At 42.4% G+C, this 72,089-nt stretch overlaps 2 protein-coding genes and 3 long non-coding RNA genes across 5 annotated transcripts; 1 reads left to right on the forward strand and 4 right to left on the reverse strand.

Moving 5' to 3' along the window:
- On the forward strand, positions 9,709–11,073 carry LOC110431725. Its single transcript, XM_021451167.1, has one exon. It carries the CDS (start codon positions 9,709–9,711, stop codon positions 11,071–11,073), a length of 1,365 nt encoding a protein of 454 aa, XP_021306842.1.
- Positions 28,421–29,934, reverse strand: LOC110434791. The gene is made up of 3 exons (XR_002452382.1): positions 29,848–29,934; positions 29,368–29,730; positions 28,421–28,500 (listed from the first exon to the last, which is right to left on the reverse strand). It is a non-coding gene; the product is annotated as an uncharacterized LOC110434791 (long non-coding RNA).
- On the reverse strand, positions 32,196–34,263 carry LOC110436028. Its single transcript, XR_002453725.1, has 2 exons — positions 33,861–34,263; positions 32,196–32,862 (listed from the first exon to the last, which is right to left on the reverse strand). It is a non-coding gene; the product is annotated as an uncharacterized LOC110436028 (long non-coding RNA).
- Positions 52,476–54,769, reverse strand: LOC110431798. Its single transcript, XR_002449265.1, has 2 exons — positions 54,602–54,769; positions 52,476–52,869 (listed from the first exon to the last, which is right to left on the reverse strand). It is a non-coding gene; the product is annotated as an uncharacterized LOC110431798 (long non-coding RNA).
- LOC110431726 (translation initiation factor IF-2-like) lies at positions 61,675–62,262 on the reverse strand. The gene has a single exon (XM_021451172.1). It carries the CDS (start codon positions 62,260–62,262, stop codon positions 61,675–61,677), a length of 588 nt encoding a protein of 195 aa, XP_021306847.1.

Below are 72,089 nucleotides of genomic sequence, written 5' to 3' on the forward strand. Positions count from 1 at the left end.
TTTCCGTTAAGAACATGTTCCCCGATTGCATAATGAAGAGGCCAATCGGTTAGCTCAGCATGCCTCAGGATATCAGCCTATAATTAATACAGTATCGGCAATCAATGTCGATGATTGGACGAAAGAAATTATTGATTATTTGAAAGATCCATCTAAGAAAGTTGAAAGACGAGTTAGATTTCAAGCAACCAAGTATGTGCTCCTTGACAATGAATTATACTATCGAACTATTGATGGAATTCTTCTCCGATGCTTAGGAGATGATGAAGCTAGGAGTTTGGTGGGAGAAATTCATGAAGGGGTGTGTGGAGCGCATCAGTCAGCTTTTAAGATGAAGTGGATGATTAGGAGGAATGGATATTATTGGCCGACTATACTTGAGGATTGCTTTAAGTATTTCAAAGGGTGTCAAGGGTGTCAGAAGTTTGGTAACATTCAAAGGGCACCTGCATCGGCTATGAATCCTATCATAAAGCCTTGGCCGTTCCGAGGATGGGCTATTGATCTGATCGGCCAGATTTATCCACCATCTAGCAAAGGGCATAAGTTTATTCTAGTTGCCACCGATTATTTCACTAAGTGGGTTGAGGCTATTCCTTTAAAGAAAGTCACATCGGCCAATATGATTGATTTTGTGAAGGAGCATATCATTTACCGATTTGGAATTCCTCAAACAATTACTACCGATCAGGGCACTATGTTTACATCAGGGGAGTTTGATGAATTTGCAATCGGTATGGGGATCAAAGTGTTGAATTCTTCTCCTTATTATGCTCAAGCCAATGGGCAGGCCGAAGCGTCTAACAAAGGAATTATCAAACTTATCAAACGAAAGATTGAAGAAAATCCTAGGCGGTGGCATACATTATTGAATGAAGCATTGTGGTCCTATCGGATGGCTTGTCATGGATCAACCAAGGTGTCGCCCTATCAATTGGTATATGGACATGATGCAGTGTTACCTTGGGAAATTAAGGCTAGATCTAGGCGATTATCTTTTCAAGATCAATTAGCTACCGATGATTATGCCACTTTGATGACCGATGAGTTAGATGATCTAGCGGGACATCAGTTAAAGGCCTTAATGAGTATAGAAGAAAATAAGAAGAGAGTTGCTAGATGGTATGACAAGAAAGTAAAGGCTAAGGAGTTTGCCGATGGGGACTTGGTATGGAAATTAATTTTACCAATCGGGACTAAAAGTTCGAAGTTTGGAAAGTGGTCTCCTAATTGGGAAGGTCCTTATCGGATAAGTCGATCGGCTCCTGGAAATGCCTATATTCTAGAAACTCTCGAAGGAGTTGAATTTCCCAGAGCATTAAATGGCAAATATTTAAAGAAGTACTACCCCAGCATATGGGTCGATGCATAAAAGTTTAAGTGCCGATAACACTCCTATCGGCTAGATTTAAATGTTTGGGGGCAGGACTTAATGTTTCAAAAGATGCCGATAACAGTCCTATCGGCTAGACTAAAAGCTAAAAAAGCAGGAAAACACAGATGTGTTGCCGATGAAAGCTTCATGTGTTCAGCAGCGCCTGGATCGCCGATACGGCGCGTAGCCAGATTTGGTTGGCTGCTTCTATCTCCTTGATATCATCATCGGCAGAACCTTCTATCGGCTTCAACTTCTTCTTCAACTGCCGCGCCTTGCGACCGTGGACGTTCCGCTCATGCTCAAGGAGCTTGATGGTCTCTGGCAGTTGACTCTCTTCCTGTTGGGCTTGGGACAAGGCGTCCTCCACTTGTTTGAGTTCTGCCAACAGGGATTCCCTTTTTGCCGATAAGTCAGATATCTTCTGCTTCAGCGTGTTTCCTGAAGATCTCAAGATGCCGATGTTCTTATGCTTCTCATCGGTCAGGAGTTTCTCTTTCCTCATCTCTTCAGAGAGTTGAGTCTGAGCAGCTCTATCGGCAAGACGCCGAGAAGCCCTCTGGTACTGCAGCTGACGACTCTCCAAATGTGCGGCTTGGAAGAGGATTTCTTCAACATCGGTTGGGATCTGGCCTCTGAGAGTCCTGAACAGAACCTTGGCTGGGTTTGAGTCATCAACCAGTTGTGCCGTGTCCTGATGAAGGAGGGCCGACAGTTCTTCCAGCTTGGCCCTGATCTCTGCCAATGTGATGCCAGATGTCGATGGCGAAGGAGAAAAGGCTATCGGGAGAATCTTGTTCCTGGGAAAGGAAAACAGAGTAAGTTAGTTCATGCTCGGAGAATCGGCAAATAATACTGATGAAGTCTGAGCGACTTACTTGCTTCAAGGCTATTTCTTGCCGTTGACTCGAAGATGCCGGTGGGGCCACAGGTTGATCGGCCAGGGTTACCGATGGGACAACATCGACTGAGAGGAAAACAGAAAGAGTTATGAGGCTAAATGAGAATAAGTTCATCGGTGGCAATATAATAAAATATGTTACACTGAGGAAGAACAATGCTTGTCTGAATTGGGGGAACTGCCGATGATGCAATTGGACCTGCCGGGCCAGTTGTTTGTCCACCCACGTCAGCTAATGTACCTTCTACTTGGGGTTCTTCCTGCTGGGGTTTGTCTGCTTCTAGTGCTTCCTGCGGATGAGGGGGAGATGGTGCTTGCTGGATCTCCACGTCTGGAGGGGAGGGAGAAGATTCCACCGGAATAGGAGACACCGGGGGAGGAGGAGGAGGAGGAGTAGCCACTTTCTGGCGCTTTGTTCCAGCCCTGGTACTCTTGGCGCCCTTCCTCTTTGACTGGCTGGACTGGGGGGCATCGGCACCTTGACGTTTGGCTTTTGCCGATGCACCGGTTTGCTGCAGCAATAAAAAGGAGTTTATAAATACAAATATAGCCGATGTAAAGGTAATCGGTATAAATGAAAAAGGTTGGCAAATTGCCTTGAAAGCTTGTGCCAAAGTGGAAGCAGCTACTGATGGTGGTGTCTGAGTTCTCTTGGTGGTGACTTTCTTAAGACGCACACCTCGATGCACAATGGTAGCCAGAGTGGGAGCATTGTGGCCGATTGAAGAAATTGGGCCTGGTGGAAACAGGTCGATCGGCTTACCACTTCTGCTAACCGATGGAGGGATGTTGTCAACCTGCAAAAGGGATACAAAGGTGAGTTACCGATGAAAATAAGATTGAAAAATCGGGACACCAGTTTGAAATACTTACAGCATCATCGGGTACTTTGTACTCGGGGTCGATCATACCGCGATATGAAAGGGCTGACTTGCAGAATAGATGCTCTTTCCATTCTGCCCACCATAGCTTGTATGCCTGAGTAATGAAAGCGGCTGGAACCCACTCTGACAAATCTGCATCTGTATCGGCATTTGGTGGTAGTTGGGCTACTCGAATCCACTCAAGAAAGTTGCTGATGGGCTCTCTGGGTTTTATCACGTCGGCATAACAGAGCGCAATCGGCAACTGGCCGAAAGCTAATTGACGAGCTAATGCCGATGGGTTGTAAAATTCATAAGTCTGGGGAGAGGTTTTTGTGCTACCAAAGAAATTCACTGGTATGGCTCTAGGAGTCACAATTGCCATCATCACCTCATTATCCCTGTCAAGAGCGTCATCAAATGGATTGAAGACCAGGGGCAGCATACTGTCTGGGTCGTCATAGGCCAACCACGGTCGTTCATCTCTGGCCAAGCCCTCATACAGAGTCTGGAAGAATCGGCCGATCTGATCTGGATTACCCCCTGAACCAGGTAGAACTATGACAGCTTCGCCAAAGTTCAAGGGAGCGCGTGTTGCCGATTCCTCTTCACCCAGCACATGATTTTCAGTTATATCTCTTGGAAAACGCTGCGTGAACAGGTTGAAGTTGAGGCGCTTGTGCAGATGCAGATTAAGCCACATGTTAATGAACCACCAAGGGCCACCTAAGTTGTCGGTAGACTGGCCGAGCAGGAGTTTCTTGGCCACCTGATGGAGAAGATGGTAAATGGCGCCAAGCAAGTATCGGCCGAGAGGGAATCGGCCACCGTTAGCCAGTCTCTCTGCTGCCGATAGATAGACGGAAGTCGGTCCTGCCGATCGACCACAGAACACAAACTTGTCTAGCCACATGTTCAGAAAGGTGGTTTGTTCTTTTATGCTGACAGGTCCCTTCCCATGATAGTTCTGAATGTATCCTGACCAGCCGCCGATAGCGCGAGTCTCTACTTTGGCACTAGGAGCTGTGTCAAAAAAGTGGGTGCTATCGGCAGAAGATATATCTAGACCGGTGAGCATGGCTACATCGGCAAGAGTAGGAGAAGCAGGGCCATGGCCAAAGACAAAAGCATTGAGGGTGTCTGACCAAAAGTAAGATGCAGCTATCAACAGTGACTCATTCCTGTGCATATCGGCAATGGACAGCTTAATGCATTGATCTAGTTTTCTCTCACCCCATTGGACTTCATTGGAGTTGCTGACTCTCAAGAACCAGTCTTTCCACCCTACGGTAGGGCTGGGCCAAGAGCGGAAGGTGTCTTTCCACAGATCTAAAGAAAAATTTTCGGCTCTGAAAGGGATCCTATTGGTTTCTGCGTTAATGAGATCGGTTGGATCTGGATCCCCTAGAGGGCCGAGGCATTGGAGGTGTGGTTGATCGGTGGGAATGACGATTTTGTTAGACAATTCCTGGTGGTTTTGGAATAAAGAAAAAGAACACAAAGAAAAGAAAAGAAAATGTTCAGTAAAATGGATTGCGGATGAACAGGGATGCGAAGAAAAGAACAGGGGATGGAATGAAGGACTGACCTCAGGGACGATGAAGCTAATAGCCATCTTGCGACGAGGAGGATGCCTGGGGCTTCGGGTTGGCGAGGAGGAGTTTTTGCCGGAGGTCTTGGAGACGTTGAATGGCGCCGCCGCTAGGAAAGTAAAGTTGGGATGATGGAATGATGTGATGGAGAAGGAGTACCCGAGAAGGAACTATTTATAAGACAAAATGGGCAAGGGCAAATCTGACTTATCTCCTTGCCGCATCCGAGAAATCCGAGGGTGTTCACGTAGATATGGTAACTGTTCGCACGATAATCGAGGGATTGTGCAGGTGATTTGACGGGAAGCGGTCATTATCTGGAGATATTTTACTGTGCGGGATCTCCTGGTCGGTCCATCGGCAGCGTCCTGTAACGGTCATATTGTCGATGGGCAAGTGAGGTGAAGATAGCCGTTTGTACGAACGTCCTGATCAGTTCATCGGCAGATCTTTGTAACGGTAATATTGCCGATGTACGGTTGAGAAGGAAATGCCCGTTTAGGAAATTGAGGATTTCGAGGAATATGCGGAAGAATAGGATCAGAGTTGTTCAGATTGAGGTTGTCGGTTACCAGATTAGGAGCATTAATTACGGGAAAAGGCATCATTACTGCAGAGAATTTCGGAGCATTGATGATTTCATACTCCGAAATTGGGGGGCATGTGTTGACACCGTTTTTGGGCACGTGTCCAGGTTGGCAGGATAACACGGCAGTGTTTGTTTACAGGATGAGTTGCCGATGAGGGTGGTTGCCGATGAAGGAGAAGTTGAACGTGACTAAGTCTACAGGCGGTGATGTGTCTGTGCCGATTGCTATGATGAGAAAGTCTGCCGATGACTATGGCAAGGGAGTCTGCCGATGATACGAACGAGGAGTTCGGCAGCCGCCGATGGTTTGTGACAGAGTTTCAGTTTGTCACGAGGGATAGTTTTGTTATTTCCTTAATTATTTGAATCGTTTTGTATGTGGATTCCGTGTAATTTAGAATTCGAATTCTAATCGTGTCTGGCTGTAGCTCTTTGAGCAGGGTATAAATATAGACTCTAGGACCTTGTAATGAGACATCTATCAATCAATCAAACACACGTTTTTTTACTCATATTCCAGCATCTACTTTTTCGACGACTTCGTCATACTTTTTCCCTTTTTATTACGAGTTCTTAGGAATTTGTCGACTTAAGCTCGGCGTGTTCTCGAGTTCCGCGTGAGTATCTCTTAGCCGTGACATCCGGGTGCACCACTGTTGTCAGGACTAAAGTATTCGAGTTATCACCTTTGCCGATAGTAAGGTTAAATCGGCTGGCACACCTTAACGTTTGAATCGGGTATTAGCCCTTTGTGTTTGCAGATCAGTTTTGCACCAACAGCGGCAGAGATGGCTGTCGGAGGGGAACCCGCAGTCAAAGAGCATGGGGTGCTAGCGGAGGAGGAGGCTGCTGTTGCTGCAGACTGGGACTCTGAGACGAAGATAAATTGGGTGGAGATGCCTGTGAGTAACGTGCGGTGGGTTCTCGGCAGGAAGAGGGAGAGGGATCCCGTCCCTAAACTCAAGGATTACGGCATCTACACTCAGGAGGACCTCGACAAGAAGGATGCGGACATGCTGATCCGCAGGGCGATCGCGTCGCTGCAGGTCGATCAGGACGATTTCTTCGAGTACCAGGCCTGGGTCCGCGAGGTCTTCCTGAGGAACAGACGCGTTATGGTAACCATAACGGAGGGTTATTTATTGCAACTATGGGTTGCGACACCAACTATCTCACCTCTTCATTTTGCTTCAAGATCTGCACTGGTCAAACTTCTTTATCCCACGGTATACTATAGTTTCAACTCCCGAGATGATATTTTTAGCATCTCGTCCATCTCCCTCCCTTTCAGCTTTCACTCTCTCAATTGTCTCTACCCCTCTCTCTGTACCTACCTCCACTCTTTCTTCTTCCTCTCCTCTTTCTCTCCCTCTCACGTTCTCTCTCCGTAGCTCTCTCTGTCTTTCTCTCCCTCTCACGTTCTCTCTCCGTAGCTCTCTCTGTCTTTCTCTCCCTCTCACGTTCTCTCTCCCATTCTGTCTCTTCCTCTCTCCCTCTTTCTTCCCTCTCTCTTCTTCCTCTGCTATATCTTTTCCCGTAGCTATGAGTTGGCTAAACATATTTTTAGGTTTTAAATCTTTCAGATTCGTTTTCTACTTTATCGTTGTTCTTCATTGCAGTGTATTTTGCTCTCTCAGATCTTACCTTTTCTTTCTGTTACGGGGACATGTCCTTGCATTTATCGAATTGCTCCATTTGTTCACCAAATCCTTTTTTTTTGTAAAAAATTCAGATCCGTTCTTTGCTATATGGTTGTTATTGACTGCGTTTTTTATTTTGGTCCATCACATTTTACCTGTTTCTTCCATTTAAGATGACAAATCCTTGCTTTCATCCAATTGCAGATCTTTGTACACCTAGTGTTTTTTTGGTCCTGTTGACATTTTAGTCATTTTTTTCACCCAGCCTCTCTCTTTCTTACTCAAGCGCTGTTGCATGAGATTCAATCTGCCGCCCCTTTTGTCTAGCATCTGCTTCCTCAGGTACTCTGTCATATTTAGATGCTCACGAATTTTGGTTTTTAGGGATGCTTCTTAGGTCTGGCAATAAATTAGTCTAGCATTTATTTGCCAGAAACATATCTCAAGCTTTTTCTTTGACAAGATAGGTTAATTTTCATTTATAATTTATTACATAACATGAACATTTAATTCTTTACCTAGGATCTATCTTCAGATCACTACTTCCTCTTCAGATCTGTCTTTTAAAATTGTGATTATAAGAACTAGTGGTCATTCTGCTGCATTACATTATCATGTATTTTTTCTATACAAATTAACCTGTTATCAGTAAACATTTACTATAGTTTGAGATTTAACCTATTTTTATTTGTTAAACTACATCCACACAAAAATCATCATTAACAAATTATATTGTTAACAAAACTGTTGTAGAGCTATTGTTGGCAAAATATTTCTACTTTTTGTAATGATTAATGTCTACATTGTAATCCGTATCCTACTTTTCTCAAATTATTATATTTTATTGCCCTTAATCTACTCATTGTATTCTTTATTCTATAGCAAATTATGGGTCAGTATGATTCTGTGCAAACTCTCACAAATTACCTGGTGTCCTGCTCTCGGAATATAGTAAACATCTTTTGATTACTTCTATTCCATTGTTGAAATTTATGATAGTAACAATTATATTTTTTGCATGAACAGTAAAGCTATCATCCTTCTTGTGTACTAAACATTTGTGCTAAAAATTATAAAAGTTTGGTTACACAACATATACAAAATTTTAGAATAAATAAATGTTAATTCTGAAGACCTGCTGTTTGTAAAATGTTTTAGGACTCATGAGCCACATTCTGTATTTTTTAAGGCTCTCAGAACTGTTACATCTATTGTATTTTTTTAAAAAAAACATACATGTGGCTCTCAGAACTTACATCTGTTGTATTTTAAAAAAAAACATAAAGCATGTGGCTCTCAGAACTGTTACATCTATTTGTAAAATGTTTTAGGACTCATGAACCCCTTTTAAGTTTTTTTTGATACCCCTGTTATGTAAATAAAAGCATGTGGCTTGTAAAATATTTCTGGATCATGATGTTTACACTCTAAGGCATATTCCTTTTTGCCTTGTTATTGTTTTTTTCTTGTCTGATATATTATTATTTATCCATTGCAGATGCAGATTCTGGACTATGGCTTTGATCAATTAGGTGCCAATTTATAGGTGCAGATTCTCGAATATTGTTTACCTGTTAGTGCATGTCTTGCTAATCCTTATTGAACTTTTTAATATAAAAATTCTCCTATCTATTTTGTCCAACTTTCTAGTATAAAATTTCTGGTACTGGTGTCTTCAGTCTAGTTAAGGTTAGAATTTTACTTCAAATCTTGATTGCATATTTTCTTTCCCTTTTTCTTATCAAATATCCTTTTGAAAAAATATTATCACTCCTCAGTCAATAAAGGTTTAGGCGTTTAGCTGCACTAATATAGTATATTCTAGGAAAGAAAGTGAATGGTGTATATCATGTGGAGTATATCCTTATTTAGGGTGACAAGTCTGTACTAATATAGCTTGACATCCGCTTCATTTCTGGTTGCATTCTCATTCAAACTTCATTTTCCTTTTCTTCTTGATCTCTTCGTTCACAGTTGTAATTATAGAAGGATCATATTGTCAACCTTTTATATCCATGGGTATGAACATGCATTTTGGTTTAAGTGCTTCACTGTGACAATACTTTCAAATTTTTATCTCTGATTTAATAGGATATCATCTTTTAATTATGTATTGATGAATAGTTAGTATCTATGTTAGGCTAATTTTCTCTTTAATTATGTATTGATGAATAGTATAATTTAGTACCTATGTTTAGGCTAATTTTGTTTTCCTATCATTATACGATGCTGGCTGGAAGTACATAACTTGGTTACTCTTTTGTCTTTTACTATATGGTAACTTCTGCCAGTCTTGAGCTCTTGCTGCAATAGTAGTCCTTAGATTTTCTTTATTTGGCGCATATTATATTGGTCTATATGAATTTTACACGTGTTTTAGTCATCCATTTCGTCACTCCTTTAAATCAGCAGTTCTGTAAGATTTTGCCATTTGTAAAAATACAGTGTACCATATATCCATATGTTTATTTCCTCAAGGTAACTAACACCTTACATTGTTAGATAATATAGTTTGTTCTCCCGTCATGTATCTAGGTGTTAGTTATAGTCTAGATGCATTGTATCTATTTTGCTTGGTTCTCCACGTTTGTAGCTCTGAAGTTGTTGTACACACCAGATGTATGTAACGCCACCGCCAGGGGGCTTTTCCCTGTGCCTATAAACACGCAACCGAGGACCAGGCCAAGGTACCTCGTTCAATCCTTCTCACATGGTAATCGGAGCTTATCTCCTCACGGAAACCTAGCCATGTCGTCCTCATCTTCCTCCTCCCTATCTCCAATCTCGCTGGGACTTGCCTTCATCCCGGTAACCGAGAAGCTCACTAGGAGCAACTATCAATCTTGGCGAGCGCAAGTTTCTTCGGCCATCCAAGGGGCTCAGGCTGCGAGCTTCATCAAGCCGACGGCCACACCCCCGGCGGAATTCCTCGTCACTAAGGGCGACAGTGACAAGAAGGATCCCGTCCCCAACCCAGACTATGACGTCTGGATTGCGAAGGATCAGCAGGTTCTGAGCTACCTGCTAACATCTCTGTCCAAAGAAATCCTCGGGCATGTAAACACCGAGGTGACGGCGGCAGGTGCATGGGCGGCCATAGAGGGACTCTTCGCTGCGCAGTCCAGGGCGCGGGTCATTGCCACGCGCATGGCTTTGGCAACCGCGTCAAAGGGGTCCTCTACAATTGCTGAATATTTCGGCAAAATGAAGGGTTTGGCCGACGAGATGACGTCGGCTGGCAAAAAGATTGAAGATGAGGAACTCATATCCTACATCTTGACGGGCTTGGATGAAGCCTTTGATCCCGTGGTGTCAGCCGTGGCGGCGCGTGCTGATCCCATCTCGGTGGGAGAGCTGTTTACGCAGCTCGTTAGCTTCGAACAGAGAATGGATCTGCGTGGCAGGGGGAATCAGTCCTCTGCTAACATGATCTCCAAAGGAGGGCGTGGTGGCAGCTCTCCTTCGCGTGGTCGCGGTGGTGGCGGCGGTGGCCGCAATCGCGGTGGCCGCGGCAACTTCGGGCGAGGCAACGGTGGACGCGGTCAGGGTTCCTCTTTTCAGCAGGGTGTGCTCTGCCAACTCTGCGGAAAGGAGGGACACACCGTGGTGAGATGCTTCAAGCGATTTGATCAATCCTACAATGGCCCCCCTCCCAAGTCGGCATCATCTGCATCTACGGCGTCATATGGTGTGGACTCCAATTGGTACATGGATTCCGGCGCCACCGACCATATCACTGGCGATCTAGAGAAGCTTACTGTCCATGACAAGTACACGGGTGGAGATCAGGTGCATGCGGCAAATGGAACAGGTATGGAGATTGATTCTATTGGTCATAGCACTTTGTATTCCCCTACTAGTTCAATCTATCTCAAAAATATTCTTCATGTTCCAAAGGCCAGCAAAAGTCTTATTTCTGTCAATAAACTTGCTAGAGATAACAATGCCTTTCTTGAATTCCACCCTGATCATTTTCTTATTAAGGAACAAAAGACGAAGAGAACTCTCCACAGAGGCAGGTGTGAAGGAGGCCTCTACCCCTTCACGGCATCCCCGAATAAGCTAGGGCTTGGAGTATACAAGCCGTCTCGGTCCAGTGGCATCATCGTTTAGGTCATGCAAACTCTCATGTAGTTCAGCAAGTTCTAAATCGCCACTGTCTTCCTTTTGTTAATGATTCGAATAATGGTGTGTGTGATGCATGTCAACAAGGCAAACATCATCAGCTACCGTATCCTAGGTCTAGTAGTGTGTCCACTAGTCCTATGGAACTTGTGTTTTCAGATGTGTGGGGTCCTGCTCCTAGTTTTGTTGGAAAACACTCTTATTATGTCAGTTTCATTGATGATTATAGCAAATTTGTGTGGATCTACTTGCTGCGCCATAAGTCTGAAGTCTTTCAGTGCTTCACAGATTTTCAGAACCTTGTTGAACGGCAATTTGATTGTAAAATTCGTGCTATCCAAACCGATTGGGGAGGGGAATATCAAGCTCTGAATTCCTTCTTTAATTGCATAGGGGTAGCTCATCACGTGTCATGTCCACATGCCCACCAACAAAATGGATCTGCAGAGCGTAAACACAGGCACATTGTTGATATGGGCCTTGCTCTTCTTGCACATGCATCCATGCCCTTAAAATTTTGGGACGAAGCTTTCCTTACTGCTGTTTTTCTCATCAACCGCCTTCCTTCAAAACTTATTCATAATCAAACCCCCTTCGAGCGCCTTCATGGGAAAGTTCCAGATTATAGCTTCTTGCGTACTTTTGGGTGTGCTGTGTGGCCTAACTTACGGCCATATAATTCCAAGAAGCTTCAGTATCGATCCAAGCGCTGTGTTTTCCTCAGATACAACCACATGCACAAGGGATTCAAATGTTTGGATCCTGCTGAAGGGCGTGTTTATATTTCTCGTGACGTCGTGTTTGATGAGACAGTTTTTCCCTTCTCCACTCTTCGGCCAAATGCTGGAGCACGGCTGAGAGCAGAAATTGCTCTTCTCAATCCTTCCTTGCTAAGTCCTCATGCTAGTTTTGGGAATGCAACTGTGCATGATCAATACTCATCTCCATCTGTCTCCACTAATGTTTCTTCTAGCGTCAATGAAGATTCTGCAGGCAATGGTGAAAATCCTGGTGAAAACAGCGCTCCAAATCAAGCTCCCAAGCCAACAATGCAGCGTCATTTTATGCAGCCGCGTGACGACAGCCCGGGCACGGAGGCCGGGGTGGATTCGCCTGCACCCGCCGTACCTCGGACTGGAAGATCAGGCGAATCCACGTTGGATCGGGCGCCCGATTCTCTGACGCCGGCGCCGTCAGCTGCCGCTGACGCGGTCGGGGCTCCCGTGTCGCCTGGCGGGGGATCTTCTGCGGCCGACGCTGCTCCCGCATCAGCTGCAGGGGGAAGTCTGCCGGCGCAAACTGATCCAGGTGCAAGTTCCGGTGCACAGGAGGCCGGATCGTCCGCGTCCACTGCATCCGAAGCCACTGCTGTGCAACGCCCCGTCACCAGGTTACAAAGAGGTATAACACAGCCCAAAGTGTTTACTGATGGCACTGTGCGCTGGTGCAATCTTGCTAGTATACCTGCAGATGAGCCTACTACTGTAGCTGAAGCTCTTGGGAACAAAAATTGGGTCGAAGCTATGAACAATGAATATGATGCACTCCTACGGAACAAAACCTGGCACTTGGTTCCAAAACCAAAGGGCAAAAATATAATTGGTAGCAAGTGGGTGTACAGGATTAAGAGGAAAGCTGATGGTACCATTGATCGTTACAAAGCACGTTTAGTTGCAAAGGGGTTCAAACAGCAGTATGGCATTGACTATGAGGATACTTTCAGTCCTGTGGTCAAGGCAGCTACTATCTGACTAGTTCTGTCCATAGTCGTGTCGAAGGGATGGTCTCTTCAACAGCTTGATGTGCAAAATGCCTTTCTTCATGGGGTATTGGAAGAAGAAGTATATATGAGCCAACCTCCAGGGTATGTTGACAGCACTCATCCCACTTATGTTTGTAAATTGGACAAGGCTCTTTATGGCTTGAAACAGGCACCAAGAGCGTGGTATGCTCGGCTCTGCAACAAGTTAGTGCAGCTCGGTTTTGTCCCTTCCAAATCTGATACATCTCTTTTTTATTTTCATAAAGAAGGGGTAACAATATTTGTTCTAGTATATGTCGATGACATTATTGTTGCTAGCTCTTCACCAGTGGCTACAAAGGGACTTCTAAAGGCGCTGCAAAGTGATTTTGCACTCAAAGACTTGGGTGAACTTCACTATTTCTTGGGCATTGAAGTAAAGAAACATAATGCAGGGTTGGTGTTGACGCAACAGAAGTATGCTCGTGACATTCTGGAGCGAGCAGGGATGAGCAATTGTAAGTCTGTTGATACTCCGTTGTCCACCTCGGAAAAACTCAGTATCGCAGACGGTACAAGGCTTAGCTCTGATGACTCCACAAGATACCGAAGCATGGTAGGGGCACTGCAATACCTCACCCTCACGAGGCCAGATATATGTTTTGCTGTCAACAAGGTATGCCAGTTTCTACATTCACCCACCACGGCTCATTTCAGTGCAGTTAAAAGAATACTACGGTATGTTCAAGGGACAAAACAGGTTGGTCTAAATATTTGCAAGTCATCTATGATGGTCAGTGCCTTTTCAGATGCAGATTGGGCTGGTTGTGTAGATGATCGGAGGTCCACTGGGGGTTTTGCTGTGTTCTTGGGGCGCAATCTCATCTCCTAGAGTGCACGCAAACAACCCACTGTGTCAAGATCATCTACTGAGGCTGAGTATAAGGCTCTTGCAAATGCTACTGCTGAAATGATGTGGATCCAGAAGCTTCTCTTAGAGTTACGGATTTCTCATCCTCCTGCAGCACGTTTGTGGTGTGATAATTTGGGAGCCAAATACTTGACAGCAAACCCAGTGTTTCATGCAAGGACCAAATATATAGAAATTGATTTCCACTTCGTCAGAGAGCGAGTTGCGCAAAAGTTACTGGATGTCAGGTTTGTTTCGTCCAATGATCAGTTGGCCGATGGGTTCACCAAGCCGATTGCTGCTGTTAAGATTAAGAGATTTCGTGACAATCTCAACCTTGTTAGTGGCTGAGATTGAGGGGGAATGTTAGATAATATAGTTTGTTCTCCCGTCATGTATCTAGGTGTTAGTTATAGTCTAGATGCATTGTATCTATTTTGCTTGGTTCTCCACGTTTGTAGCTCTGAAGTTGTTGTACACACCAGATGTATGTAACGCCACTGCCAGGGGGCTTTTCCCTGTGCCTATAAACACGCAACCGAGGACCAGGCCAAGGTACCTCGTTCAATCCTTCTCACATACATTGCCATCCACCTCACCATTGCTTATCTGTCATGATTAACATGTATTTTTGTCTTTACTTTAGACCGATGTGAACTAGAGCCCTGTTGTTGCCCGTGCCAAAATGTGAGGATGGTTCCAACATTCAAAATCTACAAAATTATGAGAGTTGATCTGCCCCAACTAATAGCTCCTGGAATATTCACTAATTTATAGTTTAAGTTATGCACAAATACAGTGATGGTCATCATCTTCTGAAATTTTCCATTCTTCATGTATTGACTTTTAGAATTTTGGAACAATTTAGTCATCTTGAACTGAACACATGATCTAATTTGTTTGCGACAATACTTAGTAATGTTTTTGGTTCTTCTCAATTACGATCTGTACTAATGACATACTTTTGTTCGTAAAGTTTTGGAGACTGCTAGTGTAGTTTTTTTAATGTTTTTTTGGTTGTTAACATGTACTTGCAAGCTTAGACGGTTACTGAGGAAATTAAATCGAGATGATGATGTCTAGTTCAAAAAAAATAAACATCAAGATGATGAGGATGAAACCTCTTGAGAACTTTTTGTTGCATTAGGGCAAAACAAATTACTTCAATAAAGAATCGGTTTGTTTAAGTGTAAGTTGGGACCGTCTTTTTGTATTTAATTTATTAATTCCCCTAGTTATTGAAGCTCATATACTCTCTCTCTCTCTCTCTTTCTCTCTCTCACACACACATTGATTTAAGTAATTTTTAATAAATAACTATCTCCGTGTTGCTTAGTTATTACGTACTTCAAACCATTTTTCAAAAGTATGCCACGCAAAGGTCAACCCCAAAAAGTAGTCTAAAAACATCAATTCTAGATATGAATCTGGCACTTAACTCAAGTTTGCATCGTTCTATTCATCCAAAATTTATTAAGCATAAATGTCTTCTTGAACTCACCGCATATCGTGTTTGTGTACTTATTACTTATATACCTATGGTTTATTTAATAATTTAAGAGTAAATAATAGTAATTTGCACCTCTTGTATGCCTCTCTTTTAGCAAGTTTGAGGACCAAGATATGCAATGTTGCAAGTTAGGTACCTAGATGGTAGTATCGTGGAAGGTTAGGTATTGAATCGAATATGTCAAATCCATGTCAACACTCTAGGTCTATATATGGAGTGGGTCAAAACTTGTTTGCACCCAAGTTGAAGACTAGGATAAGTTTAAGGAGCTAGAAATAAAAAAAATAAAGTTTGGTACCTAGATGACACCACCTACAAAATTTAGGAACTGCCAACGTATTTTATGCATACCTATGATATTAACTTTATGGGTTCAGCAGCTTTATTAATTCACCATCATGTAGTATTTCATAGCATCTTTGATTTATTATCATTCATGCCAGCTGCTAATATTTCAAGAAAAATCTTTGTCTCAATTTATATATAAATTGGTGTTATAAATTAATATGCTTAACCTTTTTAGGATATTATTCTTTTTATGTTTACATATAGTTATCGATTATAATAATATTTGCCAACATAGAGAGTATGTCATCTCAAATTGCTTTACACCATTGTATTCATCTAAAAAATATTATGCAAAAATGTCTATTTGATTTCAATCTCACCACATACGTGTGTAATTATTGCCTCTATACCTATTATCGATGCAATTCACAAAAAAACTATCATCGATGCATATTTTCAATAATTTAATATTTCATATCTACCCATGATATTAACTTTATTAGTTCACCATCTTTTATTCATTCACTATTATGTAGTAATTCATAGCATCTTTGTATCACTATCACTCTACCAACTACTAATATTTCTAGAAAAAATATCTCATTTTATATGTAAATTATTGTTATCAATTAATATAGTCAATCCTTGTAACACCCAAAATTTGACTCTTTTCAAAATAGATGAATTTGGCTTTGCTAAATAATTTTGTGAGCATTTTCAATATAGGAAAATAAATAAATTTGGAGAAAATAAAATTAAAACATAAGTTAGGCCAATACTTTGTTGCATACATGCTGGTGCATCTATTTATGTGATGAGTGGATTTGAAGAAAAGATATTGGGTTCAAAAACTCATTTGGAAAAGAGTTTGAAAATTTTGTTTGGAAAATAAAAATGAAAAGCTTTTCTCTCCTCCTCTCCCCTTCTCTCGGCCATTTTGGCCCAAAAACCCCGCGCGCCCCCTTCTCCTTCTTGGGCTTGGCCCAGCCGCCTCCCCCTCTCTTGCTGGTGGCCCGTCAGGACCTCCCCCTACCTCCAACCGCACCCCCGACTCCCTCGCTCTCTCTCGGTTGGAAACCTCCCAGGCCGAAAACCGCGGCCCCGCTCCCCCACGACTCCTCTTTCCCCCCCGCGCTCGGGTAGAAGTGGGCAGAGCGCGCACCAGAGCACCCTCCCCTTCCCATTTCCCCTCCTCGCCTCTGCCCTCATCCGGGAGCTCGCAGTAAACCGCCGCCGCAACCTCCGTGAGAAGCCGCCGTCCCGAGCCGTTTCGTCGATTCTCGTCGCGTTGGTGAGCTTCTCACTCTTCCCCGCTCCCTCCCCGTCCTCTTGCCGAGCGTTTGGAGGCCCGCTAGCCCCCAGCCGCGCTCGCCGTAGTAACCCGCCGCCGCCGGCCGTGGTGCGGCATCTCGGGCGAGTCTCGGGTCTTTCCGAGGCCGGGATTGAGTTTCCCTTGCCCTCCTCTCTCTCTCCCAGTAGTTTTAGTTCGCAAAACCGCGCGCCGTAGCCCCCTCTTGAAGTGCTCCGGCGAGCTCGGGCCGGCCGGCCATGGAGCGCCGCCGCCTCCTGCTGCAGCGCCGGCCAGGAGCGCCGCCCATCCCCTCCCCCTTCCTTTCCCCTTCTAATCTCGGGCGTTCATCAAGAGATCAACGGCCTTGGATGCACCGTACCCCTTCGGGGGGAAATTTTGCTTAAAGAGCCCCTCTGGATTTCAGGATTCGAGCCGCGGTCCTTAGCGCCTTCAGTTGAATACGTTTTGTCTTTTAGAAAGCGTAAATTCCGTCGGTTAGGTCAAATTACGTTTTCAGAAAATTACAGAATTGCCACTGCAGTGTTTTGGCCATAAAATATTCGTTATAGCTCCGATTTGACCCGTTCAAATTGCGTTAGATTCGTAATTAAATTCTCTACATGATAGTACTGCTGTTTCTGTAGTTTGCCACTTTTATTTTCAGGGTTAGGTTTAATTAATTATTTGCCTATAGGAAATCGTCGAAAAGTCGTAACTTGGTCGTTTTAGCTCCGATTTTCGTGAATTTCGCGTTGACGTGATCGTAGCAGCACGTAGATGATTTTGGAAAACTTTTATTTAATTTATTTACTGCTGGTGTACTGTTCTAACTTTAGGAATTGTTCTCTTGCATGTTTGTCTTGGTATGCGTGATGATTGTGATGTATTGATCGAGCCCAGACGGTGAGGAGTATTTCGGGAGTCCGGAGCTCTTTGGGGATCAGCAGGACCAGCAAGACCAGCAGGAGTACGTGAACCAAGGCAAGTATAGCATGGGCCTACCTTGTTGTCCTACTTATTTTTAAGCATTTCACCCTGCATGTGTATAATATTGCAAACTATAAGGACATCCTAGCTGTTGATGACAATTACCTTGTTCCTAAGGGTTTTTATTGCATATGGGTAGAAGTGCTAGTGCTCTAACTCCAATTATATATGATCTGAAATCAGTGATGGAACCATGGTTAATTGATTAAACATGATTATGATAAATGGAACATAGGGCTATGGTACAAATGACTGTTGGTCAGGATGTCCTAGACCCTCCGTAAGGACTTATCTGTCGGCAAAAGCTGGGACTTACAGTGCAACCGGGAGAGTCATATGGCTCTGACTTTAGCTCAGTAATAGGACCTTTTCTAACTCGTTAGAGGTTACCCGAAAGGGCGCAAGAGGCGCTTGCCACTTTGGGTGTAGGGCTGCCCCTGTTTCTATGAGTATAGCCGCGATGGAAATGTGCCATAGGAAAGGGGGGTTTTCTACATCTGCCTGCCGAGGAAACCTCGCGGCCCTAACTGGTTAGAATAGGTCTATGGAAGGCTTCATAGTGTACCCTGCCCGCTCACCTTGGTAGTGTTTGGGGGTTGACGGACCCCGGGCATATGGGCAACACGACTCACGGTGAAAGTGCACAACCTCTGCAGAGTGTAAAACTGTTATAACAGCCGTGCTCACGGTCACGAGCGGCCCGGAAAACTCACAGAATAACTGGTTACTGATGGCTATATGGTACTTGATGATGTATAATTATGCTTTAATGTGACTTAATGACTTACTATGGTTCTTATAACTGATCATATGGGATATTTGGGAGCTTAAGCATAAACTATAATAATTAATGATAAAACACTGACCTACTAAAAGCTGATGCAGTGAACCTAGTTTAGCCTGTTTGAGCCTCATAAATCCTCATGCTATACTTGAGGAGTACGAGATGTACTCACGCTTGTATATTTCTTTTCTTTGGATAAAAATCCCGGATGGGTAACAGATGGTGGTGGCTATGAGGACTACCCTGAGGACTATTAGGCTTGTGATTCACCAGTCGACCTTCCATGTGTGAGGGCCATGAGATAGTTATCTTAGATTATCATATTTATATTTCCGCTGTTATGCCAGACTTTGTGATGTAATAACTACGTTTGTTGTAAACACTGCGATGATGGTATTTAATTTGTGACTTATGTGTGTGATTGATCTCTGGGCGCACATAAGTTTATGCATTCAATTTCTTCCTTGAAATTGGGTGTGACAAATTGGTATCAGAGCCGTGTTGACTGTAGGACGCAAGCCTAGGTAGCAATGGTCGATATAGAGTTTTTGTTTTATTTATTTAATGCTCTCTACCTTACTTTTTGTTATTTTATAAAATTTATTATGCTTATATCACTATTTCTATTGCCAAAATGTTGATCTAATCTTAAAATAAAATTTATAGATGCCGCCTGTCACGAGGTCTCGCCGTGCCAGCACCAGGAGCTACATCTCTCAGTTCACGCCCCAGTCGTCCCAGCCAGTGGTGGACATCTCCGACAATGAGACCGTCCCCATGGAGGAAGAGGACCCAGCGATGGTGACAGAGGTGGATGATGATGATGAGAATTGGATGGACTCCCCTGTAGCAGCTGCACCTGTTCCACCTCCACCCACAGCACCTGTTCCACCTGCTGCACCTGCACCACCAGCTCCACCAGTTGCACCTGCTGCCCCTGCTGTACCAGAGGTGGTGCCTCCAGCCGGTCCTGAGGAAGAAAACCCAGGATGGACTACCACCATCCACTACAAGTATCCTTCAATGACAGCCTACTACCACAACTTGCTTAGGGAGATGCTGGATACTTACTATGCCGATAAGGAGATTGACATTAGGTACTGCTGTGCGGAGTACACACATCCCTATGAGGCCACCTACTGGAGGTCGGATCTTACCATCACTGTGGGGAATGAGGCACATGACAGCTATATGGTGGAGAGCATCCATGGACACGTTGCTAGGCGAGCTGAGGCACAGGACAGCATGGAGGATGCCGCCCAGATGGCTTACACTCACTACCATGGCCTTCGCTACGAGGCCATGAGAGCTGACCAGTACAAGTTTCTCCCTCGCCATGATTCTACTATTGGTACTTGGTCTATCGAGAACCCGCAGGAGGTTGACACGCCATTGGATGCAACTGTTAGGCATATGCATGTCCTGCAGATGGCCAATGATGACCTACAGGAGGAGCTACGTGATCAGCAGGATTCCATAGATCGCTTCCAGGAGATGGTGGACAGCCTTAGAGAGCAGCTTGAGTTGCCACCGCTCTACAAGAAGAAGACCGCACCTCCTAGCATCTCCGGCGACGCACCATAGGCCTAGGATGCCATAGTTGTTTTATTTCGTAGTCCCGTTATGTCAGTTGAGTTTGGAGTGCTTGTGAACAATTGATGTGTCCGTTGAATTTGTTTGTGTTTTTGCATGATTCGAATCTTTGTAATGACTGCTGGAAGGTTGTGGATTTATCTACAAACTTCCGTTACCTTAAGTTTAATTATCGAATGCTTAGTTGGGTTGGTATTTTCTGCTGTCGCTGTGCTGTTTTTCTGGAGCAGCCTGTGATGTTTAACTTTTATCTCTGAAGTGGTACGTCCAAAAACTTTGAAAATTTTGTGGAGGAAACTAGACTGATGTATCTCACATTTGCAACTGGAACCACGTTAAAACCTGCTCGGATCTGGGAGATATCCTTGTTACAATCTGGGACTATTGCGCAGACTAGAGCCCAGAACAGATTCGCATTACCCCTGTTTTTGATCAAGATAATGTCAGAATCTGTAAAAGTGGTCTGAACAAAAGTTGTAAAAAAATTTATAAGCTTTCCAAGCATGTATGGCACGCCTCTGTTGGATCTCAGAAACTCGAGTTATGAGTTAAATACTGCACTGCTGATTTTGCATCCTGTCCAGAAAAATTTCAGCAAAGCCTATTTGATATTATAACCAGTTATTAATTATGGAAAGGTCTCTAAAAGCTTATTCCTTTGTTGGAAACAGATGGCTGATGAAGGAGGAAGAGGCCGTGGTCGAGGTCGAGGCCGTGGCCGTGGACGTGGCCGTGGCGCACCGGTGGACCCACCGCCACCACCACAGCCTGTGACAATGGAGCAGCTCATGTTGATGCAAACTCAATTGATGCAAACTATGATGGATCGCCTGGATCACCAGCCCACCGTTGTACCACCACCGGTCCAGGTCCGAGATAAGAGGGGAGAGTTCATGAAGGGACATCTCCCTATCTTTACACATGCTAGTGACCCTTTAGAAGCCGATGATTGGTTAAGAGCTGTGGAGAAGCAGTTGAACATTGCTCAGTGCAATGACATGGAAAGGGTGTTGTATGCCTCCGGACAACTGCAAGGGGCTGCACAAGAGTGGTGGGAGTCCTACCAATATGGACGCCCAGACAATGCACCGCCTGTCACTTGGAGGGAATTCACAGAGAGTTTCCGGTCTTACCACATTCCAGAGGGGCTCATCGAGCTCAAACAAGAGGAGTTCCGTGCTCTCAAGCAAGGCTCCATGACTGTCGCTGAGTACCGTGACAAGTTCGCTCAATTGTCACGTTACGCTCCGGGTGAAGTGGCCAAGGATTCTGACAAGCAACGTCGTTTCCTGAAAGGACTGTATGATGGCCTGCAACTGCAGCTGATGTCCAATGTTTACCCCAGCTTCCAGGAACTTGTGAACCGTGCTATTGTGATTGACAATAAGCGCAAAGAGATGGATGCTAAGAAGAGGAAGATTCAGGGGCAAGCATCTAGCAGCAACACTCGTCCGCGCGTGTTTCCTCAGCAGGGCTTTCCTCCCAGGAACCAGAGGCCCCCTAGTCAGTGGAATCAGGGCCAGTACCCTCCGCGCAACCAAAACCAGAACCAGCAGCGTCCCCAGTACCAGCAGCAGTTTGGTAATCAACGCCCTCAGCAGCAAGCTAACCCCCAGGCACCACGTCCAGGTGTGCCCAGCAATGCTCCAGTGAAGACAGCAGTGGCAAACAACCCCAATGCTTGCTACCGTTGTGGTGAAGTGGGTCACTATGCCTATCAGTGCCCGAAGAAGCAGAACCCCTCAGCTCCACAGAATCAGAACAACAATCAGAGGCCCAATGCTCGACCACCCCACACTGGAAGTGTGAACCATGTGTCTACTGAATCAGCTCAGGAGGCACCCGAGGTCATGCTGGGTACGTTCAGTATCAACTCCATCCCTGCTACTGTACTTTTTGATTCCGGAGCTTCGCATTCTTTCATCTCGCAAGCTTTTGTTAGAGTACATAGCATAGCTTTATGTGCCATGAAAAACTCAATGCTAGTGAATTCACCGGGGGGTACTATGCCAGCGAACTATTGGAGTCCCTCCACTAGTGTTTCTCTAAGGGGGGTAGAGTTCAAAGTAAACCCCATTGTGCTAAGAACTTCTGGTATTGACCTTATCCTTGGGATGGATTGGATGAAGCAACATCGGGCAGTGATTCAATGTCAGGAGAAGTCTGTGGTAGTAACATCACCTAAAGGGGATAGAATTTGTGTAGAAGTGGCAGTGCAAGCACCTCCAACTGCTACCGTGAACCAGTTGACTGATGAGGTCAATGAGGAGAACCAAGTGGTGGATGACTTCCCTGATGTGTTCCCTGATGAATTGCCAGGTATGCCACCTGACCGAGACATCGAATTCCTTATTGAACTTTTACCTGGAACTACACCTATAGCTAAAAGACCTTATAGAATGGGAGTGAATGAACTAGAGGAACTTAAGAAGCAAATTAAGGAGTTGCTAGAGAAGGGTTTTATTCATCCTAGTTCATCACCTTGGGGAGCACCCGTTATCTTTGTTGATAAGAAAGATGGCACCAGGAGAATGTGTGTGGATTACCGGTCACTAAATGAAGTAACCATCAAAAACAAGTACCCTTTGCCTAGAATTGATGATCTGTTTGATCAGTTAAAAGGTGCTTGTGTGTTCTCAAAAATAGACCTTCGATCCGGTTATCACCAATTGAAAATCTGTGCTTCGGATGTACCTAAGACAGCCTTCACTACTAGGTATGGCCTGTATGAGTACACAGTTATGTCTTTTGGGCTAACCAATGCACCCGCATATTTCATGTATCTCATGAACAAGGTGTTCATGGAGTTCTTGGATAAGTTTGTAGTGGTGTTCATTGATGACATACTCATCTTCTCCAAAACTAAAGAGGAACATGCAGAGCATCTGAGGCTAGTCTTGCAGAAGCTTAGAGAACATAAGCTATATGCCAAAAGAAGCAAGTGTGAGTTTTGGCTAAAGGAGGTCTCCTTTCTGGGACACGTGGTCTCCAATGGAGGGATAGCCGTGGACCCCAGCAAGGTGCGAGATGTGTTGAATTGGAAACCCCCGACCAATGTGAGTGAAATCCGTAGTTTTCTGGGATTGGCCGGATATTATAGGAGATTCATTGAAGGATTCTCTAAACTTGCTAAGCCCATGACGGCCTTATTAGAGAAGAGTGCTAAGTTTGTTCGGTCAGACAAATGCCAGGCTAACTTTGAGGAGTTAAAAAAAAGGTTGACCACAGCTCCAGTGTTGACCTTACCTGACTTAAGCAAGAGCTTCTCCATCTATTGTGATGCTTCTCGCTCAGGTTTAGGTTGTGTGCTCATGCAAGAAGGAAGAGTAGTGGCCTATGCATCTAGGCAGTTGAGAAAACATGAGTTGAATTACCCTACTCATGATCTGGAACTAGCCGCAGTGGTCCATGCCTTAAAAATCTGGAGGCATTACTTGATTGGTCATAAGTGTGATATTTACACAGACCATAAGAGCCTAAAGTATATCTTCACCCAGTCAGACCTGAATCTGAGGCAACGTCATTGGTTAGAGTTGATCAAGGATTATGACCTGGAAGTGCATTATCACCCTGGGAAAGCAAATGTAGTTGCAGATGCACTCAGTAGGAAAAGCTATGTCAACAGACTTCAGCTGACATTTATTTCAGTTGAGTTGCGAGCCGAAATAGAACACCTCAACATAGGCTTTGTGAATCATACCATGGGTCTAGAGATAGAGCCAACATTGGAACAAGAGATACGTAAGAGTCAGTTGGAGGATGAGAAATTGAAAGAGATAGCAGATAATGTAGTGCTTGGAAAGGCACCAGGCTTCAGGATAGATGAGAATGGTACCCTATGGTTTGGGAAAAGGATATGTGTGCCTGAAGTGAAGGCTATCCGAGATACAATTCTGCGTGAGGCGCATGACTCTGCTTATTCAATACACCCTGGGAGTACCAAGATGTATTTGGACCTAAAGGAGAGATATTGGTGGTATGGATTGAAAAGGGATGTGGCAGAGTATGTTGCTTTGTGTGACACCTGTCAGAGGGTGAAAGCTGAGCACCAACGACCTGCAGGGTTGTTGCAACCAATGCAGATACCCGAATGGAAATGGGAAGAAGTCGGTATGGACTTTATTACCGGGTTGCCACGTACTCAACGTGGGTATGACTCGATTTGGGTAATAGTAGACCGACTCACTAAGGTTGCACATTTCTTACCAGTCAAAACCAACTACAAAGGGGCAAGGTTAGCCGAGCTGTACATGGAAAGGATTGTGTGCTTACACGGAGTTCCAAAGAAGATCGTGTCCGACCGAGGAACTCAGTTTACGTCACACTTTTGGCACAAAGTACATAGATCCTTGGGAACTAAGCTGAACTTCAGTTCTGCTTATCATCCCCAGACTGATGGACAGACAGAGAGAATTAATCAAATCTTGGAGGATATGCTTAGAGCTTGTGCTCTGCAGTATGGCACTAGCTGGGACAAAAGTCTGCCGTATGCTGAGTTTTCCTATAACAACAGCTACCAGAAGAGTCTCAAGATGGCTCCATTTGAAGCTTTGTATGGTCGCAAGTGTAGGACACCTTTATTCTGGAATCAAACTGGTGAGACACAGGTGTTTGGACCAGACGTCCTAAGAAGTGCTGAAGAACAAGTGAGGATGATTAGGGACAATCTAAGAGTGGCACAGTCAAGGCAGAAAAGTTATGCCGACACCCGAAGAAGGGACTTGAGCTTCAAAGAGGGTGATTTTGTATATCTGAAGGTATCTCCTATGAGGAGTGTGAAGAGATTCAATGTGAAGGGTAAGCTAGCACCAAGATACGTCGGACCTTTCAGGATTCTTGCAAGACGGGGAGAAGTAGCCTATCAGTTAGAACTTCCTGAGAGTTTGTCAGGTGTACATGATGTATTCCATGTTTCTCAGTTGAAGAAGTGTTTGCGGGTACCCGAAGAGCAGATTCCTATAGAAGAGTTGACCGTTAAAGAAGATCTCACTTATGAAGAGTACCCGATAAAGATCTTGGAAACTGCAGACAGAGTTACAAGAAGCAGAACTATAAAGATGTGTAAGGTGCAATGGAATCGTTATACCAAAGATGAAGCCACCTGGGAAAGAGAAGAGGACTTGAGAAAGTCGTATCCACATCTGTTTGAGTAAGCATCACCCAATCTCGAGGACGAGATTATTCTTAAGGGGGGTAGAATTGTAACACCCAAAATTTGACTCTTTTCAAAATAGATGAATTTGGCTTTGCTAAATAATTTTGTGAGCATTTTCAATATAGGAAAATAAATAAATTTGGAGAAAATAAAATTAAAACATAAGTTAGGCCAATACTTTGTTGCATACATGCTGGTGCATCTATTTATGTGATGAGTGGATTTGAAGAAAAGATATTGGGTTCAAAAACTCATTTGGAAAAGAGTTTGAAAATTTTGTTTGGAAAATAAAAATGAAAAGCTTTTCTCTCCTCCTCTCCCCTTCTCTCGGCCATTTTGGCCCAAAAACCCCGCGCGCCCCCTTCTCCTTCTTGGGCTTGGCCCAGCCGCCTCCCCCTCTCTTGCTGGTGGCTGACGGGTGGGGCCCACCCGTCAGGACCTCCCCCTACCTCCAACCGCACCCCCGACTCCCTCGCTCTCTCTCGGTTGGAAACCTCCCAGGCCGAAAACCGCGCCCCCGCTCCCCCACGACTCCTCTTTCCCCCCCCCCCCCCGCGCTCGGGTAGAAGTGGGCAGAGCGCGTGCCAGAGCACCCTCCCCTTCCCATTTCCCCTCCTCGCCTCTGCCCTCATCCGGGAGCTCGCAGTAAACCGCCGCCGCAACCTCCGCGAGAAGCCGCCGTCCCGAGCCGTTTCGTCGATTCTCGTCGCGTTGGTGAGCTTCTCACTCTTCCCCGCTCCCTCCCCGTCCTCTTGCCGAGCGTTTGGAGGCCCGCTAGCCCCCAGCCGCGCTCACCGTAGTAACCCGCCGCCGCCGGCCGTGGTGCGGCATCTCGGGCGAGTCCCGGGTCTTTCCGAGGCCGGGATTGAGTTTCCCTTGCCCTCCTCTCTCTCCCAGTAGTTTTAGTTCGCAAATTTGTGATGTAATAACTACGTTTGTTGTAAACACTGCGATGATGGTATTTAATTTGTGACTTATGTGTGTGATTGATCTCTGGGCGCACATAAGTTTATGCATTCAATTTCTTCCTTGAAATTGGGTGTGACAATCCTTTTTATTTATTTCTACATTTTGTTATCAACTATAATTATGCTTACCATATTACCTATCCACCCTATTTTTCCTAGTTATATTAATTTAATTTCTCAAGCTATTGGAACTCATGTATTCGCTAAAAAAATGCCCATATATGTTTATCTTAATTTAGTTTATGCTATTATTTTAATAAATGTCTAGCATTATGTTATTGAGTATTTATATACTTTCCTCATTGATCTATAACAGTGAAGAATATTTTGTACCAAACAAGAACATGTTCCAATGGTGGTACAATTGTTATCATGTTTTAGTAATGTACCTCTTCTCGCCTATTGGCTTATTACTTGTTCAATAGGTGCTTACTCCATTGTCATCAAAATGGACTCTAACATGGAATCTATTGTTTCTGTTAAAAAAGCAGAACTTTTTTGCACTAAGGAATTTATTATTAGAGTACATAGAGTCCAAGCACCAAGACTCCAAGAGCCTCATATGACTTTATCCTTACCAACTGTCAATCCCATGTTACGGCTTAGCGTGTTGTCAAATCATAGGATTTTTACTCCATCCCAAAGTCTCAGAACAGGTGGACTTCTAGGATTTTAGAATGTGCAATTATTGCCTCTATACCTATTATCGATGCAATTCACAAAAAACTATCATCGATGCATTTTTTAATAATTTAATACTTCATATCTATCTATGATATTAAATTTATTAGCTCACCATCTTTTATTCATTCACTATTTGTCACACCCAGTTTTAAAGAACAAAACCAAGCAAGCCATATGTGTGCCCAGAAAGTCCATACATATAACAACAGAAAGGAATAGTATCAGAAACAATGTTATATAGCGGAAACATACATATAATAGACACTTACATCAGAGCATCGCGGAATGATAACTAATCTTTGGGCTCAATCTTCACAGGGACGGCTGACTGGGGTAACATATGCCTAGCACTTCTTGTATTCTGAGAACGTCCTTCATGATTCCATCGCTCTTCTGATCAACTCTTACTAGTAAACTGGAGTGGTGGGAAATAGCAAGAGTGAGCACATATCGTACTCAACAAGTATAACCAGGGGTTCATGAGGCTCAAATAGCTGACACTGGTTTGACTGCATTCAGCTTTTAATAATAGTGGATCGCATGTTCTTAGTTATATAACAAATGTCAAGGTAGCATAAATAATCCCATAATCACATGATCAATTGTATACAACAATTAAGAATAACACATATAAACAACATAATAAACCATCATTTATCATTATTAATCATGTTTATCAGTGTTCATCTATTCCGTCAGTTTTCCGGGCCGCCCGTATCCGTGGGCACGGCTAGTATACCAGATTTAACACTCTGCACAGGTTGTACATCTTTACCCATGAGTCATGATTTACCCTTTCGCCCGAGGTGATCAGCTTCTTAACCCACTTCCAAGGAAGGTCGGCAGGGATCACTATGAAGCCTTTCAAAAGTTCGTCTAACATGTTAGGGCCGCAAGGTTTTCTTTGCGCGCAGATATAGATACCCCCTTCCAAATGGCACAATGACGCGCAGCCTATACACATAAGGACAGGGGCTCGCACTATACCCAAAACGGTTCAGCCCCTCTAGCGCCCTTTCGGGTAACCGCTAACAAGCTAGAAAAGGTCTTCATACTGAGCTGAAGCCAGAGCCATATAGCCCTCATGGTTGTACGAGTTGTCCCAGCTTTTGCCAAGGGATAAGTCCTTATGGAGGGTCAAGATCAATCCAGCAAAAGCCAGAGTTCTTTCCACTCTTTATATTCAAGTTGCTAGAAAGCTTATTTTATTATTTATTGTATATCTAAATATTGATGTTACAAGATCATGGATTATAATCAAGCACTAGCAAGAACTACCCAAATGCATAACCAAATAGGTATCAAGGAATTCAAGATAACAATCATCTATGATTTCACTAAGGTTGTCAAGGTGGACATATGCATATGATATATGTGTAATTATAAGTGTATAAGTAACAAGGATGGTCCCAAGTTATACTTGCCTTAAGCACTTGCTCAATTCTCACACCATCAACTTTTGGTCATCATCTTCTCATCTTCAGCGTCCACAAACAGTTCTCGTCTACTCGTATCAAGCACCACACATAGGCAAACATACAAACAACAATAGACAACTAAGAACAGTACACCACACAAGAGAAAAGAGTGTACTAATAAATAATCAGCGCTACAAGATCGCAAGAACCACTGAAACCGAACCTATCATTAAAAGAAATGACTAACGATAGTTTTATATTATAAAAGAGAAGCTTACATATTTAATTTATTTAACTATTTAAGTAAACCAAATAATATAAAAGTTATTAATTCAGATTAATGTTAACATAAATTATTTTTAAAATTCAAGTTAAAACTAATCATGTTTTATTTATAAATATTTAGATATCATTTATGCCAAATCCACACTAACATGTAAATATAAACTGACATATGAGAGCATCTAAAATCTAATCAAATTTAACATACATATTTGGACTAAATAAATTATAATTTAGAAACATGATTATGTATAGCATTTAATCAGGTTAACATTTATATATGAAATACATGAATATAAAATCTATACTGATTTTTACTTATAAGACTAGATGCAAGTGTTTCAATCAATTTAGTATTTAACTATGTACACAAAAGCATGTAGCAATTAAACTAAAGCACTTATGTTTTAAGGTTGAACTAAGCATTTTATAACTCCGAAGACATCATGATTAATATTATTTAAATTAACATTAATTTATGAAGCACCGAAATATAAACCTATTATGCTTTTAATTAGAAAGCTATTTAATAAATATTAATCTAATTTTGATTAATAACCTATAATCAAATGTAATGATAAATTTTAACACTACCGTGTAGAGCGTATCGATATAAATTCAACATAATTTGAATGGACAATTAGAACGTTAACGCGACAGAATTTACAAACCAGTGGCGAAGTTGTAAATATCTCGTCGTCTTCCTTTGAACAGAACGTGCAGAACACCCGTGGCCTCCATGACCATCGTCCATTGAAGCTCAGCGGAGACCCTTGGCCAGGGGAGAAGGACGACTAGCTGGGGTGCCACGGCCGCTGATCCTTGGTCAGTTGGCCTGCCGATAGCTTGGTCCGCACCGGCCGGGGCTAGGCCCACGCATGGAAGGTCGGCGCCGGTCTGCGTCAAGGCTATCGCACAGGGCAGCGATGGCTTCCTCCCCCTGTGCACGAATGGAGGGACCGAAGTCGGAACTAGGAGGCTCAAGGATGTGGCCGGCAGATGCTAGACAACAATACAATTCGGAGAACAATTAACTTCACGATCGTTAATGGTGGTTCGCCGGAAAAGAGGAAGATGGGTTAGGGATCAATCAAACGGGAATGGATTTGCAAAATAAATAGCGTGCTGGTGTAGAGAACGTCAAGACGAACCTCGGGTAGAAGCAGAATTCGCGGAAGATGAAAAACATGGCCGAAAAAGCACGGCGAATGTTCACCGGAAGTTCGCCGGAGTTTTATGTTTTGAAACTTCGGCTTTATATCTAGGATGATAGGAGCGGCGGCTCGGAAAAGCAGCTGTACTTTCGGAATCAGCGCGTCGAGAGCTACGCCGACATATATATAGTGTTAGGGTTCAGAGTCGGTATAAAAACGAGATATTTTATTATTTTTCGGATTTAATTAATTTCGTGAAAAAAATAATTCTAGAAAATCCAGAATTGATATTTAACCTACGAAAATTACTCTGAATGCTCCAAAAATTTGGGGAAAATTCTTAGAGACACTTTGGAATATGAGGAATCTAAATAAAGTATTTGGAGCTCGTGATAAGATAATTTGAAGAATCTAAAAATTAAATTATGCTCATACAAAAGTGGAAAAGAATTTCAGAAAAAGCTGGAAAACAAGGAATAAAGATGTGCCGAACAAGGAGCAATTTTTTTTTATTTTCATGAGCTCTCAAATACAAAACTAAATCAATTTTCATCTATTTTGAAAGGAGCAGATTTTAGGGTGTTACACTATTGTGTAGTAATTGATACATCTTTGTATCACTATCACTCTACCAACTACTAATATTTCTAGAAAAAATATCTCATTTTATATGTAGATTGTTGTTATCAATTAATATGATCAATCCTTCTTTTTACTTCTACATTTTGTTATCGATTATGCTTACCATATTACCCTTTATCCACCCTATTTTTTCTAGTTATATTAATTTAATTCTCAAGCTATTAGAACTCATGTATTCGCTAAAAAAATACTCATTTATGTTTATCTTAATTTAGTTTATGCTATTATTTTAATAAATGTCTAGCATTCTGTTGTTGAGTATTTTATATACTTTCATCATTGATCTATAACAATGAAGAATATTTTGTACCAAACAAGAACATGTTCAAATGGTAGTACAATTGTTATCATGTTTTAGTAATGTACCTCTTCTCGCCTATTGGCTTATTACTTGTTCAATAGATGCTTGCTCCATTGTCAACAAAATGGACTCTAACATGAAATCTATTGTTTCTGTTAAAAAAAGGAGAACTTTTTTGCATTAAGGAACTTATTATTTGAGTACATAGAGTCCAAGCACCAAGATTCCAAGAGCCCCATATGACTTTCTCCTTACCCACTGTCAATCCCATGTTATAACTCAACGCGTTGTCAAATCACAGGATTATTACTTTCCCAAAGTCTCAAAACAGGTGCACTTCTAGGATTTTAGAAGAAAATCATAGTTCCATGAAAATTATATATTTCATCTTATCAAAAGCTATTCAGCATGTAATGATTGCACTTAAAAATAAAGAAGATAAAAAATGCCACTAGAACTAGGCGGAACATATCTAAAAATGTATTTATTTTAGAATAAATTTCAAATGCTACAACACTTATTTTAGAACAAATTGAGTATATGTTTCTATTTGCTCACAAAGCATTTACGAGTTTTCTATGTTCTCCCTGCTTGCAGAAGTGCAGATGGAGTAGGATAAGGCTTAGTCCTTCTTGGAATCCTGATTGCATTATGTTTAGCACTAAACATAGGTAAACACATAATTAGTATTTTTTATTAGTTGAGCACTATTTAAATTGTTTGCCAGTGTATGAATTCTGACGCATTATATTATATCCATAGACAAAAAAAGGATTTCATTTTCCATTACTAGATGCATGTATGACGGCATCTGTTTCAAATTACGTTTTTTTTCTAAGCACATAATTATTGCTATGCACCATAAGATATATGTTATGTCTAGATATATTGCTATATATTTGGTCTAGCTTTATAAATATTTGTTGTCTTTATATATCTGGTCAAACTTGCCATAGTTTGACTAGAACAGTGCTACAGTGTACTACATTTAAAAGAATGCAGCTCTAAATATGTCCTTAGTCAAAATTGGTTGAAGTTTTCCTAAATTATAGAAAATAGTATCAATATTTACTATTTTAAATTATTATAAAAACATAATAATAAATCTAATAATGCTTATTTGATATCATAGATATTTATAATTGTTTATATAAATTTAGTTAAATTTAAGATAGTTTTGAGTTAGTAATGTTAGTTTTCCATGTACAAGGCATTCCAACTATATGACTATATCTCTGATTAGACTTGGTGACTCCAAAATCACCAGTTACCTACTGCTACATTGCACGTGCACCAAAGGATTCCTACTTCCTTGTCCCTACACACTGCAAGGCTGAGGTCTCAACTCGGCTTATATGTTATAGCTGTTCTAGATAGGCAGTTCCGAACAATGCCAGGTTTGTTGAGAACAAGAAAACAGATGCATCTGCTTAGTGCTACCACTGAGAATGTTGTTGGTATACTCAGTACAAAAAAAAGTTGTTAATGACAAGATACAGATTACTGGGTGTACTAAGCATCAAAACACAGCGAAAGGGTGCATAGTGGTGCCTTAAAAATTACTACAAGCATTGCTCTTTTTTCATATACTTCAAGTTAGAATGAGTGAAAAAGAAGTCTCCAAATCTGAAAATAAAAACTTGCCGACTACTTAGAACTCAGCACACAGGTAGGTCAGCGTTGTTTCTAGACATCATGGCATCATACCCATTCGGATCAGCAGCAACTGTCTTGATTGGAGACTCAGGTCTTCTTTGCAATGCAGTATCGTATAGGCGGACCTGAAAAAGGTAAACACCATTCGCATGAAAAAGTTCAGTGTTAGAATTATTCACATGATAACACCCGTTGCGCAATTCACAATGTCAACATAATATGGTTCAAATAAAAATTATTCAACCGAATTGATGGAAAATGACAAAGCAAAATAGGGGAGAAACTTCTTGGTGTCTAACTTGCTATACACTCCCTCCATACCCTCTTGAACCTGGGACCTCACAAGTCACGACTCAACCATCGCGCTGGAGCTAGACACTTGGGCCTTTGATTGTTTCTTGGAAGAAATGCATCTGCAACCATATTTATTAGAAGCAGAGATGAAAAACTAACATCTAATTAATTACTCCTTGCTAAGCACAATCATGTCCTAAACGTCAACAAATTCGGGTATAGAGGGAGTAAATACCAATGATGATTTGTGTTTACTGTTAAATACACATTATTGGTGGAAGTATACTATTTCCTGTCTTTCAAACCTATAGACAATTCTTGTGCACAGTACACATATGTGACATATAAAGTTGAAGTTACCATTGCCGTTTCTTGTAACCAAACCTTTCTCCTAGATATTTTTTTTTGATACCTCCTATGCTATTTCCTGCTTGGCACAACAAAAATCACCAAGTATACACAATGATATATAGGACTAAAGAGTTCAGATTATTGTCATCACAGTTGGCCTTCTCTATAACATCTCCTTCACGTGGTACTGCCCAAAAGAGCTGAACAAATCTGGAACTGGAACTGCATGAAAGACCTTAACACACTTGGAACTGCATACCAAATTAAATAATAATAATAATTTCTTTCAAACTAACCACTCAAACAATGATGCATAGAAACAAATGGCCAAGAGCAAAAGCCAAAGAAAGCTAATCTTCTCATCATTTTACTAATAACATGCAGTTAAGGATTGTAATACTCGTCAACATTGTATAGTACCACTGCTAAATACAGAAGCAATCCGTGTAGATCATTTTGCTAAAAAGCAGTTAGCTTAGACGCATCAAAGAGGAAATGGTGAAGCAGATAATACACTAACCATATCTACAGACGAGTACGTTTTTCTTCAGTCTCGACAGAGATGTCAAACAAACGATAAATATAATAATTAGTTTTAAAAAAAACAGGTACAGAAAATCTTAGAAGGAACCAGGCAAAGGAAAATAGTTTTGCTTGAACCAGCAGTTCATGATGTCAAATAAAGAAAAATAGCTAGCACTCAGTTGAACCCTTTGCATAGGGATAAATTGCAGACAAGAAAGATTGGTAGAAAACAAAACCATACCTAAGCAACGAGATCTAGGGAGATGAAGCAAGAGGCTTTGATGGAGGCGGCCGTCGTGGCACGGGTGGCGTTGTTCTGTGTCGTTGGAGAGCAGCTGCCGGGTGACCACGAGACATACGCCGCAGAGGTTGCAGATGCAGACCATGGCCACGTGCACAGCTCAAACCACCGCGGCAGCCGGCGGAGATGGGGGCGGCGTCGGCATGGGAGTGCAGCACAGAGGGGATGAAAGAGACGAAGAGGACAAGGAAACCATATCTAGCGGCGAGCTCCCGGCGGTTGAGGCGAGCTCGCCCAGGAAGAAAGGGCAATGGGTAGATCTAGACTGAACATGAGGAGGTGGAGAGAAGGGTGACGAAAGCGGGATGACGAGACGACTCGTGAGATGACGAGAAATGAAAAATGAAAGACTGAATCGGGGGGTGGGCGGTCAACAGGCGGGGGCAGATGGCAAGCGAGGAGAGCGCGGCCGGGAGACGATGGACGACGGAGATAACTGGTGCTGCAACCCATAGTTGCGACGTTGATTTATCGCAACTATGGGTTGCGACACCAACTATCTCACCTCTTCATTTTGCTTCAAGATCTGCACTGATCAAACTTCTTTATCCCACGGTATACTATAGTTTCAACTCGAGAGATGATATTTTTAGCATCTCGTCCATCTCCCTCCTTTTCAGCTTTCTCTCTCTCTCAATTGTCTCTACCCCTCTCTCTGTACCTACCTCCACTCTTTCTTCTTCCTCTCCTCTCTCCCGGAGCTCTCTCTGTCTTTCTCTCCCTCTCACGTTCTCTCTCCCATTCCGTCTCTTCCTCTCTCCCTCTTTCTTCCCTCTCTCTTCTTCCTCTGCTATATCTTCTCCCGTAGCTATGAGTTGGCTAAACATATTTTTAGGTTTTAAATCTTTCAGATTCGTTTTCTACTTTATCGCTGTTCTTCATTGCAGTGTATTTTGCTCTCTCAGATCTTACCTTTTCTTTCTGTTACGGGGATATATCCTTGCATTTATCGAATTGCTCCATTTGTTCACCAAATCCTTTTTTTGTTGTAAAAAATTCAGATCCGTTCTTTGCTATATGGTTGTTATTGACTGCGTTTTTTATTTTGGTTCATCACATTTTACCTGTTTCTTCCATTTAAGATGACAAATCCGTGCTTTCATCCAATTGCAGATCTTTGTACACCTAGTGTTTTTTTGGTCCTGTTGACATTTTAGTCATTTTTTTTCACCCAGCCTCTCTCTTTCTTACTCAAGCACTGTTGCATGAGATTCAATCTGCCACCCCTTTTGTCTAGCGTCTGCTTCCTCAGGTACTCTGTCATATTTAGATGCTCACGAATTTTGGTTTTTAGGGATGCTTCTTAGGTCTGGCAATAAATTAGTCTAGCATTTGTTTGCCAGAAACATATCTCAAGCTTTTTCTTTGACAAGATAGGTTAATTTTCATTTATAATTTATTACATAACATGAACATTTAATTCTTTACCTAGGATCTATCTTCAGATCACTACTTCCTCTTCAGATGAAGCTTGGGGAGAAAGCACTCGATGAAGCTTGTTCCCCAAGGACGAGCTGCAGAAAGCACTCGATGAAGCTTGGGGAGACAACATTGTCATCGACGATGGTGATGCTTATCCCGAAGCCAGGGATATATACTGATTCCAGCACCAAGGAGGTGCGCTGCCATCCAAGATCTAAGTCTGCTTAGTCTGCTAAGGTTATATATGCAACCAACCAATTTATCTATGCCCCATAACCTATCATCAGGAGTTGATGGCAACACTTTAATTAGTGTCTTAATTAGTGTCATGTTCTCAATCAATTTTACTTTGGAACTCATGTCCGTCTCATGTCAATTTTACTTTGGAACTCATATCCGTCTCATGTCAATTTTACTTTGGAACTCATGTCTTGTGTTCCATGTGTAATTAATATAATGGAGTCATCTATTCTCTCTTTCGTGCCGTTGCTGGCAACTGGCCAGTTTTACTTTCTTCTCCCTGCCATGTGCAATACATGGCGCTCCATCTGTGCACATAAACGTGAGTCATCCTGTCGCTGGGGGAATTGTTTTCTCGATCGGGTTGTTAACCCGTTTTTCATTAAGAGGGTCGCTGGGGGAATTGTCACCTGGAGAACTCTCATGATACAAACTGCAATCCAAGGTAAGTCCTCATGATTACACAATCTCGCCTGGCAATTCAAAGGCAGGTCCTCACGATACAAATTGCAGTCCAATATAGATTCTCATGATTACAAATTGTATTTGATTCAGTGAAACAGGATATACAAAATGCATTCATGTTTGTGCCACGTGATGCTGCTCAATGGTTGCATATTTCTTAGGCCCTGCAGATCTGATTTTCAGATATTTTTAAGTAAAGTTCATTTTTCTTTATGATACTTAGTTGCTGTTTTTATTTAATCAGCATCGAGACTTGTGTTTGTTGCATTCCTAGCCCAGATACAATTTTGAATGAGATTTCACGGTTAACTCGAATGATTTAACTGCGTCAAATGCAAATTAGATATTGAATGCATCATCTTTTGTACTGTTCTTGTTTACCATTCAGATTGAAATACTGTTCGAGCTCATGTTATATCCGCTGATTCAAGGCCATATCTTCTATCTTCTACCACTAAAACATAGGTAGAGCAATCGTCCACACCCAGCGAAGCGAAAACACTCCCGCTCCATGGTTCTCTTGGCAATTTTTACCACGTCGACAAGTGGGACCATCCTACCTGAGGCTTCCCGATCCCAACATCTACGTCTGCTACCCTATGCCACGCGTTGTATAGCTTCGTCTCCCTCGGCTAGATCAGGATTGGGCTGGCTAGATCGATGCCATGGCCCCCTCGTTGACGTGCCGCGCCCTTCATCCGTGCTAACGCTACGGTAATATTTAGTAGTGCAAATCAAACAATACCTGCATAATACTTGGTTTCAAAAGATCTGGATCTAATATTACTATGAGAACACATGCCTCTTTATCAAAGATAGCTTTATTATTTTTTTTGAATTTTAAGATAGCTTTATTATCACGGATTTAATAATATCATTACGCAAGAAACCAATCTATGCTCTAAAAGATATAATTCAATGCTAAATAGGAAAAAGTTCAAAAATCAAAGGGCCACAACACTGCCCCTCTCAACTTCCATGCCGCTGCTTCTCATCTCCTAGCAAATTGCCAGATTCGTAAAATCTACAGGGTTGAAAAATAGCTACAGATTGTAGATACAGATAGCCAAGGGAAATGATTTGATTGACAGGGGCATACCAGTGAGTGGAACACGGCTGAGATCTAGTTTTATTTGATTGATAGGGTTCACATTGTCTACTTGTCCACGAGCTCATGAATGCCCATAGCCTGTATGCATCCATGAAGTTGCTCTGAACCCTGAGAGGGAAACAGAGATTGGAAAACAAATGCTAACAAACAAAAATCCCATTTGGCAACAAGATAACAAATTAACTAACAAGGCAAAGAAGCACTACCTCGATATCATCTGGTGGGTAATCATTGGTACATCCAAACATATCATTACCTGTTTCTTCACATCTTAAACATAATGTGGATTGATGATCATTCCTCTTGTGCTTATCAGGGCAGTCCTTTGCCATATGGCCTCTTTTTTTGCAGATGAAACAGTCTTAACCCTGTGAAAATATTAATGGTTTGTTTACTTCAAAGATTTGTCTCACGATTTACAAGCAAACCGTGCAATTAGTTTTTTTATCTATATTTAATGCTTCATGTTGTGCTGCAAGATTAGATGTGACGGGGAATCTTGAAAAGTTTTTAGTTTTTTGAGTGAACTAAACAAGCATGTAAATATAGACGAAAACAAAAACTAATTACACAGTTTACCTGTAAACAACGCCTAAACTTTTCAAGATTTCTGTCACATCGAGATGAATCTTTTAAGCCTAGTTAGTTTATGATTAGATAATAATTATCAAATAAAAACAAAAATACTACAGTACCCAAAACCAAAAAAAATAGAACTAAACAAGGCCTAAGTGTTTGGTATAAATTTATCTCAGTGTCGACTCATTTGAGGGACGTTTGCATATAATATTCATAATTTATTCCATAAAATTTATAATAAAGTTATACATTGCACCTGATATATTTCTAATTTCATATCTAGCTTGTGCACAGAATGTCAAAAAATCGACGGATGTGTTACGGTAAGGGATGGATGCCCTCCCAATTCCCACGCTCCATCTCTCTCTCTATACATGTGTTTGGTTCATGCGATGGATCCGATTGATATGGTTCTTGCTGATGGATCCAACTCTCTGTTTCGCATGTTGGAGCCCGTGCAAACTATTTTAATTTTGTGCTAGGGTGCCTGCTATTTTGTAAATTTGCATCGTTGCATGCATGAACGCATTACAATTTAACCAAATATTGCATGAAGCCATAAACAGAAACTGTTATTTTTAAGCTGAGCACGAACTCGCTTGAGTTTCAAGTGAATTTTAATGATGTTCGAGTGAATTTTGTCGCCAAACTTAATTTGCCCATGTGCTTGAGCCTGAAGCAGCAAGGCTGTTTGACGTGGTTGGCCTGTTGACCAACATGGGCAACTAATTTTATATTGTGCAGGTGATTTTGACTGAAATAACTCAAAACTATATTCAGGTCAGCCAATAAAAAAGATGCGGACTTCAGTTTTAAAATTTTAATGTAGCGTAAATTTTTGCGACTTTGGTCATAAGATAGAAAGTTTCTGAAACAGCCTTGATGAAAGCAGAAGCAGGGGCGAAGCCACGTTATGCTTGCCTGGTGCACGGGCACCAGGGTAAACAAAAGTTTTGTTAATAAATTGACTAATATTCACCACATATGACAAGTATATTTGGTATTTTGCTTTAACAGTGCACCACCTTTACTTTGATGTTAGCTTCGCCCCTGAGCAGAAGTAAACAATTGTTGGATTTAGGATCGAGGAATATTGTGCTCTAAAAGAAATATATAGGTCTTACAAAATGTTTGTTTATTACTTTTCATACAGAAAGTCAATTCAAAGGAATCCACTTTTTTAAAATTGATTTCAAGTTTCAAACAATCTGTGTACTATTTGACTTATTATGCACGATTTCCATTTGAATATTAGTTCCTATACTTAATCTTTGATGTGTAGGAGAATCATCAGAATCGCTCATGTGAAGGGTCTTGAATAAATTAACAATGGAGCAAGAGATCACAGTATGATAAGGAATGGGTTCACTTAATGGAAAATAGGAATAATTAGGAATTCAGTCTGTGACATGATCAAACTGTATAAATGGTAGGTTCATGTCTTTGATACCATTGTTTTGGCAGTTTGGCAATGGTTCAGTAAATACATTGCCGATAGTGTAATTTCATTTTATTCTTAGCTATGAAAACATATAGTAATTGCAATGCCTTGTTTTTATCTCTCGGTTCATGTCAAGTGAGGCCTTGTTTAGTTCCCAAAATTTTTCAAGATTCCCTGTCACATCGAATTTTGTGGCATATGCATGAAGCATTAAATATAGACGAAAATAAAAACTAATTACACAGTTTGCCTATAAATCGCGAGACGAATCTTTTGACCCTAGTTAGTCTTTTGAACAATATTTGCCACAAACAAACGAGAGTGCTACAGTAGCGAAATCCAAAAAAATTCACCAACTGAACCAGGCCTGATTTTAAAATTTATTTCCTAAACTTCTCTGGGGTTATCATTAGTTTATGCAATGTCTTATCATATTAGCAAAACAAAACACTGAACTTTCAGTGCTCAGCTTAGTGCTATATATGGAAATAACTTTGGCAAAGCACATTAGATAAATACATAAATTTGATAGAATTAATTTTTTTATGTATATGTGTTTTCTGGAGTAAATACATGGTTATAACAATTGTGTGAAAGTTGAACTATAGAAAAAAAATATTATCACATAATTATTTTTATGTGCATCCTTAAAATAAAACCATGGCGTTAGCACAGGACCTTCAGTGCTCAGTTTAATGCTTTGGAAATAACTTTGGCAAAGCACATTAGATAAATACCTAAATTTGATAGAATTAATTTTGTTATGTATATGTGTTTTCCGGAGTATATACATGGTTATTACAATTGTGTGAAAGTTGAAATATAGAAAACAAAATATTATTGCATAATTGTCTTTATGTGCATCTTTAAAATAAAACCATGGCGTTAGCACGAACGTTATATATACTAGTAAATACATAGTGCAGTCTAGAAAGTATCCTCTACATATATGCTCTTAGTTCACATCTGTTTATGTATGTGGTGCAGGACGGGGCATTAGCACCGGTCGGGAAGGGCCTGTTGCCCCGGTTCTCGAGCCGGTGCTGCCCTTTCGGGACTAAAGCCCCACCCTTTAGTCCCGGTTCGGGGAACCGGGGCTAAAGCCCCCCCTTTAACACCGGTTGGTAATACCAACCGGTGTTAAAGGGTCCTGCCAGAGTTGCCACGTTGCAGGACCCTTTAACACCGGTTGGTATTACCAACCGGTTTTAAAGGGGTTCTTTTTTCTTTTTTCGGTTCATTTATTCGGTTCTGTTTATTGTTTTTATATAATAATAATATGTTTTTAATACATATTTTATGATGATATAATAATATATATATTACACGCACATTAAGCATATCTAAATGAAAATTATAGGCTTAGCTTTATAATTAAGCTTTGCCTATAATAAAATGAATAGGCCACATCAAAAATTAAAAAGATATGTAAAAAGCTTTATATATAGTTTTATAAGTACAAAATTCGTAACACATATATACATATAGTTTTTTCTCCCAATGTCTAAAACCGATACAAATGATCATCGTTGTTTGGAATAAGCGTTCCGTTGCCGTTGAAGTGAAACTCGCCGTTTGGATTGATCACTTGCTCGCGGATAAATCCTGCTATCGTCTCTTAGATAGCTTTGATTCGGTCTTTTTGCATGACCTTCTCCCTCAACCATTCCGTCTTTAATTTCAAATAAATAAAAAAGGTATTAGTTATCTAAGTTATTCAATATAAATCAGGAGATAATGAAAAGAGACATGTAACGTACTCTGAGCGTCTCTGTGGCTGTTTGATTGACTTGTGCCATCATGAATTTGCACACCCCCTTCTTGTCTTAAACACCACTGTATGATATATATATATATATATATTCACGACCACGACAATAAGAAGGCTAAAAGCTAGCGAAAGTTTGCTAGCTAGTAAAACTTACTTGTGGATGAATTATGTTAAGCGGCGCTTTACATCCACTGAGATGTTTACGGTCAATAAATCTTTCCCAAACCCTACACACAGCCATTGTGGATATCGTAAACTAATAATTACAGAGTCATATTATGATAATCTTCTAGCTGAGATCGATATTACGTATCTTTGAATAATGTTTACCATTTGTTGATAATTTTCTTGTGGTTTTCTCATTGAGTCAAAGATTATCAACCGGTTCTTGGGAATTTCAATGACCATGAGTATCCAGTGAAAGCTGTTTACATATATATATATATATATAGTCAGACCTATATATAACTATATAAAACTCGTCTCGAGTAATAATAAGTAAAATAAAATGTGCATGCACTTAATAACTATATAACTCACTCGAAGTTGAAGGGGAAGAGTATTTTTTTGTTTTTCTTTTTGGTTCACAAAGAACCTCATAAGATTGGTGCAGACTTCTATCTCATGAGATGTTGTCCACACTGCTTGCCGAGCCTTGAAAACAATATAAGGGTCAACGAACCCAATACTATTGTCATTTCTCATTCTGAGCTCTCTCATTTGGTGCCTGCATATATACATACAAATCCTAAGTGTGTAAGGATTATATACATATAATTAAAGAAGGTAGAAGTTTAATAAAAAGAAAGAAATACTTACAGACAAAAGCAGCTGACAAAAGATTTGTCGAGAGCGTCGAGGTGACATAATTGGTGCAATTCTTCGAACTGGACATATATGAGGTCATCTCCACAGAAGTAGTGATGTTGTCTAATACAAACAAATCCAATTATCTCCCCTTTTAGACGCCTCCATGCACCACTTGTTTATTGCAAACATTTGTGTGCCGAGCTCATGTCACTACTACAGAAATATTTATCCGTGGCGGACAGAACAGGTTAACCGTGGCGGGCAAAGCAACCGCCACGGATGAAAGGCCACGGTTAATTGTTGCCTTAACCGTGGCGGTTGTCCAACCGCCACGTTTAATATGTTAACTGAGGCGGACGCTATTAGAAAACTGTTTTGGTTAATTGCTTTAACGGAGCCGGCCGTTATAAAGCAACCGCTTTCGTTAACACTTTAACCGAGACGGTTTCTTTAAAATGCCCGTCTACTTTAATTAATTAACAGAGGCGGTTTTTGTAACTTGTCCGCCTCCTTTAAGTGTATCCAGAGTAAAAAAAACCTCATTTCAGTTTATTTTCAAATTTGAATCCAAAATTTGTTAGGTTGAAACATATACAAAGCAAAATACATATGTATAAAGGATGACCACATTGAATCTAAAATTTGCTAGATTGAAACATATACACAGCAAAAGACATAGGGATAAGCACATATATTACATCTATATATGTCATCTTTATCATTCCACGGTCCATGCATGTCACAAACTATGTTCATATTAGATCAATGTACATAATGTTCATAAAAAGCACATCTAAAATAATGTTCACTCAAAAATATCCGGCAACCTATAGTCGTTCGTATCTAAGCCGCTGGTTCTCCAGTTGCGTAGCTTCTCGAACCTCTCTTCTGTCGCTAGCTCGCTCCCGATATAAAAGAATTGTCCATCAACATGACAACATTGATCCGTGACAAACTTACAAATGTCAGCTACAGTTTGTGTGATGTTCCTTCGATCAATTGTTTCTTTTTCCTACCAACTTTGGGATTTCTGTAGCTGCCTCCAGCTATTGTTGAATTTCCCGCAAGCCCTAAGGTACTCACAAGCATAGTACCCACACAGAACTGAGCCTTCAGGTTGCTTAGCGTACTGCATGCATGCATGATGAAGGTAACACATGAGAATTATGACTGGTAGTAGTATCCCTACAAGACAACCATCAGTAGTAGTAGAACTAGAGGCAGGCGGAGTAAGTACCGGGAAGTCTCGCCTCACCACCAGTTTGTGGCCATACTTTTGCTTGTCTTTCTCAGATCTTCGATCATAGCAGTTGGGGTCTTCCACGTACTTTCGGTAAGCACTGTATGAAAACTAGTGTCAACAACAAATTTCATACGTACTTTGAGTGTATGAGGTGTGTCGTCACTTACTATCGCAGGATACTTTCAAAATGCTTGTATCCTTCTTTGTTCGAGTGTCGCGAGGAGTCGAATACGACAGCCTTTCCATCCTGAGGATAGATCATAAATACAATCCAGTGGCCCATGACGCCCAAGCTGTACCATTGAAATAATATTCATCTCAAATTTTTAAATATAACAAGTGACAAACCTAGTAGCTATTGTAAGTATCGTTTTGACTTACCCAAACTGGTGGGCAGCAAGAATACAGCCATTTCCCCTGATCTTCTTCATGGCTTCTAAGACATATTGTCCCTTTCTAAATTTGATCTCTTTTTGCATCAAGTTCCGAGCTAGCACTCGCTCCATCCCCTTCAGCTTCACCAGCCTAGGATCCGTGTCTGGTATATCAAAGCCAATGATGGCTCTTTGAGAAATATGTATAGGAGATAGGTAGATAATATCTTTATCTAGTTCCTTGCACACATATGATTGCATCCTGCAAACACAAGTTGTCGTACAAGCTTTTTAGCTTGATCGTAAGAATTTACATACCTACAACAATGCAGGGTTATAAAACTTATAGGGCAAAAAGAGTGACTTGGGCGACATCTAGATCCTTGAGCCGCAGTAGCCTACACATGTCGTGAAAGACAACAGGGCAATAAGCATCCTCATCCAAGTGGAAGTACTCCTTGGGGACCCTCACAATGAACTCCTTCATGCCTAATAATGCCGCTTGCATATACCAGAGATGGAACCTCCGAACCGCCCATGGCTCCTGAACGAGCTGGCCCAACGACAACATGAACTTGCCATTCTCAAAGTTATCCGAGCAATCTGGAGAAAGAGGCCAAATTGACGGCGGGGTTCGCTCCCTATAATCGAGACAAGAAGTCTGTTAGCATTATCAAACGTCACATAATCTATTGGCTAGATTTAGTTGCCATTAGCGCATATACCTTTGGAATGTTGTTGTGTACTAATACTCTTGTGCCATTCTGTACACCGTCCATTCCATCTCTTTTAGTTCAGCAGGTTTGTCCTCCTCTTCTTCTACAACCTTCTTTGGCGCAGGTGGACATTGTCGTTTGCCTTGGCTTGGAGGCGGTGTGTCGTTGCCCGGTGCACCCCCTGAACCACCTTGTGATGGGTGGCTAGGGATGGGAGACGGGGTACATCCAGGACTACTGTTTGGTCTGCCAACATTGTTGTTACCCTCGCCACCATTGTCATCATCGTCGTCATCACAGGGCCACCTAGGGGAGACGATGATGGTCGCGAGGGCTGAGATGCTGGTGTCGGCATTTCTAACAAAATGTCTGCCTTGTTCCAAAGCACGCGCGAGCCTATAGTTCCGCCAATCAACCTAACTCCATCTTCAGTCGGAAAGTCAAGTTCATCCTCCTCATAGTCATTGTGTGTCCACGCCACATCCACCAAGGCATAGTCGGGCGGGATGGGCTTGCCATTGTACATGGCTTTAGGGTTATGCGGTTGTACCATTCCCTGTGCCACATTCTTCTTCCTCCCCGACCTACCCCAGGGCACCTGAAGCGTACAGAGTGTTTGCACCACGATCTCATCGACCGGGTTCTTTTGGAATTCTGAGGTATGCATCACCATTTGTCCTTGCACGACGGCTTCACCCTGTCATGGTAGCACACCTGCCTGTCGGAACATCTGCGCCCTCAACTCTACCATCTTCGGGTCAGTGTTGGTGAAAGCATCTTGTATCGTCCCCAAGACTATTTCTCTCATGGCCTCTTCTTTGCCTTTCTGGAATATTTCCTCCTTGTATCTCTGCCTAGTGTGGTAAGAGGCAGCGTCGGACTGCCATGATTCTACATTCTTCCAGCTCTGCCTCGAGGATACTCCCTGAACGCGGCCACGGTGCTCGGGGTTTCCCAGTGCCTCGGTCAGTTCGTCGTGATCCCTGTGAGGTTGGAACTCCCCTCGTTCCTTGGCCGCCTTGATCGTGAGCAATGCCTTCTCTGCCTCCTCGGTCTGTGCTCATTGTACTTGTTCCTTATCCATAGTTGCGACCAATTGTTGCGACCACCTAGCACACACAAAGGGAGAAAAACAAATAAAGATATATGAAAACATGTGAGTAGCCCTAAATCTAGTTTTATTTCTCTCCTCCATTTGGATCTAGATCTAAAACATTTGGATCTAGATCTAGATCTAGCAAACCACCGAAATAATGCAAAGGGAGAAATGAGAGTTAGAGAGTAAGAAATCCACCTCTTGCAATGCCCCCCTTCACCAAATAAAAGGGCAAAAAGTTTTCCCCTCTAAGATATTAAATATTAGGGTTTTGAGGTCAAAACCCTAATAAATGAAGAAGGAGCCACGGGGAAGAAGGGGGTCGGGCTGTTGCTTTTATAGGCACAGCCTTAACTGTGGCGGGCAATTTAAAGAAACCGCCACGGTTAATGAACAATTAACCGTGGCGGTCGCTGTAAAAGAGGCCGCCACGGTTAATGCATTAACCGAGACGGTTCTCTTAAGCGGCTCGCCATGATTAAACGATTAACCGAGGCGGTTTACTTACGACAACCGTCACGGTTAACGTAAGATTAACCGTGGCGGTTTGCTTACAGTGACCGCCATGGTTAAAGAATTATCCGTAACGGTCGCCCGGCTGGCAGCCCAGCCCAGGTTAACCGAGGCGGGCCGCCAGCCGGCCGCCTCGGTGGCACAAAACAAAATGTCTCCTAAAATTTTTTTGTAGTAGTGTGTAAACGCTGAGGGTTGAATAGACTCCTATCCGGTTCATATCTTGCCCTCCATTGATCAACTACCTCAGCTTTTTCAAATGTTTGACATCCAATAATAGCGGCAATGTCTTCAATATTTAGACCGCTCTGTCCAAAGTAATGCTCAAGCGAATCTAGCTCAGACAATGCTAAGGATTTCTTTGACATCAAGTCTTCATTTGAGCCGTATTGATTTGGCACAATCAAAGGGGGCACCGGGTTTTGATACTTCTCCGAGCTGTGAGACCCCCTTTCCTACTCTTTTTCTAGGCTGTGAAGACTTGACCAGAGACCGCTCATAGTCCGAAAGTGCTGGCTTTTTCTGAGCTTCCTGCTGCTTCTTTCGTTGGTCCGCCACCTTCTTCCTCAGTTCCTCTTGCTTTACATAAAAGTACGGCTTTTCTGGGTTTAGCCACTTTTTCCTTTCCTCCTTCAATTTATCAAAAAATTGTTTCACCTCAGCTTTGGATGTAGCAATTACCTTCTCTTCACTCTTTTCATAAATTAATTTCTCTGGTGTCTTAGCTTTCTTTGCTGAGGCAGCCTTCTTTGGAGGTAGGACCGATGACTTCGGTCGTTCTTAGGTGGACCGCTTCTTACTACCTCGCTTTGGAGGCGATGGGGCCAACCGTGTACTCTTTGGAGAGGGCGGTGCAGGCCGTGGAGGTGGTGGGGCTGATCTTTTTGGTGTTGGAGAACGCGGTGGAGGAGTTGGAGACCTTGGTGGAGGAGGTGGAGACCGTGGTGGAGGCGGTGGTGGGGTCGGTGTGGCCGTCGCAGATGTTGGAGGAGATCCAGCATTGTCACCGCCCGCAGCACTATGATGCGCTGGGGAAAGAACGGGACTTAGGTTGGAGAAGTCCCTCCAAAGAAAACAATTACAAGTTTTGTGAGCAAACTTTTTTTAAATTCAATACATAATAAATAATATAAGAAGTAAAATCATGCACAAACCTATGGTGAGGAATAATTATGAAGCGCTTGCGCCAACAAATAAACGTCTTCTCAGCTTCACCTAAGGTCTTCTCTCCGTCTCCCCCTTCTATTTCTAGAGGCACAATGCCACAACCTTTCTCAACCCTATCAACCGAGACGCTAGCATATCCAGCTGGTACTGGTCGATTATGGATTCCTGGAGTTATTGTTCGGTCGATAGGGTTGACAACACCGATAGCCACCTTTTTTGTTGCATTCCCATCTGGTACATGCAGCTCACAGGTAGTAAAAGCCTCTATGACATCATCCACGGGGAATTGTAGCTTCATGTCATCCTGAAAGGTCCTTGTTTGGTTTTGGTAATTGAGTGACAACTTAGGTGGACTAATAGTGTTTATGTGAGATACACAGGAGATTAGTCCACAGGTGATGATATGATGATGGAGGAGCTCATTGCATATGAGACATGACATGGAGTCATGTGACCAAGGTGGAGAATATCAAGATGAGGCTTGGCTCGATGGACTGGTTGCAAGAGTGAAGGGCAAGTCAGAGGCTTTGAAGCGAGGGACCGCGTATGACGGTGAAGCTTGAGCCAGACTTGGCGCCGATGTACCGAGGCAACGGTGAAGAGCAAGTGAGGTCAAGATCGATGAACCAATACGGTCACGTGATGATATGAAGTGGATCATATCATTTGGTGATTGGTTGGTGCATGTATTGCATCAACATTGGAGGAGATGGAATGGAAAGCGCAAGGCAAAGGTATCACCTAGGGCATTTCCTTTTCACCGGTCATAGGTGTGTAGAGAAGTTTATGACCGGATTTAGGATAGATGGTCGTACTATCAAGAGGGGCAAACTTGTTTGCATATCGGTCATCTAGTGCCACTTGAGCGATCTAACTTTGCATACGTGTTAGGATGAGTGGCGTGGCAAGTTGAGAGGCTAACTCCTTTGGGAAAATGTTTGTGAAAAGCTAACATACTTGCACATGGTGGTGTACACTTGGTGGTGTTGGCACATTTGCAAAGGAGGTGGAGTTCCTAGGGTTGAGAGGGGTGTATGTTTGTGAAAAGCTAACATACTTGCATATTTTCTATTACACCGGTGGGAATTTGGTGAAGTCGTGGGAGTGTTTCTCACTGAGAAACACTCACTGGACGCTGGCCTTTAGCGTCCGGTGTACTGTCGGGTCTGACCAGAGGAAGCAGTGTGCACCGAACGCACCGGAGTGAGTCCGGTGCTCAGCGTCCGGTGTGCGGGCGGTATGACGACCCTCTCTGCGCATGAGTCTGGTGAGCACCGAACGCTCAGGGTGCGTCTGGTGGCTCACGTCCGGTGACCCTGCGAGTTTGCGGAGCTCTCTACGCACGGGTCCGATGTGCACCGGACGCGTCTGGTGCGACACAGTAGAGCGTCCGGTGGTGCAGTGCAGGCGCACGTGCACAGTAGCCGTTGGCGGCAACGGTCGAGTTTAAACGGCTAGTGACACGTGGCTAACGCCTGAGCACCGGACGCTGGGGGTTGAGCGTCCGGTGGCTCCCTGTGAGTCCGGTGCCCACGTGTTTTGTCCAATAAAGGGGCAACGGCTAGTTTAACCCTTGGGGCTATAAATAGAAGTGGTGGCCGGCCTTGGCTGGTGCAGAGCACCATTGAGACTTAGTGTCCATGCTTGGGGAGTGCTAGTAAAGCGTCTAACTCACTTGTGCTTGCAAGAGTGTGAATCAATAGCGAGTGAGTGATTCTAGTCGTGTTGCAAGCCGGTGGTGCTTGTTACTCTTGGAGGTTGCCACCTCCTAGACGGCTTGGTGGCTTGTGACTCCGTTGAAGCACGCAAGAAGATTGTGCGGTGCTCCGGAGAAGAGATTGTGAGGGGTACGTGCTCACCCCGCAGGGATCGCGAAGAGCAACTCTAGTTGAGCGAGACGTGAAGAGCGACGAGTGGTCCGGCCAGGTCAAGTGCTAGAGCTTGTGGTAAGCACTCCACGTAGGAGAGTGTGACTTGTGGGTCACCACTAGCAAGAGGACCGGCGACAAACTTGGAGCTTGTCTCAACGGGGACATAGATTGGTGGCAACCAAGTGAACCTCGGGAGAAAATCATCGTGTCAACATTTGTTCTTCCCGTTGGTTTGCAAGCCCCTAACACAAGCTTGTTCTTACATTCTTATACTTGTGCTTGTGTAGTTGCTCTTGTAATTAGTTAGCTTGTGTAGCTTTCTAGTTACCTTCTTGCTTGTGTAGCTAGTAGTAGTTCCCTTGCGTGACTAATTTAGTTTGTGTAACATTGTTAGTCACATTACTTAGTTTGTGTAGCTAAGTAAGTTGTGCTCTCTAATTTGGCATTAGTTGCCTTGTTATTGAGCTTGCTAGTGAGCTTAGGCTTTGTGCGCTTTGCCTCACTAGTTTGTGTAGGAGCTCCCCCAGTTTGCAAAGTACTAGTTGCATAGGTTTGTGTGACATTGCTTCTAGATTTGGTTAGGTGAGCTCTTGCTAAGGTAGCACCTTGCTTGCTTGTTCAGGGTCTTTTCAAGGTGCTAGAGAACTTAGATAGAGGGGTGTAGTCTTGGCTAGACCGATAGTTTTAATTCCGCATTTGTTTTCGGTTAGCCGGCGTAATAAATTTTAGAAAGGACTATTCACCCCCCCTCTAGTCTGCCATCTCGACCCTTCACATCCTGAAGGTTTGGTACTTTCGTGGATGCGCAGCTGCTTTTCAACTGGCCTAGGGGGCTAACGTTGACCTCAGGCTGTGATGTACCTTGCCCTTTCGTCATTTGACTAAGTGTTGCTTGCACTTGCCTTTTAATCTCCGCCTGCATCCATTCTTCACGAGATTTCTCGCGCTCTTGTGACTGCAGAACAAAAGCTTCCAGCCGGCAGATCTGCCCTGCCTCCTCATCCTTCTTTCTCTAGTGGCTTCTGTAGGTTTCTTGATCAGCTTGGAATGATTGCAGCCACGGAACTACCCCATAGCCTCTTGTACGCCCACCGTGCTCAGAATTTTCAAGCGCATAGGTGAGTTCATCCTTCTCCCTATTAGGCCTGAACTCACCAGATTGAACCGCCTCTCATGCACGGACTAGTCTCTCTGCTGCTCTAGAGATTTCTTGGCCTCAAACTAGCGCCCCGGTGTCTGGGTTCACGCTTCCCCCATGACCGTAGAACCAATGCTTGGAGCGCTCGCTCCAATTCTTTGCTATTGTCTCGGGTGTGACCCCTCTAGCAAGTATCTCCTGTTCCATTCGGTCCCACTTGGGAACAGCACTCTTATAACCACCTGATCCCATATGATGGTGGTATGTCTTTTTACTTGCATTCTCTTTGTTTCTAATGGCTCATTCCTCGCCCTCTTCTGATGTTTTGTACTGCACGAAGTCATCCCAGAAGGCCCTCAGCTTTACATATTGCTTGAGGTTGAAATTTGGAGTCTCGTTTTTCTTGACAAATTTATTGTACAAAGACTTCTTCCAATTCTGGAACAGTACCGCCATCTTCTTCATAGTCCAGTCATAAATTCGCTCCTTCAACTCTTCATCGTTGGTGTCGAAGGTGAAAACGTATGTGACGGCTTTCCAAACTAACTCCTTGTCATGATCAGAGACAAAACTGATTTCAGGAGCACCTCGCTTCTCTCTCCATTCACGAGCACTGATCGGTATTTGATCTCTCACAAGGTATCCACAGTGACTAACATATTTATATGTAAGTTAACCAAGTGGTCTGCCTGTGGCTATCTCAAACTCGGAGATTACATAGCGGCCCTCCAACGGCTTCTTTGGCTCTCGTGGAGGTACGCTTCTCCCCGTAGAGATCGATCCAGAAGGCTACACGTAGATATAGAAACAAAAATACTAAATTGATAACCAAGTAAGTCTAAAACCTAATGTAAGAGATGCATTATATATGTTTACATTTACATACCTCGCCGGTATTTCCTTCTTGTTGCACGACAAGTTGTTGCTTAGGCGCATTGCCCTCTTGTTGCTCAGGGGCATTGCCCTCTTGTTGCTCAGTCGGATTGTCTTGCATGATCTCGTTGTAATTCTGGAACAGTACTGACTACCGTCATCGATCATATTTTGAATGGCATCTTCCATATAATCAGGATCATCATGAGGACGGTCAGCCATTTCTATGTCTGCAACCATATATATATAAGTGCTATTCTACACCCTAGGTGTAGAATATTATTCTACACCAAAGTGTTATACTGAACAAATTTCAGTATTGTTCAGTACCCGTGTTTCAGTATTTCAGTATTTCGCGGTCCTCGATGTACGACTGGATGTATTGCTCAGTATTTTTTCTGCTCAGTTTTGACTCACCTAGGAACAATAGCGCTGTCGTATATATATTTATATATATATAGGGTCGGTATATTGGGAGCCCAGGGCTACAAATAGCTATTGGAAGCCCCAGCTAGCCATCCCACCTAACCCACTACGGAGCTGACATGCGCGCAGGTGGTGGACCCCTTGGGGACCCAACCAATCGAACGCATAAAATCCTAGGTCAGATGCACAGAAAGTTTTTTATTCCGACAATGTATAAAATCTAGTGGTTGCATGAATTAAAATCAATTCGTTACCACATAGAAACCTTTCTACGAGTTAGTCGTTCCACCTAACTGCACCTGCCACGTACTGACACAAGCTGACACATGCAGTCATGTATGCATCCATTCTAATCTCGTCCATTTTTTCTTAATAGTTCCTCAATGAAGCTTTCGATTCAAAAACGGTTTTCACCATTAAACTCCTGATATTTTTGTGCATGACTCAAGATCCATTGTGAATATTTTTTTGAAAAAATTTAAAATTCATAAATTTTAAATTTGAATCATAGCACGTGATGGCCGATTGGATGCGTAGAATCAAGTATCAAGATGCGTAAAAACGTTTTTACGTCGATGTTGCATAGAAATTAGTTGTTGGGTAAATAAAAATTAAATTTGTTATCGCATAAAAACTTCTCTATGAGATAGATATTCCACAAAACAACTGTAATTGTTCATCCTCCTCACTATATGGTGTATAACTAACATAGGAACAATTCATAAAACATAGAGACCGGACGTGTAAAAATATGGAGATGATCTCGTCTTCCTCTAAACTTTAACTTTTGAATCATGGTATGTGATGGCCGATTGGATGCATAAAATCAATGGCCAAGATGCACAGAAAGTTTTTGGTGCTGACATTATATAGAAGTTAGTGGTTGGATGAATAAAAATTAATTTTGTTACCATCTAAAGCCGCGAGATGGACATTTCATCTGACACAACCGTGATTTGAATCATGGCACGTGATGACGATTAGATGCATAGAATCAAATAGTCAAAATGCGTAGAAAAGTTTTTTGCTCCAACGTTGCATAGAAATTAGTGGTTTGGTGAATAAGAATAATTTCATTGTCGCGTAAAAACCCTCCCTTCTGCATATTATTCATTTGAAAAATCGTGACCGCGTCCAACCACACCTTGCTTTCTAGAGAGGATGCATAAGTAATATAGGAAACAATGTTTAGAAACACATAGAACATGAGAACCGCACACATAAAACATAAAAGACGATCTCGTCTTCTCAAAAATTTAAAATTTTGAAAAAATAGCACGTGATAGACGACCAGATTCGTAAATTCAGTGATCAAGATACACTTAAATATTTTTCGTGCTGGCATTACATAGAATTTAGTAATTTGATGAATAAAAAGTGAATTTATTGTCGCATAGAGACAACATAGACCTGCTCCAACAATGTATAGAAACTTATGCTCACAAGCATTAAGAATATAAAAATGCATAGAAGTGCTCCATTGTGTGTATAGAAACTTATGCACACAAGCATAAGAACACTAAATTCAACAAACAAAATGCAAAAAATCCTTGGCCGCGTCATGCTGCTCCTTTGCTATCTTCCATCGAACCGACCACCATCACTGATTCGCACTAGCGCCGCCGCCGTGAACTACACGCCACCAACCGCCACCGATGCTTCATACTAGCACCGCAGCCATGGACTGCATCATCTTTCAAGAATGCATAAATAACTGTTAATATAATGTAGAAAAATATGCTCTAACAATGTATAAAATTGCATTCCAACAATGTATAAAAATATGCTCCAACAAAAATTGTTTAAACATGTCATAAAAACATAAGAAATTCTTCAATCTTGCATAAAAGTTAAGCATATCGAGCAACTGGTGTAAGAAACTCAGCATATCGGGCATTTGTGCAACAGGCGAGGAACCTGGAAAATAAGCATAGAAATCATAGTTTCATCATGCAACAAACTATGATTTCTTGCAACAAACTATGATTTCTTGCATAAAATCATGCAACAAACTATGATTTCTTGCATAGAAACTATGATTTCTTGCATAAAATCTATGCTTGCTAAAAAATCCAACCAAATCTGGAACCCACAACTATCCTACATCACAACAAAAGCATAGGAATATGTTTTTAGCATGCACAGAATCCTTAAAGTGGCAAAGAATAGAAACATGTTTTAATACACAAAGAAACCTTACAGCGGCAAGAAAAACATGTAAATATATTGCAAGCATAAAAAGCTAATAGCTTGTAAAGACATCAAACAAGAAAGATCGAGCATCTCCACATGAATAATCAAACATGAAGCATCTAACCTAGAATCCTAGATACTAGTGCATCTGTCATTCCTAACAAAAATTGAGCTACAGTCTAAAATACTCACCTAATGCATGAATAAAACCTATGCAAACTAAGCATAGAATCCTACAAACTAAGCATGAATAACTTGAACAATCAAGAACTGCAAGCACACAAAATTGATATGTGTCATGTTCTAAATCTGCAAAAGAAACAATCAAATTGAACGAGTGGGTGCATAGAAACATGAATAAAAGTTTTTTATCAGGTCTAAAACACAGTCTCGCCATGCGTAGAAAACTATGCGTGCAAGCGAAGTAACTGACTAGGTACTTGGCCAAGAGCAACTCTAGCTAAAATCAGATCACACATGAATTGAATGCATAAAAAGCTAACTCATCAAGCATAGAACCAAAAAAATAATATTTCAATTTCATAGCAGACACTAACGCAAGCATAGAAAGTACTGCTATGAGAGTTAATAAGCTTCACCTTCTCCAATTAAGTGCACAAGGGTCAAAATCCTCATGAGTTACGAAACACAATCAAAATTATGCATCCTAATATAATTATTGGCAACCAAGAATCACAAATCCAGTGACCAAACAAATGCTCTATGAACCATGCATAAAAAAACTATACATACAAGCAAATTAACCGACTAGATACTTCCCTAAGAGCAACTCCAGCTAAAATCACATTACACACATGAATTGAACGCATAAAAAGCTAACTCATCAAGCATTGAAAAAAAATAAGATTTCAATTTTATAGGAGACACTAACGCAAGCATAAAACTACTGCTAGGAGAATTAATAAGCTTCACCGTCTCCACTTAAGTGCACACGGGTCATCTAGAAATAGGAAAGTATTCTATAAACGAAGGCACAACAATATATCAATCCACTTAATAGAAATTAACATAAGAGAAATTAACATGAGAGAATTAATTGCACATCAGTTGAGTAAATATACATACAAAGCCAACAACCCTGAGTGCTTAAAAAGCAATAATAATATTCATAAAAATTAGCTTATCAATTGCATAAAAAACTACACAAATGCATTGCAATTCACACCTAAATTTGCATACATGAGAAAATTTTTTGAATTTGGGATTTACACCTCTGTATGCCATTCACGAGCCTATCAGCCTTCTCGCAAGGATCCGCCGCTGGTGCTTCATTGGCCACCGCAGCCGCTGCCAGTCTGGATCTGGGAATAGTAGTGAGGACGCGTAGAAAATGAGGACGCGCAGAATGCTCTACCACCATCGTGGCCTCCTTAGCTAGCTGTTTGACGACCTCGCAGATCTGCCGATCTGTGGCCAAAAGGATGGAAAGAGAAAAACTGAGAGAGGGAGCAAGATGCATATAACAGAAATGCAGGACAGGAAATCTCACAGGAGGAAAGATCCATACCGAGCCAGTAACACCATCGTCGGGAGGCACTGTCCGCGCTGGGCAGGCCACCATCGCCGGTGGTGCGCGAGCCATGCCGTGGCTGGTGACTTGGTGAGGGCGAGCCGGCGAGGCCCGCCACGGCGTGTGGTGGATCCACAACCACGCCTAGCATGGAGGTTGCTGAGGGCTATGTGCCTGCGGATCGAGTCTCGTGGAGGACCTTGCCGTCACAGTTCGAGGAACGCCGCCCGGGGTCACAGCTGGGGACCTTGCTGTCGCCGTCCCTCTCTACCACGTGCTGCAGTCCGTTCACCGTAGTCATCCCGCGCGCTGCCACAAGCTCCAGAGCACCGTCGCCGTTGCTATCCCGCGCGTGATGGCCTCGTCGCGCGCCCGTTGTCCGCGCTCCAGGCGGTGGCCGCGCGCGCTCCAGGGGCGGCCGCGGCGCTCCAGAGGCGACGGGCCACGCCGTGGGTAGGAAGGGCGGCCGGGGCCGGTTGCCGCGTGACCGGGGGGAGGCGGGCAGGCGGGGGGGTGAATGGCCGGATGGCGAGCGGCGGCTGGGTGGGCATCTTGCAATTAGGGTTTAGTTTATATACCGTGATGATGGGCTGATGCGGCTAGGTGGACTGAGATGGGCTTGTCAGGATGGGTTGTTGGATGACTAGATGGTTTGGTCGGATCAACTAGGGTAGGCTGGGGCTTCCTGTTACTATTGGGAGCCCTAAGCTCTTAATAGTATATATATATATATATATATATATATATATATATATATATATATATATATATATATATATATAAGATAAGAAATACACTAGAATAATATAAGTGCTAGAGTGCTCCAAACTAAAAAATAATACTAAAAAAATAATACGAACAACAACACTAGAATAATATATTAGCACAATATATTTCATAACAATTCAAAACACTATAATTCATAATATTACTAAAATAATAGTATACTAGAATAATATACTAAAAAGTAATACTAGAATAATAGTATAAACAATAATATATACAAATCACTACAATTCATAATATACTAGAATAATATACTAAAAAGTCTTTTAAGCCAAGTAATACACTAGAATAATATACTAAAAAATAATACTAAAAAATAATACTAGAATAATAATACAAACAATAATATATACAAAACACTACAATTCATAATATACTAAAAAATAATAAAAAAATAATACTAGAATAAACAATATATATACAAAACACTAGAAATTAAAATATATATTACAGACTACATGCATACTAGAATAATATACTAAAAAGTAATACTAGAATAATATACTAGCATGCATTATTTTTTAGTGTGTATATATATAATATACATGTATATATATATATAATTCAGTGTGGTCTAGTGTATATATATAATAACATTTATTTATTTTTTAGTATACTTAATTAATATATAACAATTGTGGAGAGAGATGCATGCATGCATGGCGGTTGTGGAGTATACATACGTGATCTCGGTGTTCTCGGTGTAGAGATGGCCTGAGTTCTCGGTGCTGGCCGCGGTGGCGGCGGCGCTGGCGGCGGAGGCGACAGCGGCGGCGCTGGAGACGGCGGCGGCGGCGCTGGAGATGAGGTCGCGGTAGACGAACGGCCGGCGGCGCTGGAAACTGCTCTGCTCGACGAAGACGAAGACGATGCTTCAGATCTAGGGCGCCTGTGCGCTTATATAGGGACGGACCCTTTAGCACCGGTCCGTGGCTGGAACCGGTGCTAAAGGGTCTTTAACACCGGCTGGTGCTACGAGCCGGTGTTAAAGGGTCACCCTTTAACACCGGCTCGTAACACTAGCCGGTGTTAAAGACCCTTTAGCACTGATTCCAGCCAAGGACCGGTGCTAAAGGGTCTTAGGCGGGCTCGAGCGGGGTCATGAAATTTTCAGAACCCTTCAGCACCGGTTCCAACCATGGGCGGGTGCTAAAGGGCCTGTTTTTTAGTTTAGGGTTTTTAAAGTGTTTATATACACACTTTACATTATAAATTGTATAGTAAATTAAATATTTTGCATAATATTTTTTAAAGAGTAACATGTATTGTAATTTTTTTAATGCATACATGAAATTTTTTAACCTTAAATATCTTACTGTATTTTTTTAATTTGCAATAATTTTGTAAGTAATGTTTAGTATTTTGTTAATGCAAAAATATATTATTCTAATAAATTAACAAAAACTATATCCAATCAACTGGAAATCTTTTTTCACATCATATTGACGTTAAACTTTTTATTTTTATCATTTATTACTCCGAATGCTACTAGGGTACAGTTTTCATAAAATAAAAAATCTATTTATCATATAAAAATGTATATCTTGATGAATACACCCTTTGACCGAACCCTAGATGGTCCCAAATGAAAAAGTGGTGAATACAAAGTTTATTACACTCATCAAGTTCTATATTTGGTCTAATGGTCAACTTTTTATTTGGAAAAGTTTGAACCACTCAATTTTGAATTTTGAAAGAATTCATAGCCACGCATCGGTTTCTGAACCCTAGACGGTCTCGAATGGAAAAGTCATCAAAATCTACATTTAATATATAGACCATTTTTTCATTTGACAAAGTTTTCGGAAGGTGTAGTTGAAATTCCATAATTGACACATTTTTTCATATAGTTTGTGTGAGATTCAATATTTGGTGGGTATTATTAACTTAAACTTTCTCAAATAGAAAAATTGTGTATATAAAAAGTTTAGATCTTGATGATATCTAATAACTTGGTATTCAAATTTTTTTCATTTTAAGTAATTTAGTTTGTCATTTGACCAAGTTTGACCAAAACACGTCTTGGATTTTAAAGAAATGTGCTTAGGATTGGCTCAAATTTATCCAAATGGAAAAATGGACAATATATCAAATGTAGATCTTGATGATCTCTAACAACTTTGTATTCAAATTTTTTTAATTTGAAGTCATCAAATGGGTCATTTGACCATGTTTGACCAAAGTCAAAGCATTGGTTTTTACAAAAACACCCTTTGACCGAACCTTAGATGGTCCCAAATGGAAAAAGTCATGAATACAAAGTTTGTTACACTCATCAAGTTCTACATTTGGTCTAATGGTCAACTTTTCATTTGGAAATATTTGAACCACTCAATTTTGAATTTTGAAAGAATTCATAGCCACGCATCGGTTTCGGAACCCTAGATGGTCTCGAATGGAAAAGTCATGAATACCTATATTGTTCCACTCATTAAAATCTACATTTAATATATAGACCATTTTTGCATTTGACAAAGTTTTCGGAAGGTGTAGTTGAAAATCCACAATTGACACATAGAGTTTCATATAGTTTGTGTGATATTCAATATTTGGTGGGTATTGTTAACTTAAACTTTCTCAAATGGAAAAATTGTGTATATAAAAAGTTTAGATCTTGATGATATGTAACAACTTTGTATTCAATTTTTTTTAATTTGAAGTCATCAAATAGGTCATTAACCTTGTTTGACCAAAGTCAAAGCATTGGTTTTTACAAAAATACCCTTTGACCGAACCCTAGATGGTCCCAAATGGAAAAGTCATGAATACAAAGTTTGTTACACTCATCAAAATTCACAATTCTCAAATATAGTTTCATACAATTCTCAGAATTCGTACATTTTACAACACATAATATTAAACATGACTTTATGTTAAGCTGACACAACAGTGAACTTCTTGACGTATGACCCTTGGTTATGATCCTGCCGTAACCATGGAGTATCCTCATTGTTTAACAGAATGCTTGGGTCTTTGTTGACTATGAAGGGCGAATTCGATCATCCCTTTCGTAATCGCCTAACATGTCTGACTTGTCCTCAATTCCGACAATGTTTCTTTTCCCAGAAAGAACAATGTGGCGCTTTGGCTCATTGACGATTGAGTGGTCATCATTTTTTCCTCTCTTTGGTTTCGTAGACATATCTTTCACATAGAACACCTGACTCACGTCTTGAAATGACCTAGATTTTTCCACAAAGGGGAAAATCCACAGATTTGAAATATAATGTGATAATTCAGAAATTGAGCCATCACATTATCGTATATCAGCTGTTATCATAGTCATACATCGTGAAAAACAATATTACAACTCATTTACTTTAAAACTCTTGATTAACAAGCCTATTACATCATTTTTCTAGCGGAAACACACACGGATTTTTATCAGAGTCGATGTGACGCGTCAGTGGTGAAGGCTCCTCCTTCACGGGCAATCTTCAGAGTCGGCGTGGTTTATCAGCGGGCGTAGCCTTCGTCTTTGAACCAAACTTGAGCGCAGGAACGAGACCACCTAATCCTCCTATTCTCCGTAGTTATCGTCATAGACCACGTTCAAAACCTATTAAATAATTTTCAGTATGATTTGTACTGGCCACTGGCTCCCACCCTATACTTTTGCATAGCTTTGTGGTAGGTGGAAATGCAAAAGGGTATATCAAAAGGACTATATATATGGCTGTAGTTTTTCCTATGCAAGTTCATCAATATTTAATAATAACAAATCATCAAGTTTTATTCCATCTCATCCACACATCCATTCGTCCATCCCATCACACACATCTCACCACACTCTCAATCTCTAGGCGGCAAGTACGACTCCCGCTCGTGCCTTGCCTCAACAGCCAACGTCGGATCTAACACAAACCTAGGGGAAGGTAGAAAGGACTCCTCTCACTAGTCAAGCGAAGCGGAACATAGGAAAGGTCCATAGCCGAGAAGACGGCATATGTATCGATCGATCAACCAAACTCTGCAGAGGTTTACACTAACCACAAGATCACCATCATCGACGAACCGGCTCGTCTAGGCTGATACCGGGCTGCCTTCCAACTAAATACGATGCCACCCTACCACTCAGGACTGGGGCCACACCGGAGTACCACCGGCATGCTGAGACTGTGAGGCGAAGTACCGGGCCCCCAAAGGTCACTACGCTGTCTTAGGAGGGTGTGGGTCCTCATGCCCGTACCTCCCTACACTATCCGCTATCAACCTAGTAGTAGTGGCACCGCACTAGCTGGTCGTACATCCGTCCCGTTCCATGGCTAAGGCGAGTGGCGTGTAAGGCTTCCTACAAACCGGTTCTCAGAACATCTCAGTCCTTAGGGTAACCGAACAGGACATCTTCACGAGGGGCCAACCGATGCCCCGCTCGACGGGACACCCGGCTACCCCGTGCTAAACAGCACCTCCCATCCCGGTGCTTCGTCGCACAAAGACACTCCACTCCGGGACCTCTCCCTGTCATATGTACCCGCCACAGGTATCTCTCATGGAGAACGCCCAGGTAGCGTCCCCTGGCAAGACTTGTCCCAAGACTCGTTGTAAATCCTGCTCGGTCGACTCGACCCTCACTACACACCCAAGACACACGCCAAGATCTCGCCAAATCCATTATCCATTCCTTATCCAGTTATCGGCACCACGTGCCTTATCCACTCACATCCAATCCTCCACAATGCATCACATCACAGATATAATGCGGTATGCAAGCGTCTAACCTAACAGCGGGTGTGCGAGGGTTATAGGTTGCAACAGGGCAATGGCTCACAAGCATTTCTACCATGCAACCTATCTCAATTCATTTGCATAAAAGTAAAGCACTAGCATCTACATTATTGCATGTCTAATAGGATTCTACGAGGTTGGGTGGGACGTGGCACCTGTTGAGTGACATTTCCAAGATCCTCAGTCCACTTGTAGTTGTACTCATCCAAGATCCTCCTTTTCGCATGTCCTTCCTTTAACTGGTCCCGGTCCGACCAGTGCTAAACCCGAAGCAACTACCTCGTAAGCGACAAACAAGGCAAAACAATCAGACCACTAGACCTAGAAAGACTGCAAAAAGAGGCAACAAAACACTGAAGAACAACTACACTAAAAGAGCACCGAAAGGATAACGGCTTAGCCCTCTCGGCGGATGTCCGATCCCTGGGCTAGAAGAAATAGGAATGGTTGTTCACCAAGTACAAGTCAGAGTCTTAGCCTAGCCGGTACTTCCCGGATCAACTGAGTCAACCTGTACGGCTTTAATAAATGGCTTAGACTCTAACTCATTCTAAGCAAACACCACAGCTTACGGTCTTTCGATCCAAGTGTCATAGAGATCGACAGGAATCGAAAAGACTATGAGCACGAGAAGTTCCGGTCTCAATCCATACGCCATTGTAGTTGGCGAGAGCCAAGAGAGGGTGGAACAAGGAGAAAAGAAAAGGGGAGTGGTCTAGTCCTTCCAATCCACTCGCCATGGTAAGAGACTAGGAATTAGAAAGGGTGACGCACAAAGAACACGAGTGCTCGAGCTACTTATAGGGTACCACGACCTAGGTACACTGAATGCACTAAGACATTCCTAGGGTTCTTAGCAGTGCGGTTGTCACCGCGAGAACCAAAGAAATGCTACGGTCGACAAGAACCACACACAAACCGCAAGTACCACAACTTGACAACGATGACAAATTGGAGTCGCACATTTCCATAGCATCAAGAGAAGATACATATACAGATAGACCGGCACGAAGGCACGGCACAGGCATAGAATAGATAGATCATGTATCGACAAGTATGCACAAAGATAGATGATAACAAGGTAAAGGTTTTTGTCGATAGAGATTCAAAAGGTTCGACCTTGCAGTTGAGGGGCTTCGGGGCAGAGGTGCTTGACGCGGTGGCGAACGCGCGTTCCCGGCCACGGCGGAGTCCGTGCGTGTCGAGACGGGTGCTCGAGCTTGGCGCAGTCGACTTCGCGACGAGGTGGTGAGCACGGCATCATGGACGACGTTGGGGTGGTCCTCTGCTCGCGGTGCTGTGCTCGAAGGCGAGGATAGGGCCGCGGTCACCGGGGTTCGGCCGAGGCTCGGCAAGGGGCGAGGACGTCGCTGTTCCGGGCAGCGGGCTCGACGTCGCCGGGCGAGGCCGTGGGGCAGTGAGGACGGCACCGCAGCTGACCCCTGCATGGTGACGATGCTTGACGCAGAGGAAGGGGCGCGGCCGAGGCGTCGAGGATGGCCGTGGCAAGGACGCAGACGAAGCTCGGCGCGGCGCGGCGGCTCCTGGTCGGTGCGGAAGGATCGACGCAGAGGAGGGAGCTCGTGGCCTGAAGCAGGGGGCGCGACGAGGAGCTCCGTCGAGGTCGCGGTCGACGTTGTTGCTGCTCGGCGTCGCGGGGTCGGGGCACATCGTCGTGGGCGTCGGTTGTGGAGGAGCTCGGCGCAGCAACCCCCTCGTAGAGGCCGGCCCCAGTTTGTTGTAGACGGAGGCGCTTGGCGCGGTGGTCGACGGTGACGAGCTCGTCGCGGAGGGCTCGACGCCGAGGAGAGAGGCGACGCGGAGGAGGCTCGGTACGGCGGGCAGCATCAGGGCGAGGCCGGTGGTGGCGTGGCTCGGACGCGGGGACAGGCGAGATGACGAGGATGGCGGCACCGATGGGGAATCGGGCAAGGGTAGCGGCGGCTCCCGTTTTATAGCGCGCGCGAGGGCTAGGGTTCTAGGCAGTCTTGGCGTCCGTGCCGTTGATGTGACGGCCGGGACACGCGGCGGCCGATGCGGGGTCGAGGGCACAGACGTCGAGGCAGGGGTGCGGGTACGGCTCTGCCCACCCTGGGCAGCGGCGGCGGCGGCCTGGGAGAGCTGGGCGCGGGCGCGCGTGGCAGGCTTAGGGCTAGGGGGCGCGCAGGGAGCTGGGCCATGCAGGCCGTGCGTCTGGGCCAGCGGCGCTGCTGGGCCGAGGTGAGGCGCTGCGCGTGCACGCCTGGGAGGGGAGACAGGGGGAGCGAGCGGCTGGGCCTCGGGCCGGGGTGAGGCAGGCCAGAAGGAGAGGGGAAGAAGGTTGGCCGGGCCTGGTGCGCGGGATGGGCTAATGAGAAAGGGGGAGAGGAAGATTGGTGGGCGCCTGCTAGGCCGAGAGGGAGAGAAGGAAAAAGAGTTGGAGCCCAAAAGAAGAAGATTTCCTATTTGCTAAAATGATTGGGAGAGAAAGGAGAAAGAAATTCTTCTCCTTGCGAGCTAATGAGATTTGGGAAGAGACTCGAAAAGAGATTGAGATTAGATCAAAGAGGGAGGAGGTTTGAGAAGGGGACTTCGAGGAGAGTTCGAAAAGAATCCAAAGGAGCTTGAGACGTACTCCAACGAAAAAGATTGAGAAAGGATTCGCTTCGCCTTTTGAGATAGGCTCAATGGAGATTCGGGAAGACTTTGCTACGGATTTGTGCACTCCAAAAGAAACTCAAAACCCTAAACAAGACCCAACTCAAGACGACTCACGAATAGAAGCACTTGCCTACAAACAAATCTATATGTATGCCATGATTTGTTAGCGGGTTAGGATCGAGTTAGACCTGAAAACTATATGGTTCACACGATTACAGAAAACAAATTTAAAAAGCTCGTATTTTTGGTTTACGTAAAAATCTGGGATGTTACAGTCCACCCTCCTTACAGGAATCTCGTCCCCGAGATTTAGGCGTTGCTTGGTCGGTGAAGAGGCGAGGGCACTCTTCCAAAACTTTTCTTACTTCTGAGTTGTTTCACTTTCAGTATGATCGCTCCACAAACCTTTTCCAAAATGGGAGTGAGTCATGTTCCGAGTGTATCCAAGGCTTAGTCGCGGGTGTTAGGTATCCAAATTCTTACACCGAGGCGATGGGTATCCAAGAATCGCACTGGGTTTATGAACATCTTGCTCTCGAAGTTGAGACTATTGTTAGTTGGCCTAGATCATCATGCTCAAACCTTCTTGTTCGCTTGCTTGATACTCTTCCAGGGTGTGGCATCCGGTCAACAAAGGGTAAGGCAGGCTCAGGGTAGCTAGGGTTGTTGGCTTTCACAGCTGTTTTTCATTCATCACTTTTTGCAAAAAGCTTTTGAATGGAATGTTTTTCGGAAAAACAGGTTTCATAAATGGAGTGAAAGTGGTTTTACAAAGTCAAAGGGGTTTTTAAAGAGAGCTCAAACTGAAAAGAGCTTTTGAAAATGGTTGAAATCAACGCAAATTTTGAAAACCAAAATTTATTTATTTATTTATTATTATTATTATAAGATTTTTGATGTAAAAGATTTCAAATCAAGAGACTTTGAAACCCTTTTAGTTTTCTAAATGAGGTGTTGCTCTCTTTTATTTGAATTAAACAAACTAGTTTTGAAATGATTAGAAATCATTTCTCTCTTTTGAAAGATAAAGCTTTAATGACAATAGCATTTTCTTTTAAAACTTGTAAGTTCATTTTGTTTTTGCTAAATTTTTGGAAGGTCGCAGACAAAAATCTTTTCGCAATGGTTTTTGTTTAATAAATCACTGGAAATTCTTTTTTCTTTTAAGGCAAGGTTGAATTTTAAAAGGAATTTGGCTCTTGAGATAAAATCAAAGACCTTTAAAACGAAACTGAGCCAAAGTTCTTTGGTTTGAAATCCACTTTGTTGATGAAAAAGCAAAACTTTTATTTTATTATATATATATATTTTGGAAGAGGTTTTGTCACACCTTTTGCAAGATGATTTGTTTTTAAATTGTTTCATAAGTAGCTTTTGAATAAAATTGAGTTGAGAAAGGAGTTAAAATTGCTTTCTTTGTGAAAAGGAAGGATATTCAGAGAGTTTTGAAACACTTTTCCTTTTGAAACCAAGATGTTTTGTAAAAGAGGGAAACTTTTTCAACCAAAAGGAGAGAAACTTTTTTCAACAAAAGGGCAATTTTTAAGACAAGTTTAGTTGGAAGCCGAAAATAGTTTTGAAATAGATGGGCAAGACATGATGCATCAGCTTTACACCCTTTTTCGGCTCTGTTAGCCAGGGTCACCTATCTAGTTTCTGGACGGTCTTAGGTTTAGCCGACTAGGTTGGACGGGATCCAGAGTCTTACTCGCATAAAACAGGTCTATAGCTTACACTCAGACAATAAGAAGCAGAAGAAACACAACAACATAAAATCCAAGCACTCAAACAGCATTACAACTCCTAATGCATAGTGTTGACTTGAGGTGACTCACAGACCTTTATAGTCTCACACGACTATCGATCTAGAGTGGGCGGGTATGGGAAAAGATTCCAATGGTCAACTTTTCAAAACAGGGAGGTCAGTTAGCAGCAAAATTCAAGGCAGAGGGGGAACAAGCGTTAGCATCTATAACTCTACAAAAGATAGAATGTTTGGCTTCTAAACTAGTGTTTGGTATTAATGGTCTCATCCTGGGGTCAAGTATGGCTCTGATACCAACTGAAACGACCTAGATTTTTCCACAAAGGGGAAAATCCACAGATTCGAAATATAATGTGATAATTCAGAAATTGAGCCATCACATTATCGTATATCAGCTGTTATCATAGTCATACATCGTGAAAAACAAGATTACAAATCATTTACTTTACAACTCTTGATTAACAAGCCTATTACATCGTTTTTCTAGCGGAAACACACATGCATTTTTATTAGAGTCGATGTGACGCGTCAGTGGTGAAGGCTCCTCCTTCACGGGCAATCTTCAGAGTCGGCGTAGTTTATCAGCGGGCGTAGCCTTCATCTTTGAACCAATCTTGAGCGCAGGAACGAGACCACCTAATCCTCCTATTCTCCGTAGTTATCGTCATAGACCACGTTCAAAACCTACTAAACAATTTTCAGTACGATTTGTACTGGCCACTGGCTCCCACCCTATGCTTTTGCATAGCTTTGTGGTAGGTGGAAATGCAAAACGGTATATCAAAAGGACTATATATATGGTTGTAGTTTTTCCTATGCAAGTTCATCAATATTTAATAATAACAAATCATCAAGTTTTATTCCATCTCATCCACACATCCATCCGTCCATCCCATCACACACATCTCACCACACTCTCACTCTCTAGGCGGCAAGTACGACTCCCGCTCGTGCCTTGCCTCAACGGCCAACGCCGGATCCAACACAAACCTAGGGGAAGATAGAAAGGACTCCTCTCACTAGTCAAGCGAAGCGGAACATAGTAAAGGTCCATAGCCGAGAAGACGGCATATGTATCGATCGATCAACCAAACTCTGCAGAGGTTTACTCTAACCACAAGATCACCATCATCGACGAACCGGCTCGTCTAGGCTGATACCGGGCTCCCATTCAACTAAATATGATGCCACCCTACCACTCAGGACTGGGGCCACACTGGAGTACCACCGGCATGCTGAGACTGTGGGGCGAAGTACCGGGCCCCCAAAGGTCACTACGCTGTCTTAGGAGGGTGTGGGTCCTCATGCCCATACCTCCCTACACTATCCGCTATCAACCTAGTAGTAGTGGCACCGCACTAGCTGGTCGTACATCCGTCCCGTTCCATGGCTAAGGCGAGTGGCGTGTAAGGCTTCCTACAAACCGGTTCTCAGAACATCTCAGTCCTTAGGGTAACCGAACAGGACATCTTCACGAGGGGCCAACCGATGCCCCGCTCGACGGGACACTTGGCTACCCCGTGCTAAACAGCACCTCCCATCCCGGTGCTTCGTCCCACAAAGACACTCCACTCCGGGACCTCTCCCTATCACATGTACCCGCCACAGGTATCTCTCATGGAGAACGCCCAGGTAGCGTCCCCTGGCAAGACTTGTCCCAAGACTCATCGTAAATCCTGCTCGGTCGACTCGACCCTCACTACACACCCAAGACACACGCCAAGATCTCCCCAAATCCATTATCCATTCCTTATCCAGTTATCGGCACCACGTGCCTTATCCACACACATTCAATCCTCCACAATGCATCACATCACAAATATAATGCGTAGTAGAAGCAGTAGCAAGTGGTATGTGTTGGGTATTCTTAACATCATTACCAAAAGTAGACTAAGTTCTAAATCTAGCAACGGTGCCAAAAATGCCAAACCTATCCCTCACACCACTTAAGCCAAGTTGTCATCCCCAGCATGATATGAGAGACGCGGTATTGAAATATGCAATTGCTCTTCTAAATAAATAATGAATGAGATCTGCAAGCGCACAGATTAATACCGATGTAGCATTTTAACCGGGAAGTATTCCAGGTATCGTTATTTATATTTTTACCACTGGGAAGGGATTAGAAATCATCACTAATGATTACAGAATAGAATATGAGATTGAGCATCTATCATTGCATGTATAATTGAGAACATTATATCTAACTCTTCATACAGGGATAAGTGTCACATAAAAGATATATAAAATAATAATAGTGACAAGGATAACTAATCTGATCTAGCCACATAATAAATATGATAAGCACCTCAATTAGATACTCTAGAAAGTCATTAGCATGGTATTAGAACGAACTACAAGAATATTCCCTAAGTTATTCTTAACTATATAGTCTAGCATTATCATAATTAGTGCAAGCATACTTAGCAATCATTGCAAGACAAGACTACGCCCATGCATAGTGATATTAGCAAGGAATATGAGAAACATAGCAATCACTCCCCTGTAATAATGTTGCTCTGCCAGCCCAATACACGAGAGGGGGACTATATAAGAATCAATGAAGCTGTCACTATCACGAACTACCCCACGATCTGGCATATTGGGTACAATCGCAGATAAATACGGTATAAGCACCACGCCTACACAATATCTATCATTTACCCATGGATCCGATGGATAAACGCTATACGATCCTAAGCATGTATATAGATCGTATCTAACTAAGCCAAGTACATAACTATGATAACCTAAGAACAATATAATCTTGAATATAAGCAAGTAGAGCAAAGTCATAAGCAATATATTGAAGTAGAACAAAGTCATATTCATAATATTGAAGAACAAAGATAATTAGAAAGCAATTAGAAGCACAATTAGAGAATTACCAAGAATCCTCCTAACAGATCCGGAAACCAATCGAAGATTGACTCCTTCTAGTTCTAATCCTATGTAGCTATGCTAATCTAGATATCTAATTGATGTGGTGGCTCTAATCTTGATCAGAGGCTTCTTCTCCCTTGATGGAACAATGAATTAGGGTTGAGAGGCTCTCTCCTCTAGGGGCCAGGGGGTCTGGTTTTATAGTCCCTCCAAGTGAATATGGGCCCTTGGATCAAACCGACATAGATTGTATGGTTTAGATTCATCCTTTAGGTCGGTGGAGATCTCCCGCAAAGCAGAGTCCTGATTGGACACAGGGGCAGGGCGGGCGCCCAGTAGGACAGGGCGGGCGCCCTGTCTCTGGCCCCGTTTCGCCTCCGCTTCGGTCTCGTGGCTTCTGGAGTCTTCTAGATGTAAGATAATTGCGCAGCACGTTAATATCTTTACGTAATCCTGACATGTGGACCTTTCTTCCATATTTCCTGATAACCCCCTGCAGAAATAGACAAACACCAAAACTCGTGGAATTCTGTCAGATAAAACCCTAAGTCTAGATCTTGATTTCATTTGGATCCTTTTCTTTATTTATTTGATAATTAAATTTGATACTTAAGGACCGTCAACAAACTCCCCCAAGCTTACCTCTTACTCGTCCCTGAGCAAGGATAGACTCAGCTATGGATCATAAGTAGTTGCAATATCTTTTAAAAAAATTTGACGGTTCACATGCTTTTAAATAAGATCTCATCTCTGAGTTAGAGTAAACTGTCAAGACTTAAAACTTACTTATTTTACCTTCACCATGGGACTTGTAACTGTCACTTCTGTCTTGAGTGGTTAAAAGATAGAACAGTCTAGTCAAGTGCCATGTCTCTTATTCTTGATCAGCTATAGCTCTGGGGTTTTTGCAGATTTTTAAATAAAACTCAGAGTTTCCTTGTATGATTCTCTCAGGTCTCTCTTTTGTGGTATTTTTGGATCCTTACCAAGGCAGTGATGGTATATGCCTTCTCTCAAGATATGTAGTATTTGTGGTATAAAGCATAATGACATTGCCTTCTCTCTCATCCTACTCTAATAAGGCTTTAATATCTGGAGCTCATAGGTGGGAGATAAAGTATACATACTTACAAGACATTTATTGCATAGTCAAACCATGGATCCAAAGTAACAAATCAATAAGCCAAATCAAGATGTGCATGTGTGGCGAATGAATGGTGTATGGTGATGATGGTGAAAACAATGGTGAAAACAATGGTGGTGGAAGTCTAATTCTACTTTTGCTCTTTTGAGGGGATACATACCTTCCTTGCTTTTTGAAACTTTATGAGGAGAATGAGATGCTCTATATTTTTCTTTTCTCTCAGGTGGGTATCTTGTACCCCTAATTCTACTGTCGGACACTTGTCCATTTTTACCTCTCGTCTCACTTTTCTTTTCTTTCGAGGTTCCGAGCACTTGCTCCTTTTTATTTACTCGTATATTTTTTTTATTATTATTAGAGCACTCATCTCTTGAGATAATATAGCAAGTGGTAGTAACAAGATAACTTGAGCATTTATTTCACAAGGGGAAAACAGAAATATTTTTGGCTATTCTTTCCCGGATTAGGAGTAGAATATTTTTAGGTGGTTCTGGAGATAGAAATGAATGGATATATGTGGATGGTACTTCCGGAGTAGAAGTAGCATATATGAGTGAACGTGCAAGTGAAATCTTGATTTAACCACATGACAAGCTCCTAAGGGTCTACACAGCTTGACCACACTCAATGCTCATAAGCAGTAAATAATAAATGTGTGGCTCAAAGTCTAACAAGCATGTATATATGGCTGTGGTAGGAATTTAAACTCTCATCATACAGGAACTCATCATGCAACATTTTAAAGATTTTCAAAGATAAAATTCTCCAGAATTCTAGCATCTCTAGGAACAGATAAACAGCAGCTCAACCTTCCCATATCATATCCGTTAACAACTTAGACTTCAGATCAAGTTTTCATCCCACAAGTTTAGGTCTAGAGCAAGCTTTAAATTATAACAGTTATATCTAAACTTGAGAGAGAACTTAAAATTTGCAAATTAGGCAGAGCAACTATTTATCATATCCATGCTTAAGTTTTATTTAGATACAGATTAGCATAGCCACTTTATTTATTTATTAAACACACTAAGCAAAAGATATATATATAAGCATAAAATCTTTATTTGGTTTTTCCATAGTTTATGTGTATTTTAATATTCTAAAATAATATAAGTATAAAGATAGATAGAAATACTTATCGTGATAAATGGGGGTGCTCTCCCCCAAGCTGAATTTTGACGTAATTTCTCTTGGTGTAGCTGGCAGGTGGTAGAGGTGTATTTGAAAGTCAGCAGCATTCTGACAGCGATTAGAATGTCCTCCGTCTGCCAGTCTTCTTGATTCTTAAATTTCTGTGGAGCTCAAATAGACAACAAAGCTTGTGGAACTGATTAAGTGTTAGCATAAATATCTAGCCTTTATTATGTTGAGACTCCTTAATAAATGTTACTCCCTGTTTTTATATTTTTGTTTTATAAAGCAGAAAAATATTTATTTTATTTTTATGCCACCACAGTGAATGTACTTATGGGTTTTATGCCACTCGTCTACTCACATGGGGCTTATAGTTTTTAACATTTTTATTTTCTTTTTAAGATAGTGTGAATATGATTAACTAAGTAAACTATTTGAAATAACTGAAAGGGAAAGGGTAACTACCAAGTTTACCTCTTGGCAAAGCGTTCGGTGTTTTTAAGTCCTCCGAACAGGACTCTCCAATTTCTTAATCGTCCTGAGGTTCGTTGGGTGGCGTAGTCGGTACTTCCGGCAGCGCCTCCTCTTCTTGTATAGTTATCTTCATTTTCCATACTTGACTCGGTGCTTCAATCTCCTCTGGATAATTCTGTTTAAATTCAACGTCTTCTGACCTTACAACTTCTCCTTCATAGTCTGCCCATCCGTCCTTGATGATCTGCCTCCTCTGGTTGCGGTTGCGTCTCTTTCTGACCTGCTTAGATTCTTCAACGATATAGTCAGGGTCAGTAAAATAACGGCGTACCTTCTCTGAGGGGAAGTGCATATGGACTTCTCCGGTTCCAATGTAGATAATTGCTTTAACGGTGCTGAGGAACGGTCTTCCAAGGATGATGGGTGGATCATACTCGTCTTCTCCCATGTCAACAACTTGAAAGTCTGTGTAGACAAAGTGATCGTCTATTTTGACTGGGACATCAGATACTATTCCTTGAACTTCTCGAAATGTCTGATCTGCCATCTGGAGCTGAATGTATGTTGGTCTTAGTGGCATGGCCCCGAACAAGAGCCGATAGGTGACTGCGGCCATTATGTTGACGCCTGATCCGGTGTCGCAAATTGTCTTGTAGAAGTTATATCCATTTATGGAGCAGTAGATGCTTGGCATTCCTGGGTCGTCCTTCTTGGTCAAAAACGGTGACTTAAGTTGGTGATCTTGGCCTCCATGGGCTACAGTGACCATCTTAGCTGACTCGGTCCACACTTGCTTGTTCCTGTTTCTCCTGTTGGTCCTCTCCCTTGATTCACGTCTGGATTGATCTTGAATTTGTGTAGTCTTGTTCTTGAAGAAAAATGTCTCCTTCTTCCCTTTGACGTAGAAACTGATCTTGGCAGCACTGGCGTAGATGATAGCTCTCGTGGTGTTCAGAAATGGCCTCCCTAGGATGATAGGTGTTCTCTCATCATTTCCGGTCTCTACCACTACGAAGTCTGCTGGGGCATACAAGGTACCAACTTGGATACAAAGGTTCCTTACTATTCCTTTTGGGAAAGTTATCGTCTGATCTGCAAACTGCAAACACATGGTTGTCTCTAGTAAAGGATATGTAAAGAATTTTTCATAGAGTACCCTGGGTATAATGTTGACACTGGAGCCAAAGTCACAGAGTGCTTCTGGGAAGTCCACCATGCCGATGGAGATCGGGATGACGGGGCGTCCTGGATCGCCTCTCTTGACCGGCAGAAGGTCAGTAGAAAATTCATTGACGGGGTTACTCCAATTACCTGCATCAAACACGTCTACAAGATTTGCAGATTCTAATCCTTCCGGTTGTGATGGTATACCGGGGTTAGTAGTAGGAACAGCAGCAGCTATTTGATTTAACTGAGATTCAATCATTTTATTAAAGCGAATTTGATTCTTGATGGCAGTAGAGAAATTATCCATTCTATTATTTATATTTTCTAGCATTTTATCATTAGATGCCAATTTCTTAGATAGGTTATCCATTAGCTTTCCTTGATTAGATACTAACTCTCTCAAAGGTGGAAAATTATTGTTGTAAGAATTGTTACCTTGATAATTACCTGAGTAGTTAGGCCTCTGTT

Source organism: Sorghum bicolor, chromosome 1 (genome assembly GCF_000003195.3).
Source record: "Sorghum bicolor cultivar BTx623 chromosome 1, Sorghum_bicolor_NCBIv3, whole genome shotgun sequence".
Classification (NCBI taxonomy): domain Eukaryota; kingdom Viridiplantae; phylum Streptophyta; class Magnoliopsida; order Poales; family Poaceae; genus Sorghum; species Sorghum bicolor.

Excerpts from the sequence above, each read along its gene's own strand:
- LOC110431726 (XM_021451172.1), bottom strand. The coding sequence starts at position 62,262 with ATGCTGCCCGCCGTACCGAGCCTCCTCCGCGTCGCCTCTCTCCTCGGC.
- LOC110431725 (XM_021451167.1), top strand. The coding sequence starts at position 9,709 with ATGTCGTCCTCATCTTCCTCCTCCCTATCTCCAATCTCGCTGGGACTT.